Here is a 60,948-nt window from a genome sequence, read left to right on the forward strand (position 1 = left end):
GTTTCCACTTCCAACATATTATCACAGCAAGTTAGTTTGTGAGACCTGACCCGAGTTCGCATGTGTGCATATGTGTATGTGAGTATGCATCTCGTGTATTTTGGTCCCGCGGTCCTACTGGTCAAATTTCGGTGACCCACGACTTTCGGATAGTGATTGCGGTCACCTTTGAGTTTGGTTACGTAGACCCGACTCGGATTGACCCAAGACCTATACTATTGCGACCGCATAGTCGCCGCGGTTCCAGCGCCGCATCTCATGCATAAATCCGGCGTGTCCATCAAAAGTTATGGGCCGCGCATTATTTAGACCGTTGATTGCATTTTTGGTGGGACCCACCTGTTGCATATTTCCCCATGTGCACTATTCCCCATGTAAGCCACCTTTAGCCTAGCAATGATGGCTTCTTTTCTCAAGAAAACCATGATGAGATTGGCTTCTCTAGGCAATGATGAGCCACCCTATCCCATGAGCAATGATTATTTTCTCTTTTTAAAACTCATCTTTTCTAAGAAAGTAATCATTTCAACTTTAGAAACTCTCTCATCTCCCTCTCTCTTTCTTCATTTCTCTCTTCTCCTCTTTGCAAATGTCCTCTATTGCTGAACTTTTCCAGCCCTCTTTCCTCTTCTTCCCCCCTAGATCTAACCATCAAAGATCCATCATCACCATTGAACCTCCTTCCTTGAAGCTTAAGGAGCATGGTGGTTGAATAATCTTGAAGATCCAACAAGTGGGTGAGCATGTAGGATAGATTGCATGGTTCTTATTGTCATAGATATTTTGTTGCTTCATATGGAGAGTGTAGGACTCACCACATCAATGGTGAAGGTCCACCACTCCTTGGATAAGGTCTTTTTAGCCATCACTTGCATGCATGTGATCTTGATGGGGCCATTCTCCATGGACCCCATCTTGATGAGATTTCCTTTCTTCTTCTCTTCTTCACTTTCTATGGTTTGGATGTGATGATTATGTGGTCCACCTGATGTGCCATGCAACCAGAATTTTTAAATTTTTGGGACATGCAGGCCCAAGTTGTTGGACACCCAGGCCCAACTGTGCTGCCTAGTTTTGCTGCTTGATTTGGAAAGCCTTTGGGCCTGATTTTATGGATTTTCTTGGGGAGGGGCTGGGCCTGGGAGTTGTGTGACACATCAGGGTGGACCCCACCTTGTGGAATCTATGATTTATTTCCCATTTATTAACTTTTTTGGGCTGATCTAGACAGCAACATGTTGCTGTCCAGATTGCTGGAATTTTTTTTATGCTGTAATGTATGGGTTGTAGGACTTGTTTGTGGTCTTTTTTTTCCTGATTTCTTAGACTTCTCTTTGAGGTGTGGACCCCACCTAAAAGTATGCTAAACTTCACCTTCAAATGTCCCTATTTGATCACCCAAAAGGGTGGGCCAATGAGGGTAGATGGTCCAGATTTTTCTGGACTGTCCAGCCACACTGTTTGCTAGAAAATCATAAATATCAGCCTGATTTTGAAATGGTGGGCCACCTTTGTGGACCCCACCTTACTGTATACTTGTATAGGAAGGTTGGCCTTGCATTTTTCCAAATTTACATAGACCTGGGCCCACTCAAATGGGGTGCTAAAGTCAGGGACAGCAGCATTGCTGCAGTAGGAAAATAAAAATCTGGACCTTACTGTCCATAAATTGCATGAGTTAAATAAAATATTTTTACTATCCCAAAAATCTTAAATTTTTGTAGGGAGGTGTCCCACCCATGGTAGGACCTATCCACACAATTTCAGGGCCAAGGGATCCTATTTGGGCATCCAAAAGGGTGGGCCAACATACTGGACTGCCAGAAATTTCTGCTGTGCAGTCCAGCAGCATAGTCCCATAAAAATAATATTAAAAAAAATAATTTCTAAGAAGGTGGGCCATATTTCTGGATCCTACCTTGTTTTAGGCTTGATGAGGGACCTTGGGTCCAAATTTCAGGAATTTTGGAGGCCCAGAACCCACCCATTGGATGGCCTAAATTCAGGACAGTTATATTCCAGCAATATTTCACCCTAGATAGATTGTATTCTTTAAATTAATTTAAATACTTTTGAGTATCCTAAAATCATGAAAATTTACAGGGAGGTGGTCCACCCATGGTGGGACTCACCTACAAATTTTTGGGGCCAATGGAACCCCGTGCACACCGTGGAAAGTGCTGGACTTTCTCACCACGTTTAGGTGTCCTGATTCACCAGATTTTCTTGATGGTCTGTTTTATTTAAATTAATTAAAATATTTTCGACCGTCCAAAAATCACAAAATTTTGAGGATTCGTGGTCCACCTATGGGAGGACCATCTTGTAAATTTTCATGGCCATCGGGCCCCTATACTGACCGTGGTGTGGCTTGCAAACTTGGGTCAGATTTGGGCCAGATACTCAGGCCCGTAGGACTATCCACCACGGGACGCCCCTACCTTGGGCTGTTGCTGGGCCTGTATTCCAGCGGCATGACCCACTTCTAATGTGTGTTGTGCATTCCCCTCTCATCCGGTGGGACCCACTGTGATATGTGTGGGTCACCATGGGCTAGTAACCCATCTGAATTACATAAATTTCTGGATTCCAGTAGGCTCAGGAAGTGGGTGGGCTGGAATTCCAGTAAGGGGCCCAAATTTGCTCCATAGTTGATTATTTTGGAGCTATTGTGGCCCACCAGATTTAAGGGAGTATTGCACACACTCCTTGCCTTATTTCCTTAGATATTTTTGGGCGTAATTAGTGGCTCTTAAGGCTCCCCTTTGTGGTGATGTTGGGGGTTAGCCTTAACCAGATTTTTGGTAGTTTATAGGCCTAATGTGCTAGAAACCTATTTCTTGAGCCCAAGATCGTGCAGGGCCTGACCTTATTGTTTCACGGGCCCAACGGACCGTCTACAGGCTGACCGTGTGTAATTATTAGCCGTGATGCCCTCATGAAATGCTTAATTATGGGCTGACTTGTGGGGCCCACATAAATGTATATTGTGGAGGGCCTTACTAAGTCTTTGGACTGATGTGGCAAGGCCCACACTGTCAGTATAGGCCTTGCCTATGTGTATTCTTGGGTTTATGGGCTGCCCTCAAGCCTACCATAATGTATGAATTGGATGACTTTTGTTTTGGGCCATTTCTTTAGGGCCCATTATGTGATATAGTATATGCATGTTTGTGTTAGCAAGTAGGCCTTGTGGACTCAGTTCTTTTGGATAGGCCCATTGATCTTGGGCCTATACTCTCCCATCTATTGTGATGGGATTAGGGGCAATGATACACAAGAAGTCGGGCCCTTGGCTACCCACTAAACTGACCCTGTACTTAGGCCAAAAGTGAGGCCCAACTCACTTGTGTTAAATGTGAAACTTGCCCATGTAAATGAATTACTGGGCTGCCCATGAAGCCCACCACAATATGTGGAATTATGACCTTTGTGGTTGGGCCCAAACCTTACTTGAGGGCCCACTATATGGCTTTTGAGTTGGGTTTGGTGTATGGCCTACTAGTCCACACATTGCTTAGGCCTTAGATCTTTCATTATATGGGTAGTGGTGAGCTACCTCTTGGAAACTAGTTGAGGTTGAATGTCCTCCTAGGTGATCCTAAGGTAAGCTCATAGGTTTCTCTATGGGTGGTTAAAGGCCCACCATAGACCTTAGGCTATTTATTTAAGGCTCAATGTGCATGTATGTGGAACCTACCTTAATGCATGTTTGGTCCAGGCCGTCCAAGCCTTGGATCGCCCAATTGTGGAAATGCTCTCTGCCTTGGGTTGCTGCTGGACTCACAATCCAGTAGCAGGCCCACTTGATCTTTTCATGATATATACACTCTCTCCATCTGGTGCGGTCCCCCAGTGAGTATAGTTGGCCTTCATGAGATTATTTCCGCATACTCAACTAGTGTCCGGACCTTAGCAGGCCCAGGAAGTCAAATGGGCCAAAAGTTTATCAAAGGGCCTTCGATGTACAATTTTATGGTTACAACTTTATTTGGCTGTGGGGCTCACCATATTGAGAACTTGTGTACATGTTACATGCTTATGCTTTCTTATAATCTTTAGGCTTAATCAGTGCATTCTTTTGGGTCACTTTTAGTAATCTTATGAGGACCCAATCTTAAGATCAGAATTTTGGGACATCCAGTGAGCCCAGATTGGGCAGGGACATTCCAGCATGGCCCAACCATACATTGGGCCGACTTCCACCATTTTGATGGACTTGTGGGCTAGGGTAAGGATAGTATTGGGCCCTCGGTTGCCTACTTAAATTGCTAGTTATTGGGCTGATGTAGTGGAGCCCATTTCATCCAAACTTAAACCTTTTTTTGGTCGTATATTGTATACGCGGGCTGCCCACCAAGTCCAACTTAATGCATGGATTCTATGGCCATTGAGAATTGGGCCTTGAGCCTTAATTCCCCTCTTAGAGCCCATGTTGTTAAAAGTGGTATTATATCTTTTTATGGCCTATTATGAGGAATATATGTATGTGGTTAGTTTTATTTTTATCTTAAATGTAGGCCTTGGGCCTTTTATCCATATAGTTCATGGTTGATATGCCTTTTTGGAGAATAATTATGGACCCCTCTAGGTCCGGTTGTATTTCAGAGTGATTGGATACTTATCTTAGACAATTGCTAGGCTCATTTCTATATTACTTAGACCCGTAGTTGTATGCTTAATCTCGTGGGCTACCCCAAGTAAATGGGCCCCCACTAGAGGTGGGATTCCTTATGGATATTGTCTAAGTACCTAGTCTTGGTTCCTTATTGGATAAGAAGAATGTAATTTACTTTGTATATCGCCGCATGATGCGCCTAGACCCATCTTCATGACCCATGTGCATCATTGTATGCTTGGATGACACTGTGTGTGTGGTTATATTGTGCTATTGGGCATTGCATGCTGTCTTCCCGAGGGACGTAATATTCCCTCTTGAGTATGTTGGATGCTTGGAATTGATGCATAGTTGATTGTGTGATTCATGCATCTGGCATTGCATAATATGAGCATTATCACCCTTACTTCATCAGGGTTGTAGCCTCCACAGATGCATCGTGGATGACCATGTTTGGACACCGAAAATGTTACTTGAGCATACCAGGTGCATAGGATGCCCATGGGTGAAATTTCTAAAACTTCCATGGTATCAAGGATCTGCTCCAACGCCGTGACCGGGTGGAATAGATGAGCGCACGAGGGCCTTATACCATTAGGCCGCGGCTCCCACTGTCGTGTAGTCGGTTGGATAGGGGTGTAGCCTTACTCGCCTGATGTAAGAGGGCATTGCTAGGCTGAGTCTGACCAGCTCGTGAATGGGTCCGCTACCGTTAGGCCTTGCTGGTGATTGGTTGTCCACAGGCGGGTAGTGAGGTCTCTTACGCTCGTTTGACTGTGCGGGGTCTGTAGAGCGGCAGTCATCCAGCAGTGTAATGGACCCCGGTGATTTCCTTATGATTGGAAATATACTTGACATATGGTTTGGTTATGAGCACTGGCATTACTTGCATCGCATTAGTATTGGTTATGTAAGCCCCTTCATGTATTGCCTTGGTATGACGTCCAGTACTCATTGCATCATATTCATGATAAGCCTTGGTAAGGCTAGTGATATTCTCATTGAGCATGTCTCCTTCCTGTATCTCCTATTATTCTTCTGTGCACTATTATCACACACTTACACCACCCTCTAAGCTTCTATAAGCTTATGCACGATTGATGCGTGCAGGAGATCCTAGGCAGGTGTCGCAGTGGTAGAGTTTGGATTAGAGCTGAGCTTGAGGACCCAGTATTGCATCCTTCCTTTCTTTCTTCTATTATCTTATGTATGTCCTTTTGGACCTTATGTAAACTTGTAAAAGTTCAAATTCATAGTGGATTTTATGATATGTGCCTTTTTTTTATTTTCAGATTTACTTGTTATGATCTTGGGTATGCTCGTATTGGAAATGGTTATATTGTTATGGAAATCCTCCTTGTAGAATCTCAGGATCGGAACCTGCTTCAGGAGCCGAGAATGGGGTACTACGGAGGCTGTTGCGGCCAGAACCGGCCATCGGGTTTCTTGTGAATCCGGTTACCGAGTCTGGGGCGTGACATAGTTGAATTTAGGTAAATATCTATGACCCCGTCGTAGGACCCCTATAAATCCCAAAGTCCTTAGCGATTTCTTGGTCACATCTTGTTGACTAAAACTATGACAATCTTGATTTTTCTATGACCATCTCATGATTGCCTAGGTCTGAATTAAGATTGTCCGGCCCACAGTCATCTTGTTCGCTAGAATTGCCATCGATAACTCTTTTTTTTTGCTTTATTCACCTTTATATGTTAATTATACTGCAACTTCATTCATATTAATAAAATTGGCGTTTAGCCTTTAAATTCTTGCTTTTACTTTCCTACTTATTTTTTTTAGACAAATACTATAATGAAAAATCCTTGTATCAAGGTAAAAAGAATTCATCCGAAGGACTAACCCTTCCCTTCATGAATCGCTTGATTTCCTTGTCGATCGGCGGCTGAGTAGTTGGGCCAATCTTCATAGATTTGGTCCTAATCTGACTATTTTGATGCCTGGGGTCACATGGCATTTGGTTCAATTCGAGTCAAATACAACTCTTGCACGCTCAACATATACATACTCACACACACTTATACAAAATTGGACCATTTGTTGCATGTGTGGCCATATGTCTGAATTGAATAATAACAACAAGGTCCGTTTTGGATGTGCGTGATTCATCATTATGTGCCGACCTTGGACATGGATTGTTCATTATGTGAGCCCACCTTCATGTGGGCCATCCATCATGTGGGGTCTACTTTTGATGTAGATTGTCCATCATGTGGGCTCCAACTTCAATGTGAATCATCTAGGCCACCTTTGATATGGGACTTTCCATCACATCATGTGGAGAGATGACTTTTTTTTTTTTAAAGGAGGGGGGAGAAAGGTAAAAAAGAACTAAAATGGCTATAAGTTTAAGCTAATAGTCTATTTATACAAATTAAAATGATTTATCAAACTAATCTATATATACAAAAATGATTTATCAAACTAACTTTTACTCTACTTTTAGATTTTTCCACTTGACCCCTTGCCTCTTCAGCTATGACCCAAAGCCTCTCACTTTTAAACTATCTTCAAAAACCACCCATATATTTCATATATGTCATGCAGCTACTTAAATACTTAATAGATAAATAATGGAGCAGTTAATTAAGTATAGAAAAGACAAACTATAAATAATATTGTTTGACCCTTTTTTCATGGTGCAAGTGATGGGATTGCCATCCCTTTTGCAAAGCAAATTGCTTCCCGGCCCTGCTGGACGGAAATCCGTCTAAGAAGGGTCTAGGAAGGGACTCTCTAGGGTCCAACGTGATGATTGGGTTTTACATCTATATTTTCAGATCATTTAAATGTATTAAGCCAAAAATGATGTAGATCCAATTCTCAAACGGACCATACCACAAGAAGCAATGGTGATAATGATGTCCACTGGTAAAACTTTTTTAAGACTCTTAACATCTAACCTATTCATAAGGTCACATATAGGGCTGTACACGAGTCGAGCTAGCTCGAAAAGCTCGCTTGACTCGGCTCGAGTCAGCTCGGATTGACTTGGCTTGAAAGGCCGACTCAGGGCGAGTCAAGCTTGTTTTCTAAAGCTGAAGTTGAGTTCGAGCTGAGTTCAACCATGGTGCATTTCAACTTGACTCGACTCAAAGCTCGAGCTCGAGCTCGACTCGGCTCGAGTAATATATTTTAATATTATATATATATATAGGAAAATGTACTATGCACTCGACCTCACGATAAGCTTCCGTGAGGTCGAGCTGTGTGGGCCCCACCGTGATGTGTGTCGACCATCAACACCGTGCATTTGATGGGTCCCCTCTAAATTATGGGATATCCCAAAAATCATCCGTATACGGAACTCAGGTGGGCCATACCATCTAAAATCATGTGAAGACATGCCAAAAACATATAAAAACACTTGGTGGGGCCCACCTGAGTTTTGAATGCTATTGAAACTTGGTCTGAACCCTCATCCAAGTGGGACACACATAATGGATGGGCTGGATTTGCAAACCACATCTCGGTGGGCCCAAAAAATGATTATGAATGTTTTAATGGTGCACGGCCCCTCCCCACTTCTGTATGTGGTGTGGCCCACACAAGTCACGGAGTGACTTGATTTTTCAGACCTAAGCCCACGATGGAATGGTGCATCTGACTGATGGGGTAGATGTTCGAAACGCGTCACGGTGGGGCGCACACAGCTCGACCTCATGGGACGGTCCCATCAGCTCGAGTGCATAGTACCTTTTCCCTATATATTAATGTTTAATTTTTTAAAAAAGAAGAAGTTAAAACTTAAAAGTTTTTACTAAAAAACCCTACCCGACTACGCTGGATTGAGTCGGGGTGGGGGCTGCGTTGGGCACCGGGTTGAGTCGGGTGCGGGTTTGGGTCGGGTTGGGCGCTAAGTTGGCATATGACCATGCTCGACTCGACTCGAACCACTAGCTTGACTCGAAATTGACTCGAAAGCTTTGACAAACAAGCCAAGCTTCAACGTTGAGCTCGAGGGTGAGCTTGACTTCGAGCTTGAACTCGAGTATAGCATAGATGAGTCAAGCCGAGCTTGGCCCAACTCGACTCGACTCGGCTCGATGCACAACCCCAGTCACATATACTTGGATGAAGGGAAAGTACAAATATCAGCTTGATTTAAAATTTTTGCTTCTCCCAATAAGTTTTAAGTGGTGAGAGTTCAATCCTCACTCTGTGGTCCACTTGAGCCTTAGATCTACCTCATTTTTTGAGTTTATAACTTAAAATGATCTTTCAAAATATACAAAACCCTATAATGATCTTTCAAAATAGACGACAGCACAAATAAAACCCATGGATGACCCTGCAAAACCTTGCCCTCATTTCAGCCCGTGCATTAATCGCGTGAATGCCACGGCATAAGAACACATGAGGATAAGTGGGGTCCACATGAACGTCTTTATACAAATATAGGTGGGTCCACGTGAACGTTCCTCATAAGGTGGACCACACGGTAGAAAACAAAGTAAGTCTCCCATCGTCCTAATTTTTTGGGACGTCCATTTTCTTTAATTATCACACCATCTCTATGTTGAGATGTACTCCATACAAATACCAGGGAGACGGATTGGCTACTCCCCCTGCCACCCACCAATGGCTGGTGGTCGGTGCTCTGTGAGCCCCACCATGATGTATGTGTTTCATCCATGCCATCCATCTATTTTTCTAGATCATTTTATAATATGAGACCAAAAATGAGGTGTATCCAAATCTCAAATGGACCACGTTACAGGAAACAGTGTTGAATGAATGTCAACCATTAAAAACTTTTTGGGGGGCCACAAAAGTTTTGGATCAAGCTGATCTTCGTTTTTTCCCTTCATCTGGGTCTGTATGACCTAATCAATAGATTGGATGTCAAATAAACAGTAAAGTGGGCCTTAGGAGGATTTTAATGGTGGATATCCAATCACTTTTGTTTTCCTTTGGTGTGGTCTACCTGAGATTTATATCCCTCTTATTTTTGGGATCAAGCCCTAAAATTATCTGTAAAAATGGATGAACAGAATGGATGAAACAAATACATCATGGTGGGCCCCACAGATCACCGACCATCAGCCACCGGGCTGGTGGCAGGGGGAGTAGCCAATCCGTTTCCAAATACCAGTGGGCAGGCTATATTCTACAAGAAAATGCAGGGAATTCGGCCGCAGAAAGACGAATCATACGATGCTAGGCGTGAATCTTTGTACGGTGTACGTGGGTTTTCAATCTGGTAAGTGACGCCCATAGTTCGTTAATCCAGCCAATTGGTCTGTAGCGTCTCACCACAGATTGAGATTTCACATAAAATCTTATAGATAGTAAAATTCTAGCCACCAATATTATGATCTTTTCCAGTTGAGCGTGGACAGTTTATTATATTTCTTTTATTCAACGAATGATCTCTAATTCAGAGTCCATTCGCGGTGGAATATGGCCGCACCGCCTTGGGTGAGGCCGGGGTCTCACCTAATCCGCTCCTTTGACGATTCATCAACGGGGTGAGATTACAGATTGACGGTCTAGATTACTGGACCGTTATCCCAAATATTCAGAACTAAAAATGCGTGGCAACCATGCAAAGATGCGGTGCATTGACTAATGCAGGAGGTTCGGAAATTCAGCACGCGTGGACGTCCTCCCCCACCATGCTCAGAAACATGTGCCGATATGAAACACGGGTGTGACTAATCTAGCAAGTAGGTGGGACCACTGTGATGTTAGTGACAAATCCACTCCGTCCATCAGAATTTTCATCTTGTTTTAGGGCATAGGCCCAAAAATGAAGCAGATCCAAAGTTCAATTGGGCCACAGAACAGGAAACGGTGGGATTGACTGATCACCGTTGAAATAAATTACGGCAACAGCTAAAAATGAACTGGAAAAACAGGTGGAAGGTAGATTTCTCACAAACGTCAAGGTGGGCCCACTCACGGTCTAGGTTAGGTTGGCACCTCAACCAATATCAATCAATATTTGACATAAAGGTTAGGTGCACATTTAAGTCCAGAAAGTGACGGTTGCTCCACCATAAGTGGGCCTTACTATGATTTTTGCGACAAATCTTGCCAACACATTTTAAGGACATGGACTCAAAATTAAGGCTAACCCAAAGATCAAGTGGGCCAAACGAACATGAAACGGTGGGGAAGTGGGGATTGAATGCTCACTTATGAAACGTTTGTGGGCCTTAAGGTTTTTGTGAAATAGTGGTATTAAACGCTCACCATCTTAAGCATATTGTAATCATCATGGGACTACTTTGAGCTTTCAATTGTGTTGATGCAAAAATCTGGTCCATCATTTTTTAGCCTTCAATTATCTACATGGGGAGAAAACAAAAGAGACCCTAGTGAGAACCGATGCCAAAGTCAAGCTAAAAATTTAGGTCTAATAGTGTCGAGTGAGAGATTTTGCATACGTTTACTCATGTCTCATATCAGCATTGTATTTAAGTTGTCATCTGACCAATCGGCTCAGACACCAGATTGCTCGTGCCCGCCCATTCTATCTCACCCTAAATGGAACGACTCTCGTCAGTTACGCGGCGCCCTGACCCGTGGCTAACATGGAGTGTGTGTACTGACATGGGTGTGTACTAACAAGCTAACCCAATAATAATAATAATAATTAAAAAAAAAAAAAACCCCTTTTGTCTTCCTTCGGATGTATTGTGATTGATTTCCCAAGATCCTTGGTGAATATTTCGGAGGTGATCCTATCCTATCTCTTCTAAAGTTAGTTATCGAGGCCGATGTTATTTTTTAGCTTTTAAGTAATTCATAGTCTTCAAGTTTGTACATCTAGTCAATTCATTTTTACCCATAATAAATTGTCTTATTTTTTTTGCTCTATTATTATTATTATTATTATTTTATTAGCTTGTTAGTACATACTCCCATTGTTGGTACACATCACAATGTTATCCACCCCTGCTAAGGAATCGATACCAAGACCTTAGTGTTGAAACACAATTATCTTCACCCGTTCTGCCACATGAGCTCCTATCTTATAATGAGCTAGTTAATCATAAAGGTGAATTTCTCACAAACATAAGGTGAATTCACGTATGCCAAAAAAATCCAAACTAGAGACTGCTACAGGCAGGCAAAACTACAATGAGAATAGTTTCATCAGCCTAACAGTAAAAACTATAAGCCAGTTATAGAAAATAATTTCAAAGCAACAGGTTTCAAGCCAATGCAGAAAAGGCTGCAGCTCAGCTGGAAAAAATCTTTACTTTTATCACGTGATATTTCTTGGGCATATTGTTTTCATGGTACGGATGTTCATGAAGCTAGCATACAGCTGGAATCACGTGATATTTCTTGGACCTTGTCAATTCTCACGTAAATAAAATAAGAAGTGGATTGTGTCCCATCCTTTCCAAAACCATGATTCCAAACGGAGAGATTGTTTAATACACTTAATGAATATGATCACACGATATACATCCAAGCGTGCATGTTTTATAATCTTAATCTCAGCAAAATCAATCTGCACCGTCCAAATTGTTGTCTCTAATTGTGAATGTTTTATAACCAAAATTCACACTGAAATCCAAGTGAATCTGAACCATCCGTTCTCTGTTTATAAAAAGATTGTTTACCACCATTTTGCGGCAATAGTTGACTCATTCATTGTAAACTTGGCATACATTTATGTCAATCTAGACTATCAAAATCAAATGTTTGAGATTGTCAGATAGACTGTGGGCTGTCTATTGACTCTAATGGTGTGGCTCACTTAACAATCTGGCTCTAATGATTTTTCTATAAGGTGATCCTTCTGATGGGGCCTATCGGTTAGAGATGGCTAATAGTACCTGTCTGCACGCTGATGTACCTATCTGAACCAGGGAGAGGGAGATCAAGAGAGGGAGGGAGAGTGAGAGGGAGATCCAGAGAGAGAGAGAGGGTTGATTCGGAAGAGGGAGAGGGAGATCGAGGGAGAGGGAGGGAAAGTGAGAGGGAGATCGAGAGAGAGGGTTGAGATCGGGAGAGGGAGATCGAGAGAGCGGGTTGAGATCGGGAGAGGGAGATTGAGGGAGATTGAGAGAGGGAGAGGGAGAGGGAGAGGGAGATAGAGAGGGAGACGCAGATGGCGATGGCGTAACGAAACGAAGGATTTATGGCGTTTTGGTGTAAGGAAATGAATAAAAACATTCAGTAGTTTGCGGTAATGTACAGTAATGTGGCTCTCGCGCCATATGGGGTCCACTCAGAGGTTACTAATAGAATCCATTCCGTCCATCTGTTTCAAGATAAAACAATAAAGCACAAAAATAATAAATAAGAACATCAAACACTCAATTAAGACACACCAACAAAAAAAAATGGAAATAGCAACGTATAATAGCAACTAGTCGAGTACGGTTCATTACCGTTTCAAATCAGAAACGGCTTAGAGTCATTTCTGAACCAAACTACGGACCATACCAGATTCACGATTTTGGTGTAGTGTGTCCGGTAAATGTCCACCAATCCAATAGCTAGATAATCAAATGAGTGTAATTTTTATTTTATAATATATCCAAGTTAGGAATCATAATTTGGACACTTTAAATTGAATTACTTGTATTTTAAGTACGATATATATATATATATATATATATAGAGAGAGAGAGAGAGAGAGAGAGAGAGAGAGAGAGAGAGAGAGAGAGAGAGAGAGAGTTTTCACACGGAAGGAAAGCCTTTAACGTGAAGTTCTTGCACCGAAAACTTGGGTGGGGCCCACCATAATGTTTGTGAGAAATTCAACCCGTCCATCTATTTTGTGAGATCATTTTAGGACATGGGTCCAAAAATGAGCTAGATCCAATACTCAAGTGGGCTAAAAGTATGAGGATTGAACTTCTACAATTGAAATATTCGTGGGGCCACAGAAGAATTAGGCTAATAGTTTGTTCTCAGTTCATCCCAGTAGGAAAGACGTTATGAACAGTATGAATGGCATGTAAACATCACTGTCAACCCTTGGAGGTTTCAACATGAGGAATTTCCCTACCCACCTTTTCATTTAGTACGGCCCACTTGAGTATTGTATCTTACTTGGGGCTGTACATGAACCGAGTTAGCTCGGTCGACTCGACTCGAAAAAGCTCGATTCGAAACTAAGTTCGAGCCGATTTTTTGAGCTGAACTGAGTTCAAGCTTGCCCGAGCATGATTCGACTCGAATCGAACCCCGACTTGAATCGAACTACTTCAGTGGCTCAGTTACTTTGATATTGATGTTGCTCACCAAGTGTTTGATGAAATGACTCGACAAAGTGTTGACTGGCGGCAAGGAAGGTCTATGTATGAAACAAATACCCTTTTTTTCTTGATTTTGATGTTGCCTACAAGGTGTTTGATGTAATACCGGTAAAATAGCTATTGTTGTTTTACATACAATAAGAAATTGAAAGTACACTCCATGTGTCTGTGAAAATGTCACATAGGCTCGATCTTGGCTCAAGCTAGCCCGAGCTGCTGACTGAACCGAGCCGAGCCGAGTTCGAGCTGGGGTCTGCTAGTAGCCGAGCCGAGTTGAGATGTGCCAAGCTCGACTCGGTTCGACTCGCATACACCTCTAATCCTACTCACTTTTGGTCTCAAGTCCTAAAATGAGCTCAAAAAATGGATGAATGGCGTAGATTTTTAACAAACATCGTGGTGGGCCCCACCTAGTTTTCCAGCGCAGGAACTTCTTGCAATAAGGTTTTTGTGGAAATTCGGGTGCGTCCCTCTACACCCCCATGATGGCTAGTGGTTTGGGGGAACAGATTGGCTACTCCCCCATGGGATCATACCATAAAATGATCTAGAAGAATGGGTGGACGACGTGGATGAAACACATACATCATGGTGGAGCCCACAGAGCACCGACCACTAGCCATTGGCTAATGGCAAGGGGAGTAGCCAGTCCCTTTCCATGTAAACTGAGTAGAGATCAAGTGTATGATGGCCCCGCCGTCCGGGTTGGAAATTTAGCAGGCAGTGTTGTCGATTCCATTAGATAGTGCAGCTGGCCCTGATGGGTTTTCGGCCTCGTTCTTCACTGCCTGTTGGAGTATTGTGGGAAAAGATTTGCTAGATGCTATCACCTTCCTGTTTCAAGTTGGCCTTCTCCCTGGAGCGATTTCGGCGTCTCTGATATGTCTTGTCCCGAAAGCGGCCTCGCCTAAGAAATTCTCTGACTTTAGGCCGATCGGCTTATGTAACTGTTTGTACAAACTTTTCTCTAAAGTTATTGCAGCCAGATTGAGTCAGATCTTGCTGCTTCTCATTTCAGTTGAACAAGGGGCTTTCGTGTAAGGAAGACTGATCGCGGAAAACATTGCGCTCTCCCATGAGCTGTTTCGAAATTTAAACAGGAAGGTGCGAGGGGGGGGGGGGGGGGGGGTGATATGGTGCTAAAGTTGAATATGGAAAAAGCCTATGACAGGCTAGATTGGTCTTTCCTTAAGCAGGTTCTCCTCAGATTCAGCTTCTGTACCTCGTGGATTGCGCTAGTTGAGAAATGCTAGGCGAATTCCTGGTTCTCGGTGCTAGTCAACGGGGAGGTATCAAGTTTATTCAAGTCCTCGAGAGGGCTGCGGTAGGGGGACCCGATCTCGCCTAGTTTGTTTATAATTACGACGGAAGTTCTTAGTAAAGGTCTTAAATCTCTGTGCATCCAGAGCCGTTGCCAGCTGTACAAGCTTAGGACTGGTTATTTAATCGTCTCCCATTTACTCTACGTGGATGACACCCTTTTATTCCTCAACGGGGGTCTCACGTCCTTGAGGGCATTGAAGACGTTCCTTGATGATTACCAGCACAGCTCGAGGCAAAAAGTGAACCTTTAGAAGAGCACTTTCCTTCACTCGCCCAAGTTTGCCGAATCCAGGGTGAGAGCAATTGAGTCGATTATTGGGATTGCTAAGGCGTTAGGGGTGTTCACGTATCTGGGCGTCCCTTTAGCTATGGGCAGGCTGAAGGCAGCATTATTCCGGCTGCTGCTAGACAGGGTGGAAGGGCGTATCAGGGGTTGGCAATCCAGGTGTCTATCGTAGGCAGGGAGGACAGTCTTGATTCGTCATGTATTGAGCAGCATTCTGATCCACTCCTTAGCAGCCCATATCCTGGCCAAAGTTCTGAAGGACCTAGAGAAGAAATTTGTGGCATTTTTCTGGAGTTGGAATGAAGGGAAAATCAAATGCCATTGGAGAAACTGGAAGTCTATTGCGGTCCCAAAGGACGTGGGGGGACTGGGTATTAAGAAGCTTAAGGATTCTATGTCTGCCTTTCGGTTGAAGATGGCCTGGGATATCGGATTTTTATCGGCGAAAAGCCTCTGGAGCTCATTTATGTCTTTTAAATACAACAGTGACTTATCTTCGCCTGACCTGCACGATCCAGTGAGTTTTGGCTCCCCTTTGTAGAAGAGAATTTATGCCTTTATCCCGACAGTGGAGTCTTTCGTCCAGTGGTATTTGGGAGATAGTAAATGCAGATTTTGGTTAGACAATTGGTCAGGACTTGGTCCACTCCATCGTTTATCTTTAGCCCTTGTGCCACCTAATCTTCTTCAGCTGCTTACGGATCAGGTGCTAGGCAAGAATGGCCCACTTCCTCCTTCGGCGGCCTTTAATTTCTTGCCTCAACGGGTTATCGATTTCATTTTTCAGCGGGGATTCTGCTTCTCAGAGGGGATGGACTCTCCTATCTGGCCTTTCTCGGCATCTGGTGTGTTTTCCATCGCTTCGGCCTGGGAGAAATGTCGTTCGCCCATGCCTAGTAGAAGCTGGACGTGTGGGGTGTGGCATGACAAACTCCCGCTGAGAATCTCGCTATTTACCTAGAGGGTGATTATGAAAGCGGCCGCAGTGGATGAGGCTGTCCAGTCCCGAGGCGTCAGCATGGCATCCAAATGTGTGTGTTGTGTCAGCAATTCTCAGCAGGGACACTCGACTGAGTCTATCCTTCATCTGTTTCTGAACAGTCAGCTTGCGATGGTTGCCTGGTCCTACTTCGACCGGATGTTTGGCGTCCACGTTTTGGAGACGGTGTCGGTTGATGCCAGACTTGCTCAGTGGTGAGCTGTTGTTGCTTCAAGTTCGTCGAGATCAGCGGTGCATAAGCTGGCCTTGTGCATTATCTTATGGAGCATCTGGAAATGCAGCAATGCAGCGGTCTTTGAGGGCATTTCCCCGTCGGTTGCTAGTGTTATCGCTAGAGGCAAATGGTGGCTATCCATTATCAATGGTGACAAGGGGGAGGAAAATTCAGCAGGCTTCCATGGCATCCCGGTTCTGTTTGTTCGCTTAGCGACCAGCGCGGGTGACAGCCACAGGCAGAGATCGGTCTACCACCCAACTTGTAGATGGAGATCCACTCACGGCCACAATCCCCTCCCCATGGTGGTGAGATGGGACAGACTGCAGCCAGGATGGGTGAAAATCAATGTGGACGGCTCGTCGCTTGGCAACCCAGGCAACTCTGGTGGGGGTGGCATTTGTAAAGATGACAAGGGAGAGTTTCGGTTCACGTTCTCCATAGGCTATGGCGTGGGGTCAAATGTTAACGCGAAGCTGAGAGCCATCATTGATGGTATGGAGCTGTGTATGTCACGCCCCAAACTCGGAAACCGGGCTCACAAAATTCCCGATCGCCGAATCTGGCGCCGACAGCCTCGGTAGAACCCCATTCTCGGCTTCCAGCGCCCATTCGCCAGGTTCCGATCCTGGGATGCCACAAGGAGGATTTTGTACATCAGTTTGATTCGTAATAAGCATAGCCAAAGGCATAACCCACAAACAACAACCAAAAACTCCATCACATTTCTACTATAATCAAAAACTTTACAAGTACAATGAGCATAAGGGAAATACAATGAAGATAGACCAAAACTCCAAAAGAAGATCAGCCACGCGTCCAAGCCTCAGCGCTGCTGCGATCCAACGTCACCTGCACGCAACGGCCGTGCATAAGCTTATAGAAAGCTTAGAGGGTGGTGAAAGTGTATGCTCAAGGTGATAATGTAGCTATGCAGTATCAGAGTAATGCGGAACATGCTGATGAATGCTAAGAATCCCATTAGCCGTGCCAAGGCCATGGGGTGCAAGGAATGATGTCGGCCATACCAAGGCCATGCAAGGCGAAATGCAAGTCAAGCATACAAATCCTCATCTAAGTCCACATGTCAATACGGCTCAAATCTGGAATATCTGGGGTCTAGTACACTCCAAGCCGATTGCCGCCCCATCGCGCGCAATAAGGTGAGTGGAAAAGACCTCACTATCCGCCCGCCAATATCGGGCTCGGCTCGTCAATAGCGGACCCATTCCTCGAGCCGGTCGAACTCAGTCTAGCTTTGCCCTCCTCGGGAGTGTAAGGCCGCACCCCCTTCCAACCGACCACGACACTGGAAAGCGCAACCGTCTGGTAATCGGCACTCGGCGCTCATGCACCCACTCGGTCTAGACGTTGGAGCAACCTCTCGGTACCATAAGGGTTTAGGGACTTTCACCCAGGGATATCTATCGCACCCCATGTAGAACAAGATTTTCGGTATCCAATCTGTCAACCATGATATGCATGTGGAGGCTACGACCCTGATGTCGCTAGGGCATATAGTAACCATGTCACACAATGCAAAATGCATGAATCACACTATCCAGTCATGCAGCAATCCTGCACATATCGTGCGCTCATGTGGGGCATCACCGCTGACGGAGCCCCTAAACAATCGCCCAAGGCTATGCTATGATCACCATTTCTCATATCAAGCATACGTATGATGCATATGATCATGAATCATGGAATTAAATATGTTATATGGGGTGGATGATGTTCATAATGAAGATGGGCCTAGACGGCCTACACATAACACGCACGAGCCTAACAATGGGCCTTAGGGAATGTCATAATGCGGACATTTAACCACACTATACTTGCAATGTGGACGTCAAACCACCATTGCTCCCAAGGCATAGCCCTGACGTAAACATCATTACATAAATCATGTTGGGATCGTACATTGCAATGGACCTTAGGCACGTCCCATTGGGCCTTAAATACGTCAAATGGGCCATATCATATGGGCCTTGTATTCATCAAGTGGGCCACATCATTGGACCGCACCAATGGGCCTTATGTGCATTGCAATGGACTATAAACTGTGGGCTTTAGAATGTATCAAATGGGCCTAATCTTATGGGCCTTATGTGTATCAAATGGGCCACACCAATGGGCCCCAAATGCACATCAAATGGGCCTCAACTCATAGGCCCCAATATGTCTTAATGGGCCTTAAACCATGGGCCCATAATACATCAAATGGGCCTCGACCCATGGGCCTTGCATATACATCAAAGTGGGCCTCAATCATGGGCCATAAGTAATTGAAATGGGCCTCCCACCATCAATTATATATATAATATAATATATATACATATATATATATATATATATATGTAACATATAATATTATATATAATATAATATTGTATATATACATATAACATATAACATTATATATAATATAATATTATATATATATATATATATATATACACACCAACACACACGCACCCACACACACGCACACGAGCACCCACCCACACAGTGGGCTCCACGTTCAGTGGGCTCCACATCCACTGTCCAGCGGATGGTGAAACACATACATCATTGTGGACTCTATGTGGGGCCCACCATAATGTTTATATTCCATCCAAACCACTGGTAAGGTCAAGCAGACTTAGATGAAGGGGGACAAAAATTTCCACCCTGATCCAAAACTTCTGTGGACCCAAAAAGGGTTTCAAAGGTAAATGTTCAATTCCACTGTTTCACACGATGTGGGCCACCTGAGTCTTGGAGCAGGCTGATTTTTGAGATGGGCCCACTTCAGAGAGTGGGCCACCTGATGAACGGATTAGATGACATATAAACATCAACGTGGGGTCCACGGCTGCAGCCGTGGGTGGCTGTACGACGGCCAGTCCGCCCGCCCGGTGAGCGCAGGCAGCGCCTGCTGCGGCTCTGACACAGCAGCAGCAGCTGCTGTGTTCATTTTATTTTTTTTTCTTTTGATTTTTGAAAATCCACAGATTTTACAGGTGGGGTCCACATCCAGTGAATCCACACCGTCCAGTGTCCTTCTTTGGCTCACTACGAGCAAAATAAGTCCAATATTGGACCTATTCCAGTGTACAACCCATCAGGGGAGGTTTCAATGGTGAAAACCACCTTTTGGTATGGCATGGCCCGTCCGAAGGTCTGATTGATCACATCTTTTGGCTCAACGCCTAAAACAAACTTAGGAAATGAATGGACGGCATGGATTTAATATATACATCAAAGTAGGACCCATATGAGTGGACCATTCCAAGCTTGGGAAAAAGCTCATTTGTGTTTCTTTTCGAGCAAACGTCCAGCGTCCCTAGACGCTGGACTTGGCACAAATGTTGGAGGTGGGCCCTGCTTAGGTGGGCCACCAAGTCATAGGTACTACACATATAAGATGGGCCCCACTTATAAATGGTTTGGATAGTATACCTACCTCATGGTGGGGTCCATTCAAGTGGGCCACACAAACTCATTATCATTACAAAAAAAAAAATAAAAATAAATAAAAGAAAATAAACTAAAAGAGAGAGGGATAGAGAGATAGAGGGTGAGATCCGCGTGATGGAGGGGCCCCGGCACTATGGGCCCTCCCTTGCACTAAATCATACATCAAGTGGGTCTCATTACATGTGGGCCCATTAAAGTTAGATCCAACGGTGGAGATCCCTTCTCCACTAAATTAGATGGTCTAGATGACCCTAAATATGCAAGAAAGTAAACATCATGATGGGGTCCATGGAGAATGGCCCCATCATGGAATGATCATGATGATCCAAGTGGGCCATCGGCCACATCTTAGGGTCCAAAGTGAGATCCAAACCATTGATCGGTTGGCCTCACTTGGTCCATCTTAAAAATATGAAAATCTACCCTATCAAGGCACCCACCACTTGATCTTCTTGCTCCCTTGGCTTCCTTAGCTCCTTGTGCTACTCTTTGATGGAGGAAGATGAAAAATGGATGGTTGAGATGAGAGATGAAGGGGTAGGAAAGGTGGGCCACACAAGTAGCTTGGGAGAAATGGGAGAGGGTCTCATACGTATGGGTTTGTTGCTTTGAAAAAAAAAATGAAGGAATGAAAAAAAATAAAGGAGAGAGGGAGAGATAAGAGAGAGGGAGAGTAGCTTAGGTAGGTAATAATGACTTGTAAGAGAGGGTGGCTAGCATTAAATGCTTGTAAGAAGGGATAGGGGTAGGTAGGGTGGCTATAGCTAGGGTAGGGTGATGTCATCGTTCTCATAATTTCCTAGAGATTAGTGCCACATGGAATAGGTGGGCCCCGCAATACGCGGTCCACGGCCATTATAACGCATAGTCCCCAACTTATGATCTAAGCGTCGGTTTGACGCACAAGACGCGGCGTTGGAACCGCAGCGACGGAGCGGTCGCTATGATACAACTTTCAGATCAAGCCGTCATCGGTGCGCGGAACCTGGCCTAGGATCGTGTGCAAATACCGGATATGGTACGAAGGTTGACGGAATTTGACCGGAAGGACCGCGGAAGCCAACGGAACAGTAAGGATTAGGACACGGGTCTTACAGTGTATAGGCAGCGGCTTTCAGAATGTGATTGTGGAATCGAATTCCCAACTGGTGGTCAAGTTTCTCTCTGGTTCCGGGAACCCCGGCTGGAAATGGGGGTACCAGATCCAGAGGATCAATTGCATTAGACGGAGTGAAAATTTTAAGTTCCTGCATACTTTTAGAGAAGATAACTCCGTAGCTGACCAGATGGCATGAGCGGGGATTGTGGAGCAAGGATGTGCGTTGGTTCTGCGTCAGGCTAGCCTTCCGGCCAAGGTTAGAGGTCTTTTATTTATAGACAAAGTGGGGCTTGGTTCTATTAGGGAAGGTTCTAAAGTCGAGAGGGGTCGTGGCTAAGTTTTTTGGTTTCTGTTTCTTCCTTTGAGTGGCCTATTTAGGCTTCTTTCTCTCTAGTCTGTATAGAGCTATGCATAGTTTCTTGGTTTTTACGATAGGTTTCCCCCATGTTCTTTTTCTCTTGGGGGATCCTTGAATGTAATTGGCCTTTAAAAAAAATTTATGGAAAACTCTTTCATTAAAAAAAAATAAAAATAAAATTCTACCATTTCTATAGGCCCTCGGGAGTCCCATATGGGCATCTGACGACATTAACATCCTAAAGCTAGGATTCGAGAGTTGAATCGCTGACAGAGGTGTCATCTATATGGGATGGGCCCACTAGTTGGAAATACTAGCCCACACAGCCATTGGTGGATCTTTGTTTCACTCTGGGTGAGGGTCCATTATTGAGACCCTCCATCATGGTCATGCGCTTGTCATCTTGCCACTTGCGAACATCCAGGCATTGGATGCAAGGATGTTGGTAGACAAGGGTCTCGCCATATAGGTTGAGATAAACAACGATGGTTCATTTCATATTGAACCAGTAGAACAGTTAAAGCGATTTTGAACTTCCGTTTTGGCGACCTTGCGGGCAAATGGATTGATGGTTCAGTAGACCCCACCATAAGGTTTTAGGGGTGTACATCGAACCGATAGAACCGTGGAACCGGACTGGAACTGACCAAATGGTCCGGTTTTAGAGTGCACTAATTCCGATTCCGGTTTCAAAAATCAAAGAACCGATTACATCGGTTCGGTTCTCAGTTTGGGGATATGTAGAATCGAACTGAACTGTGAAAACTTCCGTAGAACTGAACTGTGGATCTGAACCGCGGAACCGAACTTGGAACCGAACCAGGAACCCTTTGATTGTTTCTATATTTGACTCATGATTTATGGTTTACAATGCACTATTTGATTATTTCCATAAAGGTATTTTTACACACCTTATACAATATCTAAACCATTCATCAAATGGATCACAACACGAATAGACATGGGCTAGATTATAAAATAAAACATGAAATTGGGATGGATTATAAAAAGCCCAGAACCGTGGAATCGATCCAGAATCAAACCGGTTTTAACGGTCCGGTTCCGGTTCGGTTATAGGGTGCTAATGGTTCGGTTCCAGTTTCGAATATCGTAGAACCGTTAGGAACAGTTCGGTTTCGGTTTTACCCCAGAATCAGACTGAATCGACTCGTGTGCACCCCTATAAGGTTTATGTAAAATCCACACAGGCCACTAGGTGCGTCACCTCATGTTAGGATAAGGGCCCAAAATTCAGCTCCATATGTAATTAAGATAGACCACATGATTGGAAATAGTGTACAAGGCAACGCTCGTCCTCCAAACCATATCCATCAGTGTGACCCACTTGACTCATGAATGGGTATGATTGTTGGGACACAGACCTAAAGTTTTGTGTGGAATCTAATGGTTAGAGTGGATTTTATATAATTATCATGGTTAACCCCATAAAAATTAAGGGTGGACATCTCTTTCCCAACTATTTCCTTTGGTAAGGTACACCAAAATCACATGTCAGTTTGATTTATTTATTTTTTATTTATCTCCTGGCCTAATATTGGATTAAATATATACTAGTTGGAGTGGACAATGAACTACTACTTTAAGGAGTTCATAACAACGTAGAATGATCCTCAAGGCCTCCCACCAGCAACACCAATGGTTGTTAGTAAAAGAAATGGATAGGATAGAAATTGCTTAATCTGAATCATGAAACACCCTGTCCTTAAGATAAAAAATGCCCCCACATCAGTTACAGCGATATTGCAAGAGGTTCTAGCAATTTTACCTCTAGGATAATCTAGGACTACTACTCCCGAGACTTACATGATAGATACAGTAGTACGTTCCCATAACTCAAACATATTTAGAAACAACCTAAAAAGAAAGAAGGAAAGAGAGATTAGGAAGATATATGAGAGAATGAAAGATGATTTTCTTATATATTATAGTTATTCTAGACTCTTTTATTGTGCAGATGCCTTGCATTCTGCCCGGCATAGTCGATTGTGAAGATCCACGGTCGACCGTCACTCACTGTGATGTTCATGGTCAACCGTGGAATTCCATAGTCGACCATGACTCGCTTTGATGTTCACAATCAACCGTTTGCAACCATCAGGTTTCGTGATTTTGCGCGAAATAGGGTATTTAAGTCCAATTTTTCATTAGGGCTTAAACTAATTCAAGTGTTTTCTCTTAAAGGATTAAGGTCGATTAAAGGAGAGGGTTTTTTACACTTGTAATCTTAAAGAATTTAGGAGTTTCCTAGAGGTGTGCATTACAAGGAAAGATCGGGCATATTGTAATCGAAGAAGGTGAGTCTGTACAATTGTAAGGTTTTGATTATACTGGATCTTTGTCGCTTTGTGCTGTGGTTTTTCCTCGCAATAGTTTTTTCACGTAAAATATCATTGTATTTGTGATGGTTTGTTTTTTGATTTGGTAATCCTGCATAATTAGATTGTTCTATCTTCATTTATCGTGCTTTCACAAAGTGCATGGATTAATGGTGGTGTTAAATTTGAATTTCTAACACCTAGGGCTTAATTTGGGTTTGTTGTTGGCTCGGGTTTATATCATTGTGGTGTGATATATAGTGAGTTCACTCGTAACAAAGTGATATTAGAGCATCAGGTTGAAACCTCTTTTTGGTCTATTGGTGAAGCCATCCAATCCGTTTATAGGGTCACACAAGTCTAAATGAGGGAAAGACACAAATTTCAACACCTTATTGTTCCACAAGTTCTAAATGGTGAAACGTTCAATCCCCATTATTTTTTGAGGTGTGATCCACTTGTGAGTTGGATGCCTTTCGCTTTTTGGCCCATACCCTAATCCTAAAAGGCAAAATAGATGAACCACGTTGATAGAACACAAACCCCACGATGAGCTCCACAAATGTTGAACCAAGGCTATATTGTAGGGGTCGTGGTTCTATGTAATAAATGCCTCGGTTATGAGGCAGCAGGGGTTGCGACTCCAACGTAAAAGCCAAAATGTGACCATCGCAGTCTCTTTCACATGCAAATTGTGATCCCTGAAATGGGCCAACCTGGACCCCCTACAATGTCAGAATTACTATCCCTACTGCATGAGAACAACAATCCCTACTATGTCAGAACTACAATCCTTGTTATATAGTCTCGGGCTACCGTTTGTAAGGTGCACCGCGAGGTTTATGTTCTATTTATGCTATCCATTCGTTTTGGTTTTTAAGGTTAGGGAATAAACCAAAGAACAAGAAGTATCCAACTTACAAGTGGATCACACTTCAGGAAATAATGGAGATTAATCATCCACCATTTTAAATTTGTGGAGTAACAAGATGTTTAGATCAAGCTGAAATTTGTGTTTTCCCCTCATCCAAACTCATGTGTCTTTATGAACAGGTCGAATGGCTCCGACAGTGGATCATAGGTAAGTTTCAACAATCCACGTCAAACATATTTGCGGGCTGCATAAATATTCTCCGCATGCAACAACTTTTATTGGTCATGAAATGGAAGCATCAGCATTTTTATCCAAAAAAAAAAAAAAACTATTAGAGATCTGAAAAAGAACATTTATAAAGGAGTTTTTTATTATAAAAAAGGTAAACCTTGCCTTTAATTTGGTAAATAATTCTTTTAAAGGTAAGGAGGAATCTTGAAATGTCATCATCAAGGGGCCAGGCGCATAGTGACTGCTGATGACACTTACTTTTTGCCTTGAATCAAGCCAAAATACTATCTTTTCAATTATTTTGTCGGCTTTGTGTGATCCACGAAATAAATCCGCGGATGAGTGATTGGTAGTTGCAGTTAAGATTGTGGGCCCATGTGCCATATTTTACCCAAGGACTACAATTTACAGTGGTCCATGTACTCAATAAATTCATTTGCCGACGCAAATAATTCCTTACATGTGGCACACATTGCTCAGTGTTCCAAACCATTGGATCTATAGAGCTTCTCTTTCGATGGTCGATACCTTGAAAATATTCTGGAGATCGGAAGATCCTAACCATTCAAACTGTTGGGCGACAAATATATGGCTACCAAGGAAACAAAATTACAGAAACTCATGAAAATAATTCAATAATGGGAGGCCGGGTCCTCTGCAACGTTTTCAGAATAAGCTTATTCTACAAATCAGTGTGTGGCCATGGCTACTATAATACCTGTGAGAGGACTTTAGGTTCCAATTTGGTCTCCAATCTGTCAACCTTGAATTGGTTACCCATCAATTCAGTTAATATCTTTTATTCTATTATACTCTGACGGTAGCTGTGAAATCATACACATGCCCAATTCCAATCAAGGACCTTGTCACACCAGTGGCCTCCACGGGCTGAATTAGGGGCAGCATTAATCCTGGCTGTACCTGATCAGTGATCCGCTCTCTCTCTCTCTCTCTCTCAACCACTTTCTCTGTTCTGATTTTTTTTTTTTTCTTAAAATGAGAACCGATCATGTACACGAGGACATCAGTGAGTACTCCATCAAGGTCCTCCCCCAACATGACAGCTGTTTATGACATTCGTACACTGCAAAACGAAAGCCTATCATGAAGATAACCTGGGATTAAAATCAGGTAGGTCCTTTGATTAGGTGGGCCATACCTGACTGTCGGTTGTCCATAGATTCCAGTAGTGCCGCGAATGTAATGATCTAGCTCAAATGATTTTTGTACTGCATGATCTTCCTGGTGGAACCTACAGGTTGCATGGTCTGGATTTCCTACAAATCTTGCATCTAGGCAGGAATGAGTGGGTTAACCACGGGCCAGTGTACATGTAGCGGTACCTTATCAGTTCTCGCATATGTATACGAGTTGTGTTAGCTCGGTCAGCTTACTCGACTCGACTCAGAAAAGCTCGACTCATCCTGGCTCGAAATTATATACGAACTGAGTCGAGTTGGTTTTTGGAGCTAGGAAAAAATCAAACCTCAACTCGAATCGACTAGGATCGAATTTCACATTTTTTGTGGGTTCATCGAAGCATATCCTGATAGTTTACCACCATTTTGTGATAATCGTTAACTCACTCATTGTAAACCTGGCGTAGATCTATGTCAATCTAGACTGTCTAAATCGTGGGACGCATCATGGGTGGACCCCAACTTAAAAAATTCTTATGGATTAATTACTCGTTATCACGTAGGATTCAACGAACAAAAACAGATGGTTAATATTGTTGGATCAGTCTGATCTGTCAATCTGATCCACTGATGATGGAGCACGTAGTTTCGACCGAGGATTAATAATCTATTTCGGGGCATTAGATCATGCACCGCCACTACGTGTTGAATTGCTTGTATTGGACAATCCAAAAATGGTAGTGAAATAATGTCACCGGTGTAACGTTTTCCTTGAGCTATGAAACCAGGTGCTTCCTCTCTTCCCTTTCAAGTGTTTGTACAGATGGTAGAGAAGGTGGGTCCCACCCCTCAATTGCATTTGGTAAGCCATGGGTGATGACATGCATTGTTGGGGATTTGTGCTGCAGAATTATATAGATCTAGATCTAGGATATATAGCAATCTAATGGCCCCAAGCACACACAAGAGAACACAGAGATTTAACGTGGAAAACTGTAACATGGAAAACCCGCGCCCTCTTAGATACCTTAAGAACACTATCAATACCTGTGTACTTGCAGCCTATTGTCTCAAGTACTACGCCAAGAGAGATTTCAGATTCTTCTTCATATCAGGAACATGCCTCACATCAGTCAAGGTACGCTCCACCCCATCAACCATCTTGATGCACACCAAACTAACAACCACAAATTGCCCATAAACACCTGACCACCATCGCACTCCCTGTAACTGGTGAACCAACTCTAATGAGGAGTCATCTGAATGCCTCTTTGTCTAGAATCTACTCGTCCTTACGATCATCGTATGGCCGTTTGATCATATACACAGACAAAATATCACCATCACATCCACTCGATCTATCTGATGTAGCAGCATTGGCCTCCCTGTACGGAGCCTCAGAATCTTTTCTCTTAGATTTAGGATTTGTAAAATCCTTTTTTACATGCCCTTCCATCGCACAGTTCCAGTACTTTACTTTTCATTTGCCTTTGCCCTTGGATTTGGATCTAGAACCTGAAGAACCTGTACCTTTTTCAGAATTCCTACCCATTGTAAGCAGTGCATCAGAAGATATCCCTATGTCACCGTTAAGCTTTCTCATGGCCTTTCCTTAGAGGGCTGAGATAACGGTGTCGACACTTACAGTTTTATTCATGGTACACATTGTGTCCTTGAATACCTCATAAGACGCCGGAAGAGAATTCAGCAACATGCTTGTTCTTCATCTTTTATCACTTCCTCCATATCTAGCAATTTGCAAATCAATTTATTAAAGTTACTAATGTGAGCCTCTAGATCTCCAACCTCTACCATTTTAAAGTTATACCACTGTCGCTTCAAGTGTAGGTGATTTTCAGAGGATTTTTTTGCATAAACATCTTCTAACTTCGTCCATAACTTAGCCGCAGTTTGCTTCCTCATAACATTGTAGAGAATCTCATTCGTGAGACACAAACGGATCGATGATAAAATTTTCTTATCAAGAGTTTTCCATTCATCATCAATCATAGTAGACTTTCGCTCATTAAGAGTACTATCTTCACTTTGCTTGATTAAGGAACTGATCATCTTGATCTTCCATAAATTAAAATTATTTTTCCTTGAGTACTTCTCAATATCATACCTGATGCTTGTCATTATTACTAATCCCGCAAGTTCAGATTTGTGCCCCAACAATTGCTCTAATACCACTTGTTGGGGATTCGTGCTGCGTAATCACACAGATGTAGATCTAGGATAGCAATCCAATGGCACCAAGCACACACAAGAGAACATAAAGATTTAACGTGGAAAACCCTTGTGGGAAAAAATCACTGCACAAAGTGATAAAAATTCACTATGAAAGCATAAATTACAAAAGGAGAGGACTTACCCGATTCAAACAACCTCGAATCCCACCCTTGCTACCCCCTTTAGAAATCCTAAAACCCTTTTAGGAACCCTTAGAACGCCTTTAGAAAGTCTTAGCATCCCCTAAAATAGCCCTAGAGACCCTTATTTATAGTTTAGGAAGTTCTCATTCCACACCTCTGCGAAAGCGCCTCAAATTTATGCAGTATACAACAGAATCCGCGCACTATCTGCGTAACCCTCGACTGGTCGAAGGAGGGCCTTGACTGGTCGAGCAGACCCTCGACCAATCGAGCAAACCCCTCGACTGGTTGAGCAGCACGAAATAGCAAAACGCATAGACACTGGACTTCAAGTCAAGCGGGTCTCGACCGGTTGAGTGGACTCTTGACTAGTCGAGCAAGGCCCTCAACCGGTCGAGCAGCATGGTTGCATACAAATTTAAGACATCTGTTTACAACATGCATGTGGTGATGCTTCCATGGCTCACTCCTCCTAGAAACATCCAAAGGCTCCCCAAGATCCCACCACATCTAACGACTCTAAACAATCTAGTCGAGCTTCCTTTGCCCGCCGTTGATGGCCTACCTGAAGGCGCTGAAGCCACCATCGATATCCTACATGGAAGCGACGAGTACTTGAAGAAGGCGTACGATCTCTCATACCCAACCTTTGAGCAGTTCATTTCCACGCAATCACCTGATTGGATCATCCACGACCTCTTCCCCAGCTGGACGTCCAGGATCTCACGTGAGTTCGGCGTTCCACACGGGCTATTCTCTGCGTTCTCTGCGGCTATTGTGGCATTCATAGGACCGTTGGAATCCATGATCAGAGATGACCTAAGAAAACTATGGCCATCACCAGAGAGTTTGGCATCTCAACCTAAGTAGTTTGAGTTCGATTCATCTATCGCCTTCCGACCTCATGAGACTGATGGCGTCTATCGTTCGTTCTTCAACCCGAATGCTTCGGGGCTGTCGGATTTGGATCATGTGCTGCTAGCGTTGCAAGGATGCTCGACTATAGCCATTCGGACTTGTACTGAGTTTGAAGGAGAGTATTTGAGCTTACTACAGAAGTTGTACAAGATACTGGTCATTCCGGTCGGATTACTTCCACCGACGCCACCAGATAAGAGAGAAACCACCGACCCTAAGTGGGCCACCACACTCAAATGGCTAGATGATCGGCCCACCAGATCAGTGGTGTATGTTTGCTTTGGGAGTGATTGTAAATTGAGCAGTGATCAAGTTTACGAAATTGGACATAGACTTGAACTGTCTAACTTGCTATTTCTATGGGCACTCAGGGGGACAATTTCGTCAACTGACGACGTTGATACCCTACCATCGGGATTCGAGAGCCGGATCGGCAGTCGTGGGGTCGTACATATGGGTTGGGCCCCTCAGTTGGAGATACTGGCCCACCTTCCATTGGTGGATATTTTTTTCATGCTGGGTGGGGGTCTATCATCGAGACCGTCCAGTATGGGCATGCCATGGTCGTCTTGCCTCTGGCGAACATCCAGCCGTTGGATGCGAGGCATATGGTGGATAAGGGTCTGGCCATTCAAGTTGAGATAAACAAGGACGGGTCATTCCACAGGGATGCAATCTCCCGATCTCTGAGGCAGGCTATGGTCGAAGAAGAAGGAGAAAGCATTAGGCTCAAATAAATGGAAATGAGTGCTGTTTTCGGCGATCAGAAGCTCCACCAAAGCTACGTGAACGGATTTATCAGTTTCTTGAAAAGCTCTTAAATCTAAGTAGGAAACAACTGATCTGAAATAATATGCAAGATGTTGTCATTAGTATACCCTTAAAAAAGAATTCATGCAAAAATAGAAAACGTACTTCTCCTCTGTCTATGGAAAAAACATGAAGCTGTATGGATCCCACAGTATGTGGACCCCACCATAATGTGTTTCTGAATTTCGCACTGATCACTTGAATTATGAATTGTCTTGATTTTTGGGTCCCATTACTAAATTTTTATATTCCATCTAATGGTTCAAGTGAATTTCACGTAATTATTATGGTGGGGCTATGTAGAATATCAACGGTGGATGTCTTTCTTCCAACTGTTTCCTTTGGTGTGGCCCATCTGAATCACTGGTCAGCATGGCCCAACGTGGGATTATACCTTGCAGTGGATTCACATACACATCAGGGCGAGCCCCTGCCAAAAATCGGGGTAGCGTCCCTCTTGGACTCGAATTTTGTAGCATGTGATAGCACCTGACTCAGTACTGTGGTGTCGGAAAAGATTTGTGATCTTCACTGATGTATGTGTTTCATCGACTGTGATATGTTTTATCCATGCTATTCATCCAATTTTTTAGATTATTTTAGGGCATGAGTTCAAAAATGAGGCGGATCATAGCCTTAGGTACACCACACCGTAAGAAACAATAGTGATTGAACAACCACCAATAAAAACATCTGGAGGGCCACAAATCAAGCTGATATTTGTTTTTTTTTTTTCCTTTCATCCATGTTCTTGTGACCTAGCCAATAGGTAGGATGGCAATAAACCTCATAGTGGGTCCTAGCAAGTTTTTAATGTTGGCTTACTGTTTATTATGGAGTGGTACACCGCAGATTTGATCTACCTCATTTTTGGGCTTATTGACGCACGATGAACGTGGTGATATCGATCACCATCTTCCTCAAGGATAACTACTCCGAATCCACGAAGCTTCTCTAGACTCCTCATGGAGATTTCTCGATTGCATGAGAAAAAAGTAAGAAAAATAGAAATAAATTCTATAAATTTCATAATTTGATTAATTAATTTTCTAATGTGTCTCCTTATACCATTAATAAAGAAAAAAAAATTCAAAATTTGTAATTATCAAAAATAGCAAAATTCTAACTCTAATAAAAATCTTAATAAATTCTAAGAAAATTCTTCTAAAGCCTAATTTCTAAAAATAAAAATTCCAAATAAACTTTTACTAAAAGAGTCCTAGTATAATTACAAGTTATTTCTAAAAAGGAAGAAAATCGAAAAGTCTAAAATAGAAAAATATTAAAAATTCGAAATTACTAACAATAGTAAAATTTTCCTAAAAATTCGTTTTTGAGCTAAAAGTGAGTGTTTTTTGATGAAATGGACAGATGTGACCCATTATTATAGGTCGGTTCATCTTGGATGACCCATTTCAGTAAAGATTGATGGGTTGTGCGTCCCGTAACGATACCCAGATCAAAAGTTACAATCAATTTACGGTCCACCTTCTTTTAACCCAACCATGCTAGGAACGTATCTATGACACGTTCTACATTGGACTCCTTCACTTGAAAAAAAACTCATCCTCGAGTTACTCAAGGGACTTGGCTCCTGATTCTAAGATAACTTCTGACGCCGATGTTTATTAGTCATTTTCTTGCACTTGGCATTAGGCTCTTGAGATGACATAATACATGTACTCATGCTTTCCTTAATTTGATTAGCATCGATCAGTTCCTTAACTTCTACCTTTAAGATCTTGCATTCTTTATAATAATGTGGACAATTAGGCAGACTTACCCTTGGTACGAGATCAATGTAGTTTTGTATATCTTGTATGGGAGGCAATTTATTAGGGAGTTCATCGAGTACAACCGCCTTGAACTCTTGCAACACCGGTTCCAAATACTCTGGGATGTTCACAGGCTCTACATATTTTTTCTTTTCAAATAATGCATATTTTCTCAGATTGTATAACAAAAGCCTGTTCAATTATGAAAGAATGTCCCTCCACTTTAGAAGTCTTGGGTTGGTTCTCCGTTCCCACATGGGCCATATGTTTGCTACGGATGAATCCTGTGGCTTGTTGCAACTCCGTTTCGATGCAGTCATCCCTCGCCAACAAATAATGAGATTTCTCTACACATCCCCTTACTGATTGGTTATCCTGCCAATAATTTTGGTTTTATTGGAGTGATACATGATCATAGTTGTTAGGGAGGAATTGCATGCACAATAACTTCTTCATCTACAACCACGTGCGGATTGACGCATTTATCTGTCTCGTCCGCTCGAGTTGAAGTTGTTCCCACAAAGCTGAAGCTCTGCCCGTCAACTTGTAGGGCACGAGTTTAACTTTCTTTTCTTCCATGATGTCCATGTGGTCGAAGAAACATTCAACTTTAAATAGCCAATTAAGGAAATCCTTGAAGTAGAGTTGACCATTGAAACTATGAAGATCGACTTTCATCTTGAATTCTTGATCCGTTTGATCTATCTGATCAATGCCTCGTATAGGATGTTGTGGAATCATGTCGTTAGATCTCACCTTCTTAGGAGTGATCCTGTGGTTCACTGCTAGCATCGCCCTACGATCAATGCGATTATGAATTCCAACAATTGATGGTGGCGAATTACCACCATGAACACGGAGCTGCCCTACGGCATCCGTTATGTGATCCGCCATGCGATCAATGAAAGCCTACAGCCCTTACATGACTTGCTGATTCTCTCGGTGCACCGCTTCGAAAGATGTCACCGTTAAAGGTAAATTTCCTGGAGCACTGTCCATGGGATTATTGCCTGACCCGTTGTTAGAAACCATAGATCCAAGAAAAAGCCTTGCTCTAATACCAAACCGACGCAGGGATGAACGTAATGAGGTTGATCACCGTCTTCCTCAAAGATAACTACTCTGAATCCATGGAGCTTCTCCGGACTCCTCACAGAGACTTTTTGAATCCACGAGGGAAAAGCAAGAAAAATATAAATAAATTCTATAAAATTCCAAATTTGATTAATTGATTCTCTAATGTGTCTCCTTACACCATTTATAAAGAAAAAAATAAACCAAATTTCGTAATTACCAAAAATAACAAAATTTTAACTCTAATAAAAATCCTAATTATAATAAAACTCTTTTAAAGCCTAATTTCTAAAAATTAAAATTTCAAATAAACTTTCGTTAGAAGAGTCCTAGCATAATTACAAGTTATTTTTTAAAAGGAAGAAAATCTAAAAATCTAAAATAGAAAAATATTAAAAATTCAAAATTACTAAAAATAGTAAAATTTTCTTAAAAATTCGTTTTTGAGCTAAAAGCGTGCCTTTTCTAATAAAACAGACAGATGTGACCCATTATTGTGGATCGGTTCACCTTGGATGTCCCATTTCAGTAAAGATTGATGGGTTGTGCGCCTCGTAACAATACCCGGATCAAAAGTTATGGTCAATTAACAGTCTGCATTCTTTTGGCCCAACCATGATAGGAACGTATCCGAGACATGTTCCACATCACTTATGCCTTGAAATGACCTAAAAAAAATGGATGAGCAGATAAAACATATACATCATGGTGAGTCTCGCAAATCTTTCTAGCATCACACAATGCTAATGTTGGTGCAAAATTAGGCCGCCCTACGATGCATGTGTTACACGAAAAGAAACAATGGAAAGATACGTTCACCGTTGCTTTTTTACCGGGTGATCATGATGATTATGTGAAATACATTCAGATCATTATATGAAATTAAAAAAAAAAAAAAAAAAAGTCAAGGAGGCCAAAAACTAGGACAATTTGAGATTCAGGTGAGCTACATCGAGGGAAATAGTTTGGAGGGTAGGCATTGCCTTGTACACCTTTTTCCAATCTGTGGTCCACCTAATTCGATGGGTATGGCTTTTGAGCCCTATGCCTAAAATTAGGTCACAGGGGTTGGTGTAAAATTTAGAAACACATCACGGTGAGGCACTGTAAAAGGCAAAGTAGGCTTTTCACCGTGGTAAATATCCAAACATCAAAGCATCTTCTCATAATTTCATATATGTTCTGAGAACATAGTATATAGAATATATTCAGAGGAATGTTCATATAAAAATTCCTTTAGAATAAAAGTAAAATTATTTGGCACAGATGCCCAGATACGAACCCACTACCTCAACATGAGAGCTGCCTACTACTGTCAATGCAATTGGCATTTCGGAACGGGGATTTCCTGCAAATCCTTTCGCATTAAGTTCCGGCGCTGGAAACCTAGGTGGGGCTTACTGTGATGTTTGTGAGACATCCATCCCGTTCATCCATTTTTTATTATCTAATTTTAGGACTTGAGATAAAAAATGAGCATGATCCAAGACTCAAGTGGGCCGCACTGAAGGAAAAGGTGGGTATAGAAATTCCTACCGTTGAAACCTAACTGGGGTCTACAGTGATGTTTACATGCCATCCATACCATTCATAACGTCATTCATACTGGGATGAACTGACAACACAAATATTACATGGTTCAAAACTTCTGTGGCCATACGAATATTTTGACTGTGGACGTTCAATCCTCACATTTTCGGCCCACTAAATTATTGGATCCGGCTCATTTTTGTCTAAAAGTCCTAAAATGAGCTCACAAAATGGATAGATGGGGTTGATTTCTCACAAACATTACAGTGGGCCCCACCTAGGTTCCTAGCAAAGGAACTTCCTGTGAAAGCCTTTCAGGAAATCCGCGTCCGGCATTTTGCAGCATATATGCTAAGTTCTATAACTGAGAAGGTATAAGGCCAACTGGTTGGACCACAGTTACCGTCTAACCAGCTGAGTCTCTCGTTGGGTGGACTGCACCAGGGAAAATGGCCGATAGTAACTGATATAATTAAGAAATATATATAGGTATATCCTATTTAATGAATGGATTGGCCCAATTATGCGCAGATGGTATCCTAGTGGTGGGTCCCACTTTTTGGACGGGTCAAACATATACACACATGACAGGTGGAAATCGATTCACTACTTGGGTCAATCAAGAGGCATGGTTTTAATACTCGAAAGAACGAGTCTCATACAACTCGTCCAAGTCGACTTGAATTTAGTTTGATGACTCTCGTCCAAGTCGACTTGAATTTAGTTTGATACCATGACTCGCCCTCCTGTGTCACCCCCGACTCAGGTGAGTTGAGTCGAGTCAAGCCAATTCAGCCCCAACTCCAATGAGTTGCAGCTCGACTCAGGACTGGGTAAGTCCATCGGGTCATCTAACCATGTCTATTACGCTTGGTATGCAGGCACTCTAACCGAACAATCCTAGCCTCTAATCCCTAGACTTGTGGAAAAGGGCTGTTGGAATTTTTTTATTTTTGACTATCCATTAAATGTCCACCAATCCGATAGCTAGATAATCAAATGAGTGTAATTTTTATTTTATAATATATCCAAGTTGGAACACTTTAAATTGAAATGCTTGTATTCTAAGTATGATATATATATATATATATATATATATATATATAGAGAGAGAGAGAGAGAGAGAGAGAGAGAGAGAGAGAGAGAGAGAGAGAGAGAGAGAGAGAGAGTTTTCGCAGGGAAGGAAAGCCTTTAACGTGAAGTTCTTGCACCGAAAACCTGGGTGGGGCCCACCATAATGTTTGTGAGAAATCCAACCCATCCATCTATTTTGTGAGATCATTTTAGGACATAGGTCCAAAAATGAGCCAGATCTAATACTCAAGTGGGCCAAAAGTATGAGGATTGAACTTCTACAATTGAAATATTCGTGGGGCCACAGAAGAATTAGGCTAATACTTGTGTTCTCAGTTCATCCCAGTAGGAATGACGTTATGAACGGTATGAATGGCATGTAAACATCATTGTCGACACTGGGAGGTTTCAACATGAGGAATTTCCCTACCCTCCTTTTCATTTAGTGCGGCCCACTTAAGTATTGTATCATACTTAGGGCTGTACATGAACCGAGTTAGCTCGGTTAGCTCTCTCGACTCGACTCGAAAAGCTCAATTCGAAACTAAGTTAGAGCCGATTTTTTGAGCTGAACTGAGTTCAAGCTTGCCCGAGCATGACTCGACTCGAATCGAACCCCGACTCGAATCGAACTAGTTTGGTGGCTCAGTTACTTTGATATTGATGTTGGTCACCAAGTGTTTGATGAAATGACTCGACAAAGTGTCGGCTGGAGGCAAGGAAGGTATGTGTATGAAAAAAATACCCCTTTTTCTTGATTTTGATGTTGCCTACAAGGCGTTTGATGTAATACCGGTAAAATACCTGCTGCTGTTTTACATAGATGTAGGCGTTTGATGTAATATTGGTAAAATAGCTGCTGCTGTTTTACATACAATAAGAAATTGAAAGTGCACTCCACGTGTCTATGAAAATGCTGCATAGGCTCGATCTTAGCTCAAGCTGGCCTGATCTGCTGACTAAACTGAGCCGAGCCGAGTTTGAGCTGGGGTCCGCTAGTAGCCGAGTCGAGTCGAGATGTGCCAAGCTCGACTCGGTTCGACTCACATACACCTCTAATCCTACTCACTTTTGGTCTTAAGTCCTAAAATGAGCTCAAAAAATGGATGAACGGTGTAGATTTTTAACAAACATCGTGGTGAGCCCCACCTAGTTTTCCAGCGCAGGAACTTCTTGCGATAAGGTTTTTGTGGAAATCTGGGTGCGTCCCTCTACTCGCCCATGATGGCTAGTGGTTTGGGGGAACGGATTGGCTACTCCCCCATGAGATCATACCATAAAATGATATGGAAGAATGGGTGGACGATGTGGATGAAACACATACATCATGGTGGGGCCCACAGAGCACCGACCACTAGCCATTGGCTAATGGCAGGGGGAGTAGCCAATCCCGTTCTGTGTAAATTGAGTAGAGATCAAGTGTATGATGGCCCCACCATCAGGGTTGGAAATTCAGCAGGCAGTGTTGTCGATTCCAGCAGAAAGTGTAGCTAGCCCTGATGGGTTTTCGGGCTCGTTCTTCACTGCCTGTTGGAGTCTTGTAGGAAAAGATCTGCTAGATGCTACCACCTTCCTATTTCAAGGTGGCCTTCTCCCTAGAGCGGTTTCGGCATCTTCGATATGTCTTGTCTCGAAAGCGGCCTTGCCTACGAAATTCTCTGACTTTAGGCCGATCAACTTATGTAACTATCTGTACAAGCTTTTCTCTAAAGTTATTGTAGCCAGGTTGGGTCAGGTCTTGCCGCTTCTCATTTTAGCTGAACAAGAGGATTTCGTGCAAGGAAGATCGATTGCGGAAAACATTGCGCTCTCCCAGGAGCTGTTTCGAGATTTAAACAGGAAAGTGTAGGGGGGTATTACTTATGCAAAAGTTGGATATGGAAAAAGACTATGATAGGTTGGATTGGTCTTTCCTTAAGCAGGTTCTCCCCAGATTCGGCTTCTGTACCTCGTGGATTGCTCTAGTTGAGAAATGTTGGGCGAATTCTTAGTTCTTGGTGCTAGTCAATGGGGAGATATTAGGTTTATTCAAGTCCTCAAGAGGGCTGCGGCAGGGGGACCCAATCTCACCAAGTCTGTTTATAATTGCGACGGAAGTTCTTAGTAAAAGGTCTTAAATCTCTGTGCATCCAGGGTCGTTGGCAGCCGTACAAGCTTAGGACTGGCTATCCAATCATCTCCCATTTACTCTACGCGGATGACACCCTTTTATTCCTCAACGGGGTCTCGCGTCCTTGAGGGCATTGAAGATGTTCCTTGATGATTATCAGCAAGGCTCGGGGCAAAAAGTGAACCTTCGGATGAGCGCTTTCCTTCACTCTCCTAAGCTTGCCGAATCTAGGGTGAGAGCAATTGAGTCGATTCTTGGGATTGCTAGGGTGTTAGGGGTGTTCACGTATCTGGGCGTCCCTTTGGCTATGGGCAGGCCGAAGGTAGCATTATTCCGGCTGCTGCTAGACCAGGTGGAAGGGTGTATCAGGGGTTGGCAATCCAGGTGTCTATCGTAGGCAGGGAGGGCAGTCTTGATTCGTCATGTATTGAGCAGCATTCCGATCCACTCCTTGGCAGCAGCCCATATCTCGGCCAAAGTTCTGTAGGACCTAGAGAAGAAATTTGTGGCGTTTTTCTGGAGCTGGAATGAAGGGAAAATAAAATGCCACTGGAGAAACTAGAAGTCTATTGCGGCCCCAAAGGAGGAGGGGGGACAGAAGCTTAAAGATTCTATGTCTACCTTTCGGTTGAAGATGGCCTGGGATATCAGATTTTCGTTGGCGAATAGCCTCTGGAGCTCATTTATGTCTGTTAAATATAACAGCGACTTATCTTTGTTTGACCTGCACAGTCCAGTGAGTTTTAGCTCCCCTTTGTAGAAGAGAATTTATACCTTTATCCTGATAGCGGAGTCTTTCATTCAGTGGTATTTGGGAGACGGTAAATGCAGATTCTGGTTAGACAATTAGTCAGGACTTCGTCCGCTCCATCGTTTATCTTCAGCCCCTGTGCCACCCAATCTTCTTCAGCTGTATACGGATTAGGTGCTAGGTAAGAATGACCCACTCCATCCTTCGACAACCTTTAATTTCTTACCTCAACGGGTTATCAATTTCATTTTTCAGTAGGGATTCTGCTTCTGAGAGGGAATGAACTCTCCTATTTGGCCTTTCTCGGCGTCTGGTATGTTTTCCATCACTTCGGCCTGGGAGAAATGTCGTTCGCCCATGCCTAATAGAAGTTGGGCGTGTGGGGTGTGGCATGACAAACTCCCGCCGAGAATCTCACTGTTTACCTGGAGGGTGATTATGAAAGCGACCACAATGGATGAGGCTGTCCAATCCCGAGGCGTCAGTATGGCGTCCAAATGTGTGTGTTGTGTCTGCAATTTTCAGCAGAGCCACTCGACTGAGTCCATGCCTCATCTATTTCTGAACAGTTAGCTTGCAATGGCTACGTGGCCCTACTTCGGCCGGATGTTTGGCGTCCACGTTCTGGAGACGGTGTCAGTTGAGGCCAGACTTGCTTAGTGGTGGGCTGCTGCTGCTTCAGGTTCGTCGAGATCAGCGGTGCATAAGCTGGCCTTGTGCATTATCTTATGGAGCATCTGGAAATGCAAGAACGTAGCGGTCTTTGAGGGCATTTCCCCGTCGGTTGCTAGTGTTATCGCTAGAGGCAAATGGTGGCTATCCATTATCAGTGGTGACAAGGGGGAGGAAGATTCAGCGGGCTTCCATGGCATCCCGGTTCCGTCTGTTCACTCAGCGACAAGCGCAAGTAACAGCCACTCATGGCCACAATCCCCTCCCCATGGTGGTGAGATGGGACAGACCGCAGCCAGGGTGGGTGAAAATCAATGTGGACAGCTCGTCACTTGGCAACCCAGGCAACTCCGGTGGGGGTGGCATTTGTAGAGATGACAAGGGAGAGTTTCGGTTCGCGTTCTCCATAGGCTATGGCATGGGGTCAAATGTTAACGCGAAGCTGAGAGCCATCATTGATGGTATGGAGCTGCGTATAGGCAGAGGCTTTCAGAATGTGATTGTGGAATCGGATTCCCAACTGGTGGTCAAGTTTCTCTCTGGTTCCACTAACCCCAGCTGGAAATGGGGGTACTGGATCCAGAGGATCAATTGCATTAGATGGAGTGGAAATTTTAAGTTCCTGCATACTTTTAGAGAAGGTAACTTCATGGCTGACCAGATGGCACGAGCAGGGAGTGTGGAGCAAGGATGTGCGTTGGTTCTGCGTCAGGCTAGCCTTCCGGCCAAGGTTAGAGGTCTTTTATTTATAGACAAAGTGGGGCTTGGTTCTATTAGGGAAGGTTCTAGAGTCAACAGGGGTCGTGGCTAAGTTTTTTAGTTTTTGGTTCTTCCTTTGAGTGGCCTGTTTGGGCTTCTTTCTCTCCAGTTTGTATAGAGCTATGCATAGTTTCCTGGTTTTTACGATAGCCTCCCCCTGGGTTCTTTTTTCTCCTGGGGGATCCCCAAATGTAATTGGCCTTTTTTTTTAAAAAAAATTTATAATAATTTATGGAAAGCTCTTTCATTAAAAAAATAAAAATAAAAATCTGCCATTTCTATGGGCCCTCTGGAGTCCCATATGGGCATCTGATGACATCAATATCCTACAACCAGGATTCGAGAGCTGAATATTGCTGACCAAGGCATCATCTATATGGGATGGGCCCACTAGTTGGAAATATTGGCCCACATAGCCATTGGTGGATCTTTGTTTCACTCTGAGTGAGGGTCTATTATCGAGACCCTCCATCATGGTCATGCGCTTGTCATCTTGCCGCTTGAGAACATCTAGGCATTGGATGCAAGGATGTTGGTAGACAAGGGTCTCGCCATACTGGTTGAGATAAACAACAATGGTTCTTTTCACAGGGATGTGATCACCCACTCACTGAGGTGAGCCATGGTCGAAGAAGAAGATGAAAGCTTTAGGCTCAGATCGATAGAAATGAAGGCCATTTTCAGTGATGAGAAACTCCATGACAACTACGTGAATGAATTTATCAACTTCAATTGAAAAGAGCAAGACAAGCTCCAAGACAAAGCGAGCAACGGATCCAAAACAATGCAATATTCTGTTGTAAGCATTCCATATTGGATAGTGAGGAACCAAAATAAGGAAATGGAATGTCAAGATGGAATCATGAAAAACAAAAGAAAATACGCATATAAAGAAAATGTTAAAAGTTCAATGGTTAGACAATAAAAGTTATTTTTCATAAATAGGCATTTATATTATCTTTCACAGGAATCCACATTTTATCTACTATCACACTTTGGAAAAAAGTATCAAAGTCTCTCATAATCCATATGGTATGGTCTGTCAGGGCTAGTCTGGAATGTAAGTCATTTTACTTAAGTTACATATACTTCGAATAGCTTAATTATCTTGGTTTCTACTTATCCAACTGATAAAAATATTTAGTAAATGACATATTTTTAAGTAGAAAGTGGATTTTTTTTTCCAATATTAAATAAATAAATTTTAAATATATTCAATTAATCTCTCTCCTCTTTCTCTCTCTTTCATTTTTTTATTATTTAAAATTAAATTTTCTTCCAATTTGTAAGTATATATTAGTGTTCCTGCATCCCAATTATAAGATTTTGGGACTGATATTATGATTATAACATACCTGATTACTTCTAATAAATTATGATTTTTATGCTCAGCAAGGCCGTTTTGTTGAGGGGTATAGATAGATGATGTTCGTGATTCAATTTTTTATCTAATAAAAAATACACGGAGTCTTTACATAGGTGTTCTTGGGCATTTTAAGAGTGAAAAAACTTTCAAGTTGACCAATTTGTGTCTTAACATATCTGAGAAAGGTTTTTACTACAGATGAGACTTTCATTCTACTTTTCATAAGGTATAGCCATGTAAATTTTAAATACTCATCAACAAAAGTAATAAAATACATATAACCAAATATAAAGGTAACTAGGGCAGGACCCCACATATCGGAGTAAATCAAGTCAAAAGGCAATGATGATTTATTCTTATTGTATGGATAAGTGATAATATATTTCAGAAAATATATATGACACTATGAGGGAAAGGGGGTGAAATACAATTACACAGGGCCAGATTTAGTTGGCCATGCACATTTGAAGATCGCAAGGGGTGCCACATGAGAAGGAATCATCTGAAAATGGAAGTACACCCATATACAAAGGTATATTATGTAGCTGGCCCCATCTAAAAAAAGAAACATATCAAGACAAGGCCGTTAACTTATCGGACGCTGATCCTAAAAGCCCATGAACCATATGCAAGGCCATCGCCTCTCTCGATCTATAAAAGCAGTATAAAATGAAGAGCTCCGGGCTCTCGGCAATCCAAATCAAATGACTCTTTTTAGCTCAAAGCTGCCCTTCAATCTTTTATCCCCGATGGACACTCATCTTAGCTTAGCCTAATTTTAGCCTCTCCACTTCTGCCCAGCACCATTACGCAATAAGTCTTGATTGATTAGCATAGTTTAGTTTTGTTTCCACTTCCAACATATTATCGTAGCAAGTTGGTTAAATTTAGGTAAATATCTATGATCCCGTCGTTGAACCCCTCTAAATCCCCAAGTCCTCAGTGATTTCTTGGTCACATCTTGCTGACTAAAACTATGACAATCTCAATTTTTCCATGACCATCTCGTGAATTGCCCAGGTCCGAAAGATTGTCTGATCCACGTTGATCTTGTTCGCTATAACTACCATTGATAACTTCTTCATCTTCTTCTTCTTTTTCTTTTTGCTTTATTCATGCACCTTTATATGTTAATTATACTGCAACTTCATTCATATTAAGAAAATTGGCATTTAGCCTTTAAATTCTTGCATTTACTTTCCTACTTTTTTTTTTTTTTAGACAAATACTGTAATAAAAAGTCATTGCATTAAGGAAAAAAGAATCCATCCGAAGTACTAACCCTCCCATTCATAAATCGCTTGATCTCCTTGTCAATCAGTGGTTGAGTAGTTCAACCAATCTTCACGGATTTGTCCTTAGTCTGTCTATTTTGACGCTTGGGGTCACAGGACATTCGGTTCAATTAGAGTAAGTACAACTCTTACACCCCAGTATATACGTACTCACATACACTTAAACGAGATTGGGCCATTTGTTGCACGTGTAGCCATATGTCTAAATTGAGTAATAACAACAAGGTCCGTTTGGGATGTCCGTCATTCATCATTATGGGCTAACCTTGGACATGAATTGTTCATTATGTGAGCCCACCTTCATGTGGGTCATCCATCATGTGAGGTCTACTTTGTTGTTAACATATGTCTTAAATCTGCAAGGAATTCATAGTCGAAGGTTACGTAGACAACACATGGACTGCATAAATTTGAGGCGGTTTCCGGACTATTCTAAAGTTGGAGCGAAAGGGGAGTTTCCTAAACTATAAATAGGAGTTCCTAGGGCTATTCTAAAGGATGTTAAAGCTTTCTAAAGGTATTCCAAGGGTTCCTAGAAGGGTTCTAGGGTTTACAAAGGGTGTAGCAAGGGTGAGATTCGAGGTTGTTTGAATCGGGTAAGTCCTTTCACTTTGTAGTTTCTATTTCATAGTGGATCTTTGTCGCTTTGTGCTGTGGTTTTTTCCTGCAAGGGTTCTCTACGTTAAATCTCTGTATTCTCTTGTGATTGCTTGACGCCATTAGATTGCTATCCTAGATCCATATCTGTGTGATTCTGCAAGTCAAAACCCCAACAAGTGGTATCAAAGCTATTGTTGGGGCATAGATCTGAATCTGCAGGATTAACAACAATGGGAAACACGGAGTTTGATATTGAGAAGTATTCAGGAAAAAATAATTTTGAGTTATGGGAGATTAAGATGATTAGTCTATTAACCAAGCAAGGCGAAGTTAAGGCTCTTGAGGAGTGGAAACTGACTATGAAAGATGAAAAATGAGAGACTCTTGATAGTAATACTTTAGCCTCCATCCATTTATGTCTCACAGATGAGGTTCTCTGCAATGTCATGAGAGAGAAAATTGCTGCTAAGTTGTGAGTGAAGTTAGAGGATGTTTATGCGAAAAAATCTTCTGAAAATTGCCTACACTTGAAGTCACAGTAGTATACCTTCAAGATGGCAGAGGGTGGAGATCTGGAGGCTCGCACAAGCAACTTTAATAAATTGGTTTGCAAATTACTGCATATGGAGGAAGTGATCAAGGATGAAGAACAAGCATGTATGTTGTTGAATTCTCTTCCGGTATCATATGAGTCATTCAAGGACACGAAATGTACAATAAATAAAACCCTGAGTGCCGACACCGTTATCTCAGCTCTTCAAGGGAAAGCCATGAGAAAGTGTAACAGTGACATGATGACATCTTCGGATGCACTGATTACGAGAGACAAGAATTTTGAGAAAGGTACAGAATCTTCAGGGTCAAGATCTAGGTCCATGGGCAAAGGCAAAGGTAAGTTAAAATACTGAAATTGTGGGATGGGAGGACATGTGAAGAAGGATTGTACAAATCCTAAATTTAAGAGAGAAGACTCTGAGGCTTCATATAGGGAGGTCGACGCTGTCAAGTCGGATGGATAGAGCAGATGTGATAGTGATGTTTGGTTTATGTCTACGATCAGACACTTTTACGATGATCATAAGGTCGAGTGGATTCTAGACATAGGAGCATCTTTTCACATGACTCCTCATCGGAGTTGATTCACCAGTTACAGAGAGGGCGATGGTGGACATGTATTTATGGACAATGACAGTGCTTGTAATATTGTGGCTGTTGGTATGGTGCATATCAAGATGTTTGATGGGACAAAGCGTACCCTGACTAGGGTGAGGTACGTTCCTGACATGAAGAAGAGTCTGATTTCTCTCGGTGCACTCGAGGCTATAGGCCGCAGGTTCACGGGTATTGATGGTGTCCTTAAGGTATCTAAGGGGGCACGAGTAATCATAAATACATAATGACTCGGTAACATGTATAGGTTGATCAAGAACACTTCAAAAGGTGGAGCTGCAGTAGCTATAGCGGATTCCACCTCTGCACATGTGTGGCATGTTGGGCATGACCACACGAGCGGGCAGGGCAAGAAGGATGTGACACGAGGACAGAGATACAGAGTAGGTGAAGCAGCCACCTGTGAGAAGAATCATACAACATAATCGCAGGATATCGGCGAGGTACATGAACGACTCAAATATCGCATATGCTCTCGTTACAGGTGAATGGGATCCATCTACTATTCAAATGACTCTAAGTGAGCCAGGTGCTGAGAAGTGGAAGGTAATTATGGGTGATGTGATGGACTCGTTATACCAGACTGACACATGGAGCTGGTGGAGCTTCTAGTGGGCTGAAAAGTGGTTAGATGCAGCTGGATCTTCTAAGGGATACAACATAGATACAGAGCGAAGTTGGTAGCGAATGATTATGCTCAGAGAGGAGATCAACTTCTCAGAGATATTCGCGCCGACGGTATAAAAAGTGTCTATTAGATTCGTATTGGTGCTGGTTGCCAATGCGATCTTGAGCTGGAAATGATAAATGTGGAGTTTGAACTTCTGTAGGGAAAATTGGAAGAGAAGATCTACATAAAGTAATCAGAGGGCTTTGAAGTTTAAAGGGGCTGAGAAAAAAATTTGCAGGAGGTCGTTGCATGACCTGTCACCTAGGCAATGGTATAAAATTTGATTCCTTCATGGTGAGTCAGGAATTGTATGTTGATGACATGTAGATCGATAATAATAACTTGTCTAAAATCAATGTACTAAAAACTTGGTTAAGTGAGACATTCAGGATGAAGGATCGGGGGGCTGCATAGAAGGTTGACGGCGGTGATATTCATAGAGACTAGAAGAGGAGTAGGTATTGGTAATCACAGGTAAAATACCTTGTGTAGGTATTGATTAAGGATGTGATGGACCAGGCAAAGCTGGTGCGCATTCCCTATACAGCTCAATTCAAGGCTTTCTTTAAGACATGTATCAAAACATATGAGGAAAAATAGGATATGTCTCATAAGCTTTATTCGAATGCAGTTGGTAGTGCATGTCATGGTTTGTGTTAGACCGGTGATTTCACGGGCAACCGGTGTTGTGAGCAAATACCTTGGTAACCAATATTAGGTGGCGGTGAGATGGTACAGAAGACTACATCTTAAATTTTGAGAATACAGTAACAAAGTTGGAAGAGTATGTGGATTCAGATTGCGGAGATAGTGTGGAATCCAGGAAGTCGACTTTAGGTTACTCGTTTGTACCAGTGGGTGGAGTAATTAGTTGGATGTCCATGTTATCCGACAGGTGCTTGAGGAAGGAGGCATAACACTAGACAAGATTCACACCAGCGTGAATCTGACAGACATGCTCACCAAGGTTGTTTCTAAAGAAAAGTTCAAGTTCTGTGTAACTTCTCTGGGCTTAGCGATGGCATAAAAGAGGGACGAAGTGTGCACGAGAAGCGTTAATTGCAGCTATGATACGATGCAGAGATAAGAGAAAAGATCAAGAAGCTACACGTTTGAAGATTGAAGACATGGTGGAGATCGTTATTAACATATGTTTTAAATCTGCAAAGTTCGATTAGCCCAGGGAAAGTTCAACTCGAAGTCCAGCAAGGAATTCTCGAGGTCTTCGACCAGTCGAAGGATAGGTTCGACCAGTCGAATGTTACGTAGACAGCACATGGACTTTGTAAATTTGAGGCGGTTTCTGAACTATTCTAAAGTCGGTGCGAAAAAGGGGTTTCCTAAACTATAAATAGGAGTTTCTAGGGCCATTTTAAAGGATACTAAAGCTTTCTAAAGGTATTCCAAGGGTTCCTACAAGGGTTCTAAGGTTTGTAAAGGGTGTAGCAAGGGTGAGATTCGAGGTTGTTTAAATCGGGTAAGTCCTTTCACTTTATAGTTTCTGTTTCATAGTGGATCTTTGTCGCTTTGTGCCGTGGTTTCTTCTTGCATGGGTTTTCCATATTAAATCTCTGTGTTCTCTTGTGATTGCTTGGCGCCATTGGATTGTTATCCTAAATCCATATATGTGTGATTCCACAGGCCAAAACCCCAACATACTTTTGATGTAGATTACCCATCATGGGGCTCCAGCTTCAGTGTGAATCATCTAGGCCACCTTTGATATGGGACTGTCCATCACATCATGTGGAGAGATGATTTTTGTTTAAGACAATAGTCTATTTATAAAATAATGATTTATCGAACTAATCTATTTATACAAAAATGATTTATCAAACTAACTTTTATTTTAAAAATAAAAGGGAGATTTTTCCATATGACCCCTTACCTCTTCAGCTAGGACCCAAAACCTCTCACTTTTAAACTATCTTAAAAAATCACATGTATATTTCATACATTGCATGCAGCTACTTAAACTAATGGATACTTAATAGATGGAGCCGTTAACTATAGAAAAGTGAACTTTATTATAAATAATGTTGTTTGACCCTTTTTTCTTGGTGCCAAATGATGGGACTGCTATCCCTTTTGCAAGGCAAATTGTGTCCCGGCCCTGCCTTGTAAGGAAATCCATCTAAGAAGGGGTCTAACTGGGGCTCTAAGGTCTACCGTGATGATTGGGTTTTATCCACTGTTTATCAATATTTTCAAATCATTTTAATGTATTAGGCCAAAAATGATGCAGATCCAATTCTCAAATGGACCATACCACACAAGAAGCAATGGTGATAATGATGCCCACAGGTGAAACTTTTGTAGGAACCACCTTGATGTTTAATTGACATTTAACTTGTTCATAAGGTCACATACACCTGGACGGAGGGAAATTACAAATATCAGCTGGATTCAAAATTTCTGCGGCTCCTAAGAAGATTTTAGTGGTGCGAGTTCAATCCCCACTATGTGGTTCACTTGAACCTTGGATTTGTCTCATTTATTTAGTTTATACCCTAAAATGATCTTTCAAAATTGACGAAACCCTAAAATAATCTTTCAAAATAGACGATAGCATAGATAAAACCCATACAACACGATGACCCTGCAGAACCCTGCCCCCATTTGAGCCGGTTCATTAATCGCGTAAGGACACATGAGGACAGATGGGTCCACATGAAAGTCTTTGTACGAAGATAGGTACCCTGCCCCCATTTGAGCCGGTTCATTAATCGCGTAAGGACACATGAGGACAGATGGGTCCCCATGAAAGTCTTTGTACGAAGATAGGTGGGTCCACATGAACGTTCCTCATAAGGTGGGCCACACAGTAGAAAACAAAGCACGTCTTGCATCGACCTAATTTTTTGAGACGTCCACTTTCTTAATGATCACACCATCTATGTAGTGAGATGGACTCCATACAAATACCAGTGGGCAGGCTATGTTCTGCAAGGAAATACAGGGAATTCGGCCGCAGAAAGACGAATTATATGATGCTAGGCGTGAATATTTGTACGGTATACATGGGTTTTCAAACTGGTAAGGGACGCCCATAGTTCGTTAATTCAGCCAATTGGTCTTTAGCGTCTCACCATAGATTGAGATTTCACATAAAATCTTATAAATGGTGAAATTCCAGCCACCAATATTATGATCTTTTCCAGTTGAACTTGGACAGTTTATTGTATTTCTTTTATTCAATGAATGATCACTAATTCGGGAACGGATTGGCTACTCCCCCTGCACCAATGGCTGGTGGTCGGTGCTCTGTGGGCCCTACCATGATGTATATATTTCATCCATGCCGTCCATCTATTTTAGCAGATCATTTTATGGTATGAGAGAAAAAATGAGGTATATCCCAATATCAATTGGAGCAGGTTACAGGAAACAGTGTTGAATGAGCGTAGACCATCAAAAACATTTTGGGGGCCATAAAAGTTTTGGATCAAGTTGATATTTATTTTTTCCCCTTCATCGGGGCCTGTATGACCCAATCAATATATTGGATGTCAAATAAACAGTACAGTGGGCCTTAACAGGATTTTAATGTTGGATATCCAATCACTGTTGTTTTCATGTGGTGTGGTCCACCTGAGATTTATATACCTCTCGTTTTTGGGACCAGGCCCTAAAATGATCTTTAAAAATTGATGAACAGAATGGATGAAACGGTCCCACAGAGCACCGACCATCAGCCCCGGGGCTAGTGTCAGGGGCAGTAGCCAATCCGTCTCCCCTCCCCACGGACGCGGATTTCCTGCGAAAGCCTGTCGCAGGAAGTTCCTGCGCAAGGATGTAGGGTGGGGCCCACCGTGATGTTGTGAGATAGCTACCTCGTCTATCCGTTTTTTTGATCTCATTTTAGGAATGCAACAAAAAATGAGTTGGATCCAAAACTCAAGTGGGTCACGCGAGAGGAAACCGTGGGGAAAGAAATTCTGACCGTTGAAACCTTCCCGGGCAATTCAACTTATGTTTATATGCCATCCAAACCGTTTGTAAGGTCAATCCCACTGGGATGAAGTGAAAACAAAAAAAAAAAAAAAGAATAAGAAATTCCGATACAAAAATTTTATGGCCATAAGATTATTTCAACGGTGCTCACTGAATTCCCACTGTTTCCTCTCGCGGGTGGAGTTCTCACAAACATTTCAGTGGGCTTCACCCCGCATCCTTGCGCAGGAACTTCCTGCCAAAGGCTTTCACAGGAAATCTGCGTCCTTGATGTCAGTGACAAATCCACTCTGTCCATCGGACTCCCCACCATCCGCAGTGACATGTGCCAATATGAAAAACGTGTGTGACTAATCTACCAAATAGGTGGGGCCATCGTGATGTTAGTGACAAATCCACTCCGTCCATCGGATTTTCCATCTTGTTTTAGGGCATAGGCCCAAAAATGAAGCAGATCCAAAGTTCAACTGGACACAGAACAGGAAACGGTGGGATTGACTGATCACCGTTGAAATAATTAGGGCAACCGATGGCTCATTTTTAGCTTTGGTTTTAGTTTTCGGCCTAAAAATGAACTGGAAAAACAGGTGAAAGGTAGATTTCTCACAACGTCAAGGTGGGCCCACTTACAGTCCAGGTTAGGTTGGCACCTCAACCAGCGTCAATCGATATTTGACATAAAGGTTGGCTGCACATTTAAGTCCAGAAAGTGACGGTTGCTCCACCATAAGTGGGCCCCACTGACTTTTGGGGCAAATTCTGCCGACACATTTTAAGGACATGGACTCAAAATTGAGGCTAACCCAAAGATCAAGTGGGCCAAACGAACATGAAACGGTAGGGAGGCGGGGATTGAAACGTTTGTGGGCCAAAGGTTTTTGTGAAATAGTTGGATTAAACGCTCACGATTTTAGCATATTGTAATCATCATGGAATTACTTTGAGCTTTGAATTGTGTTGATGCAAAAAATCTGATCCATCATTTTTAGAAGTTCAAGCATTTGCATAGAAAGAAAATAAAAGATATACTAGTTATGATTGATGTCAAAGTCAGGCTAAAAATTTGAGTCTAATAATATCAAGTTAGAGATTTTGCATACCTTTACAAATGTCAGCAATGTATTTATAACCTTTTATCTTTCTTATTGTGATTGATTTTCAAAAATTCTAAGCCAATATTTTGGAAGCTAATCCTATCCTAGCTCTTCTAAAGTTGGTAACTGAAGCTAATATTATTTTTCAGCTCTCGAGTAATCTATAGTCTTTAAGACTATACATCTGGCTAGTCCATTTTTAGTCATAAAAAATTATCTTATTTTTGTTTTGTACTCTATTATTATTATTATCATTTTATTAGCTTGTTAGTACAGACTGCCTTTGTTGGTATATACCGAGACCGTAGTGTTGAAACATGGTTATCTTCACCCGTTCTATCACATAAGCTCCTATCTTATAATGAGCTAGTTAACCAGAAAGGTGAATTTCTCACAAACATAAGGTGAATTCATGTATGCCAAAAAAAATTTAAACTAGCGACTGCTACAAGCAGGTAAAAATAAAATGAGATTAGTTTCATCAGTCTAACAGTAAGAACCATAAGCGAGTTATAGAAAATAATTTCTTCTCGCCAATGCAGAAAAGGCAGCAGCTCATCTGGAAATTTTTTTACTTTTTATCACGTGATATTTCTCGGGCCTATTATTTTCATGGCACGGATGTTCATGAAGCTAGCATACAGCTGGAATCAGTGGGTTTTAGCGCTGGACCTTATCAATTCTCACGTAAAATAAAATAAGAAATGGATTGTGTCCCATCCTTTCCAAAACCAAGATTAAAAATTTAAAATAAAATAAGAAGTGGATTGTGTCCCATCCTTTCCAAAACCATGTTTCCAAACGGAGGGATTGTTTAATACACCTAATGAATATGATCTCACGATATACATCCAAGCGTGCATGTTTTATAATCGTAATCTCAGCAAAATCAATCTGCACCGTCCAAAATGTTGTCTCTAATTGTGAATGTTTTATAACCAAAATTCACACTGAAATCCAAGTGAATCTGAACCATCCGTTCTCTGTTTATAAAAAGATTGTTTACCACCATTTTGCCGCAATAGTTGACTCATCCATTGTAAACTTGGCATACATTTATGTCAATCTAGACTATCAAAATCAAATGTTTGAGATTGTCGGATAGACTGTGGGCTGTCCATTGACTCTAATGGTGTGGCTCTTTTAACGATCTGGCTCTAATGATTTTTCTATATGGTGATCCTTCTGATGGGGCCTATCGGTTTCATGGTACGGATTTCCTGCAAAGCTAGAGCGTAGGCTGGAGTGAGTGGGTTGGACCACAGACCAGGGTATTTTTGGCCGTACCTTATCATCTGTCACATACAATAGCCGACACTATCCGAAAGCATGATGCCAAACGGATGACGCAGGAAGTTCCTGCGCTGGAAACTGAGGTGAAGCCTACCGTGATGTTTGTAAGGAATCCATTCTGTCCATCCGTTTTCTGAGCTCATTTTCGGATGTCAAATAAAAATTGATAAGAATTCAACACTCAAGTGGGCCGCACTACAAGAGAAGGTGGTTAGGAAAATTACTACTGTTGAAACCTTCCTGGGATCGACAGTGATGTTTACATGCCATCTATACCGTTCATAACCTCATTCCTACTGGGATTAACTGAAAACACAAATATTAACGTGATTCAAAACTTCTGTGGCCCCATGAATATTTCAATTGTGGACGTTCAATTCTCATGCCATTGGGCCACTTAAGCAATGGATCCGGTTCATTTTTTCCCTGATAACCTAAAATTAACACAAAAAATGGATGAACGGGGTGGATTTCTCATAAACATCGCAGCGGGCCTCACCTGGGTTCAATCCGCGTCCGATGATTTGTGGATGATTTGTTTAATGCGTCGAGTACTCGGACGTGGATTTCCTGCGAAAGCCTTTCGCAGGAAGTTCCTGCGCAAGAATGCTGTGTGGGGCTCACCATCATGTTTTTGGGAAATGTACTCCGTTCATCCGTTTGGTGAACTCATTTTAGGAAAATTGACCAAAAATGAAGTGGATCCAAAACTAAAGTGGGCCATACAAGAGGGAAAGAAATACCTACCGTTGAAAGCTTTCTGGGCTCCACCTTGATGTTTATATGCCATCCAAACCGTTTATAAGGTTATTAACACAAGGATGAAGTGAAAATACAAAACAATTAGCCTGAAACAAAGCTCTTATGGTCATAAGAATGCTTCAACGGTTCTAACTGAATCCCTACTGTTTCCTCTCGTGTGGCCCACTTGAGTCTTGGATCCACCTCGTTTTTTGTAGCTTGTCCTAAAATTATCTTTCAAAACGGATAAACGGAGTATATTTCCCAAAAACAATGGTGGTGGCCCCACCCAGCATCCTTGCGCAGGAACTTCCTGCGAAAGGCTTTCGCAGGAAATCCGCGTCCCGAGTACCCATAGGTGGTGAAATTCCACTGAGGCGTGAGTGGGTGGCGGTGTGTGTGCGGGTGTGTGTGTATATATATATATATATACACGGAAACGCTCACCTGCGAACAGTTCGTACGTACCACGTACCAACTTTTTTGAGAACCCATCATACGTGAGGTTGATCCAAAATCTGAACCGTTCATGTGAAGCAGCACCTCGTGAAACCCCCGATGCCCAAGATTTACTTTGATCTAAGACTTTGATGGGCCATGGAAAATGAAAATAGTTTCCTCCCTTGATTTTCGTTTCTCTTTGCTATGGCCCACCATAATTTTAGATCAGGGTGAAAATTTTTCATATGGGGTTTCATGGGATTCCGCATCACATGGACCGTTTAGATTAGACACCCATGGCACGTGTGTAAAGGATATATATATATATATATATAAAATGGTTCTATGAGTGTGTGGGGGTGTGTGCGCGTGTTATACATATATAAAACCAAGTGCTTCCTCTGTTCCCTTCCAAGTGCGTGGTGCGGAGTGTAGATAAGGTGGGGCCCACCCTTCAATTGCATTTGGTAAGCCATGCCTGATGGAATGCATGTGGTGATGCTTCCATGGCTGGCTTTTGGTCACATGATCCCATTCCTTCAACTCTCCATAGCCTTAGCCAAAGCTGGCATCCGAATCTCCTTCCTCACCACTCAAAAAAACATCCCAAGGCTACCCAAGATCCCACAACATCTAACGGCTCTGATCAATCTGGTGGAGCTTCCCTTGCCGAAGGTGGACGGCCTCCCTGAAGGCGCCGAGGCCACTGTCGATATTCTCCACGGGAGTGACGAGTACTTGAAGAAGGCCTACGATCTCTCCTACCCCGCCTTCAAGAAGTTCATTACCGAAGAATCGCCGGACTGGATAGTCCATGATCTCTTCCCCAGTTGGGTGGGCAATGTTGCAAGTGAATTCAACATCCCTCGTGTCTTCTTCTCTATTTGTTCAGCTACCGTAAATGCATTCTTTCGGCCGGTCGCAGACGGCGTAAAGAAAAAGTGGCCATCACCAGAGAGTCTGGCGTCCCCGCCTGAGTGGTTTGAATTCGAGTCGTCCGTTGCGTTTTCGCCCCATGAGACCGCTGGCGTCTACCGTGGGCTTTTCAGCCCAGATGCATCGGGCTTCTCAGGTATGGATGGTTTAGTGTTATCACTCCAAGGGTGCTCGGCATTGGCAGTTCGGAGTTGCAATGAGTTCCAAGGGGAGTACTTGGGCTTACTCAAGAAATTGCTCAAGAGACCGGTCATTCCAGTCGGATTACTTCCACCGACGCCACCAGAGAAGAGAGAAACGACCGACCCCAAGTGGGCAAAAACACTCAAATGGCTCGATGAACAACCCAACAGATCGGTGGTGTTCGTTTGCTTCGGGAGTGAGTGTAAATTTAAAAGAGATCAAGTGTTTGAGATTGCACTTGGGCTTCAACTCTCCAATTTGCCATTTCTATGGGCCCTCAGGACTCCCATATGGGCAACCAACGACATCGATACCCTTCCGCCGGGATTCAAGAGCCAGATCGGCAGTCGTGGGGTTGTCTATATGGGTTGGGCCGCTCAGTTGGAGATACTGGCCCACCCTTCTATCGGCGGATCCTTGTTTCACTCTGGGTGGGCGTCCGTCATCGAGACCGTCCAATATGGGCATGCGCTCATCGTATTGCCGCTTGCGAACGTCCAATCATTGGATGCGAGGATGTTGGTGGACAAGGGTCTGGCTATAAAAGTTGAGATAAACAACGATGGGTCCTTCGACAGGGATGCGATCGCTCGGTCGTTGAGGCTGGCCATGGTTGAAGAGGAAGGAGAAAGGTTTAGGCTTAAATCCATAGAAATGAAGGCCATTGTCAGTGATCAGACACTCCATGAACACTACATGAATGAATTTATCAACTTCCTCAAAAGCTCCAAGACATAAAGGGCAACTGATCTGAAATAAAATGTAAAGATGTGGCTGTTAGCATTCCAAACTTTTATATGATATGATTTGTATTTTCAGGGAGCTTTCCCATTGAATGTGAACTTAGTTCTGTATGATTATGGTTGCTTTAATCCAGCTGTTGATCTTACAGCCCCATCATTGGTGAATAATGGGGGGTGATGTTGGCCTTTCTTTTTTTTTTTTTTTTCTCCATCACAGTGGGTGGACATCATCCCAAAAATGAAGCAGATCTAAATCTCAGGTGATCATTCTGATGGCCGACAGTGTTGGCGGATGTCTCTGTTTTTTTTTTTTTTTTTTTTTTTAAATTTATAAAATTTAAGAGAACATTTTTATTTATTTATTTTTTTAAAAAGGGGATTAATCCCATGTATTTTTGTTAATTTTGTTAATTTGAAACAAGGATGTACATACTGGACTTGGGGTGGGTTCCACAATAACATTAGGCCTCACTTCTCATTTCGCCTAATTGGCAGATGGAAAATCGCAGAAAAAAGAAAAGAAAAGAAGACACTGGAGGCGAGGGAACTGCTTCAGGCTTCGAGATGGTGGAACATCTGAATTTTATTAAGTCAGGACCCACAACTGCCCCACATAAGCATCAATTGGAAAAACTCAGACAATTGGTTGGCCCTGCTGCATAGCTAACAGCCACATGCCTTCATGCCGCTAGCTGCAAAGCTTCCTCCCAACCCAAACTTCAACCTCAACCAAACTACCGCCAACCATCAGCCTTGCAGCACACACCCATTCAAGCATCAGTCCTGTTAGAATATTGTTATCGCCAGTCATCCACAACAATGGCATCACAGATAGACAGTACTGCAGTCCCACTGGGATAAGCCTGAAAACAGGGTCATTATAAGAGCAGTAGCAGGTTTGTATCCCGCCATTCCATAAGGCCACTTTCATTATGTTTTTCTGCAATCGTGGAAGCAGACAATGAACACGTGAAGCCATATCCAACACACCTTAGCTGCCCAATTTACCTCATGTATGATGAGCAGCCCAAACTCGTCTCATCAGGTGGGAGGTGGCTGCCAGCACTTGCGGTTGCCACCCCCAGGTAGCACAGTCTCAACCTGTATCATGTGCAGAAAACAGGGATCCATCTGCAAAAAAAAAGTCAGAGATTCTCAGCCCACTCCCTTCTTAGTTGTCTTGCTCCTAATCAGTCCCACACCAGCATTATCCAACACTAGAGAGCCTCTAATATGCTTTTTAGAAGGTCAGCTTTGTTACAATAGAGCTTGTTCGGGTACCTGTCGCTTGCAATCTTCGCCAGACCATCTGCAACCGAATTACCTTCTCGGAGGGTGTGAGAAAAGAGCAGGTTGGGCGGCCGAATCATTCTTCAGATGATACCCATATGATACCATAAACTCCAGCATCCTGTGACTCGGGGGTCAGTGGCCACTTGTACAATGATTCAGGAGTCAGTTTCAATTATGATGTCTGATAAACCCATCCCTTCGTAGTATTTCAGCCTGTCTACTATTGCTTGAGCTTCTGCAACGGTGTTAGTGACCAGGCCATAGTTATTGTGGAAGGCAAAAATAAATCACCCCAGGTGGTCTCTGCAAACTCCGCCCTCCACCTTCCCCCGGGTTGTCCCTAGCTGACCCATAGACATTTAATTTCAGCCATCCCCTATTTGGTTACATCCATTTTGCAATATTTGTCTTGCCACCTATGTCCTCTGTGTCAGCGTTTTTCCCCAAGGACTGCAAGGTGACAACATGGAGAAAGGAATTTTTGTCTGGGTCTGTTAAGAGGTTTCCTACTTCTTTTAGTCATGTTGATACTTTGTGGATCACCCGAGTCTCCTAAAGTTTCTAGTTATCGTATTTAGCCGCATTTTGGCCTAGCCAGATCTCCCAAACTATGAAAGAGGGAGCCAACCCCCGAAGGTGATGCCATCTCGAGGAGCGGTTGGTGAGATGTCTCCACTGGTTGACTCGATGCTCAATAGATTGATCATGTATAAGTGGAACATGAAATAGTTAAGCAAAGTGAGTCCAGACCTTTGTTGCAATATTTTCATTGCATAATAGGTGGTCCAAGTCCTCAACATTCTTGACTTGCGCCTGGTGCACCTGGTAAATTCTTGGATAGTCCTGGGGCTGGGCCTGGGCCTAGGTAGGATGGTGGCTGTAATGGCTGTATCCTTGTGTTGAGGGTGGCCCGGGCTATTGGTCTCAACAAGAAGAGTTGGGAGTTGTGGCGACTAGGTGGAGGTTTAGCCACTGCTGTTGGTCGTCTTCTCGATGAGGGTCGTGGAGGCTAGCGTGGAAGCGATCATCTGGAGGGTAATTTGACTCCGCATTACCATTGATTTCGGTCTACTGTTGAGGGAAGGACGTTGCGGATCTATTGTGCCATGTGGAGAATGCAGCGGAGGGAAATTTGCTCCCGGTATTCAAACCATTCACCTTTCACTTTCAAATCCCACTTTCTTTAAAAGCTCACCGCTTTCTCTTAGAGATTGAGCTATCCGAGGATGTGTATAATATACATAAACGAACTTTAACACTTGAATACCAAATGTCATACGTGACATTGTACATTTTCAAGCATCCACATGTGTCACAAGTGCTTTTCTAGCACATGCATATAACTACTTAAAAGCATTTCCCAAGAAAATCTCGTGTGTCAAGCATATGGGAACTTCCCACGAGGTCGAGCTGTGTGGGCCCACCATATGATGTGTGTCAAGCATCAACACCATTCATTTGATGGGTCCATTTTAAATTATGGGATATCCCAAAAATCAGCCGCATATGGAACTTAGGTGGTCCACACCATCTAAAATCATGTGAAAACATCCTAAAATATATAAAAGCACTTGGTGGAGTCCACCTGAAATTTGGATGCATTCAAAACTTGGTATGACCCCTCATCCATTAGGGATGCACATAATGGATGGGCTGGATTTGTGAACCACATCTCCGTGGGCCCAACAAATGATTATGAATGTTTCAATGAGAGGGTAACCCTTCTCAACTTTTGTATGTGGTATGGCCCACACAAGTAATGAATTGACTTGATTTTTAAGCCCGAGGCCCACCATGGAATGGTGCATCTGATTGATGGAGTAGATGTTGAAACGCATCATGGTGGGGCCCACACAGCTACTCCGAATATAATTAAATTAAGCAAGTGAAAATTTGAAGCGCACACACACACACACACACACACACACACACACACACACACACATATATATATATATATATATATATATATATAATAGCGAGAACAAAAATAAGTCAATTATAATTTTTATTTTTATGTATTTAAATTATTTTTATCCGATTTATACAATGGACGGTGTGGATTGGCCACACGGTCATTACATAGGTGCATAAAATTTTTTAGGAAAAGATTGAAAAACAAATTTACGGTATGATATTAGTACACTTATACACGAGTGACCCCGTAACTCAAGTATGAAGGTGCACACCCTGTATATATATAATTATAGTGTGATAGGGGCCATACATAATGAATGGTCCACATCAAGGTGACCTACATAATGGATGAAGTGGACCACACATGATGGATGACCCACAACAAAGTGTGGCCCCTCATGATGGACAATCCATATTAAGTGGACCCCACCTAATGAACAGTCCACATCTAAGGTCTCGCATGATGGACAACCCACATCCAAAGTAGCCCACCATGATAAATGATCCACATAGAAGGTGTGCCCCATACGATGGATGTTGGACATCAAAAGTGGGCCCCACATGATGGACAACCCACTTCAAAGGTGGGGCCAGCATGATGGACACAACAAATGTGGATTCATCATGGTGGATAGTGGACATTGATAAAATGGAGTTGTGTTATATTTTATATAAGAGCATTTTTTTTAAAAAAAACTTAATTTTACCAAACAAGCTTATTTAAAACAAAAGTTAGAATAAAAGGAGATTATTATTGTAGCTCTTATTTGAAAAGTCCTTATTAGATTAGACTAGAGATGTCAAATTAGCCCTTAATTTATACAAAATCAATCTACACAATCTAAATTCACGGTCTAGTCATAAATTTTTTATAACCAAAATTTACACTGAAATCCAACTGAATCCTAACCATCCACACACACTCTCTCTCTCTCTCTCTCTCTCTCTCTCTCTCTCTCTCTCTCTCTCTCTCTCTCTCTCTCTCTTCATACAAACACTGTTTACCACCATGTGTGATAATCATTGACTATCCATTCTAAACTTGGACAGTCAAAATAGGTCAGGCGTAGTTTAGGGGATGCACGGGTAACATCTTAGTAGGTAAGGCCCCGTGGGGCCCACCTCAATGCATTTGTTATAAATCCACGCTAGCTATTCATTTTGCCTGCCCATTTTAAGACATGGTATCAAAAATGAGGGCGATCCAGTTCTCATGTGAGGGTTCTTACTCATGACTTGGTGGTAGCCTCGCAAGAGTTTCAACACTAATTAAGGTCATGGGTTGAGGATGCAAAGGTGTGTGCGTGAAAAAGGAGAAATTTACAACTTTACGACCCATTTATGGCCCATATACATTTTTAAGCCCACTTCTTTTTACCTTGCGAGAATAATCCCCATGCGTACGGACGACTTGCCAAAGGTCGAAAATGCTCCTGCTTTTTCTGAAATGTGATTATTGAAAGTTGGGGGTTTCCTATAACTACGGATTATAACTGTAGCCATAACTATAGCCCCTGCTTTTTCAATATGTCCTTCGATATGTATTAAAGGTCTTTCGATATATACTTCGATATGTATCGAAGGTCTTTCGATATGATCGAAAAAGGTCTAGAACTGTCCAGCGAGTTTGCCTAAAAAATCTTGCAATTTTCGATACATATCGAATGTATTATCCTTATGGCTATGGATTATAACCATAGCCTTAACTGTAGTCTGTGGTAGTTTGTGGGAATTTTTTTTTTTTTATATATAAATTTTACATGGAGAACTTTATTCTACCTACAATTTTCTCTAATACATATTTATATAAATATCACTACTAGAAAACTGGACAAAGGCTACGGATAAAAGCCGTAGCTAAATGCTTAAGGCTACAGTTATAGTTCGTAGCACGACCATAGCGATTGATGCTATAGCCATAGGTCTTAAAGCTATGGCTACGGATTTAATCCGTAGTCATAGAAACAATAGGTACGAATAAAATCCGTAACAATACTTTGCGTAGCTCTAAAGTATATACATCTACGGATTATATCTGTAGCTAAAAGTAGAGCGAGAACCGTAGTGATGGGCTAAAATTAGGAACAACTACGGTTTCTAGATAAAGAGCTACGGTTAATAACCATAGCTACTGCCTATTTTTTTTAAAATAATTAAAGAAAATATAATAATGGCATTTCTTACCATTGTAGTACATGCCCTGATAGATCAACTCAAATAAGGTAATATAGATAAATACTTCATGGCTAAATCATTCATTCATTCAATCAAACACAATCATGCATTCATTCATTCAATCAAATACAATCATTCATTTTAATCCATTCACAAAAGTACAATGCCAACATAATAGTTATATGTCTATTTAAAGTTCTTATTGACAGCAAGATCCAATGCCTTCTCGCAGCCAAATAGCTTCTCAACAATCATAAGCAAGAACTCAATGGATGTGCCTCTACTGGTTATCAATTTGCCATCAACTAACACCCTATTCTCAACTTTGCTTTGATCCAAAAGCTTACTGCACATGGCTGAAAATTAATTTATCATACAAATAATGTAGTCATATGAAAAAGCAATGCCCCGAAACTGAAGAACTAAATTATAGAGAAAGACGACTACGAGATGACATAAAAAGAAAGACAATAGTCGGGAGCATACATTGATCTTCTCATTTATGAACAAGCAAAATCTGCAAATAAATTGAATACCTTCTTTTTTGAAGAAAATTTAACTCATTCAGCATCCTGAGAGTTCATCCCTTGCCTTAACTACACGGTCTCTGTCATTGCTGTCAACAACAAAAATGAGTCCTTGTGTGTTTTGGAAATAGTGCCTCCATAACGGTCTAATATGTTTTCAGAGAATTCACAGCACCATATCATTAGTGAAATATAGTATGAAAATGCTTCAACAGTCAAAGTAGGCATGGATTATTAAATAAAACAGACAATGGTGGTGGAGCCGTACCTTGTCCTGATCCCCGACATCCTAAACAGTGAAGCTGATATTCTTGTACTCCACCATATCAACATTAAAACCCGTATTCCAGAAACCCAATAGGAATCATGATATTACTAAAAACCCTTTTCCAGAAACATTAAAGGCAGTGGGGTCCACTCCCGTCACATAGACTGCAAATGGATGAACTTAGTAAACATGAGAAATTGTAATTTGAACCAAACATAACTTGAAAAACTCACATTTGCATCAATAATA

General features: G+C 42.3%; 1 protein-coding gene across 2 annotated transcripts; it reads left to right on the top strand.

Moving 5' to 3' along the window:
* Positions 1-53,100: 53,100 nt before the first annotated feature.
* Positions 53,101-54,630, top strand: LOC131229562 (putative UDP-rhamnose:rhamnosyltransferase 1). 2 transcript variants are annotated; one of them, XM_058225563.1, is made up of 2 exons: positions 53,103-53,486; positions 53,583-54,630. In XM_058225563.1, exons 1-2 carry the CDS (start codon positions 53,132-53,134, stop codon positions 54,512-54,514), a joined length of 1,287 nt encoding a protein of 428 aa, XP_058081546.1. In that variant the 5' UTR covers positions 53,103-53,131; the 3' UTR covers positions 54,515-54,630. The 2 variants fall into 2 exon arrangements, with proteins under 2 accessions (XP_058081545.1, XP_058081546.1); XM_058225562.1 differs by having other exon boundaries at positions 53,101-54,630.
* The last annotated feature ends 6,318 nt before the right edge of the window (positions 54,631-60,948 follow it).

The sequence above is a fragment of the Magnolia sinica genome, chromosome 16, assembly GCF_029962835.1.
Source record: "Magnolia sinica isolate HGM2019 chromosome 16, MsV1, whole genome shotgun sequence".
NCBI classification, from domain to species: domain Eukaryota; kingdom Viridiplantae; phylum Streptophyta; class Magnoliopsida; order Magnoliales; family Magnoliaceae; genus Magnolia; species Magnolia sinica.

Coding starts and splice junctions, on each gene's coding strand:
- LOC131229562 (XM_058225562.1), top strand. CDS start 53,132: ATGCCTGATGGAATGCATGTGGTGATGCTTCCATGGCTGGCTTTTGGT.